Raw genomic sequence first — 72,089 nt, 5'->3', positions numbered from 1 at the left:
ACCCAAGAAGAGCGGTGCGCACGCGCACTCCACGCCTTTACCTGGGTGCCCGGGAGTGGGTGGAGTGGGGGAGGCGGGGGTGGAGCGGGAATCGGCAGTTTTGTGGGCGGCGGAGCGCTCACAATGTGAGCGGGAGGGAGAAAAGGTGCGCCGGGGCCGGCGCCGAGGGCTGCGCATGCGCGCCGCCGCGCCCAGCGGCCGGGATGCCAGGGGGGCGGGCGGAGGGAGGTGTCGGGCTCCCCGTAGGGCGGGGGGGCCGGAGAGGGAAGGGGCCGCGGGCGCGCGCGCGCTCTCGCCGGCGCTCGCCGTCCCTCCCTCCCTCCCTGCCCTCCTCTCCGCACACACAAGCACACACGCACACCCCCTCCCCTGCCTCCTCCCCGCGCGCCGCCCGCCCCGCCGGCCCCGCTCGCCCTCGCGCGCTCGGAAGGGAGTCGCGAGACGTCGGAGCGGCGGCCACGTAGCGCTGCGGCGGCGGCGGCGGCGGCGGCGGCCGAGGCCGGGACTGCGGAGCGGCCCTGAGGACAGACGTTGGGCAGGGGGGAGGGGCCGGCCCGGCCGGCGGTTGTTACTCGAGCGCCGCGGCTACAGGCCCCCCGCCGCAGGGATGGACCGCCGAGGCGGTGGTCGGGGCGGCGGAGGCGGAGGCGGCCGGCCCGGGTGAGTAGGGGCCCCTGCCCCCAACGCACACGCCACAGTCGCGGCTGCGCCCCTGGCAGCAGCCCTTCCTCTCCGCCGCCCGCTGAGCCGACTGGGGCTCTGGGCGCCGGGTGAGCCCTTCGCCAAGGCAGCTGCGTCCAGTAGGCCGGAGCAGCCCCCATCCGGCGGGGAGGCCCGGGGCGCTGCGCTCTTCTGGCCCCGAGCCTGGGCCGGGGGCGCCCGCTTCTGCACCTTCGCCCCCTCCTTCCCGGACCCGGGCCGGACTCCAGTTTTGCAGAGTCCGCTCGCCCCGCGGCCCAAGAAGAGGCTGGTGTTGCACGGGTTAGCGGGCCGAGGGGGAGGTTTGCACCGGTCCTCCTCCGAGGATTCGCCGGCCCTGAAGCTGGTGGCTTGCACCCCCTGCCTCCCCTTCCCTGCGGCTGCGCCCAAACCCCCAACCCCCGGGAGTATTGTGCCGCCTGAGATAAAATGTATCTAGTGTACAACCGCCCAACACTCACCCGGAGGGTAATGCAGACCTTTCTCCACCCCCACCACCTCCTCCCCTCCAATCAGGCTCTGCTTGAGATTCTTAGATGGGAGCCACTAAAGGTAGTGACACCCGCGTTACATCTGCACAGAACATGTTCATTGTCGAGGAATGTCTCCTGTAGAAATGATAAATGCCCCTGCCTCACCCTCGAAGACGTCTTCACGATTTAAGATCCCATATGCTCTTCTTGAAGAGAGCCAGTCTTTGATCACATCTAGCATATCCCTCCCCCACAAAACACACACGCACACTTCCTGATTGCGGAACAGTCCCTGTCATCGCGGATCCATTGTCAGGAATGGCTTGTGCCAATCAAAGGAATGTGCTTTTGCCTTTGGAGAAGGGTGCCTCCCACAACCATGTTCTCAGGATGGTGCTGCATGAGTCTGGCTTTGATTGTCCCGTGTTCAAGCATCATTATTACAGTGTTTTCCCTATGTGCATCTCCCATAGACCCTCAGTAATACCTGAGTGATGCTTTTTTCCCAGTTAATTACATACATATGGTGTGTGGGAATTTCATTGTATTTTAAATTTCATTTATTTTTGTTGTAATTTTTAACATCTATGGTCAAGGCATAGTAAATATATAGGGTAATATTTTAGGAAGAACGTGTATTTTTTCCCAGAGACGGTCAGATCCATATTGTTCTGGGAATGGCAACTAGCACATGCTTTGTTGACACATGTATATGCTTAGGGAATGAAGAGCTGCTGTGGCTGGCATGTGAGAGTGTGTGCAGGTGATGTTCCCATGTAGGGCTGATTTGAGAGTGGTGAGCTGTACTGTGATAGGGCTGGCAGGCATCTTGGATGTTTGTATCAGGACTGTGCACATGTATTCAGATAGATACTACCTTTAGTATAATTTTGTTTAAAATGTTCACTGCTGAGTTTTAGGGATTCTGGAAAAGTCTACTTCAGTGGTTCTTAACCTTTCTTTGGAGTCACGGAAGCCTTTAGGGCCCTCTTCTCGGTGAAATAGACACACATAATTTTGTATGCAATTGCAGTCATCTTGAGCCTGGTCCTGGGACCTCAGGTTAAGATCTATATTATGCAAAAGTGAAAGGAATTTGAGTTTTGTGTTTTGCTTTGTTTTGTTCGTCTCTTGAGGATTGGCATTACTTTGATCCTGAGCAATAAGCAACAAAGTAGATTAAATATGTATCCTTGTGTTCTGTTCTTTGATTACAGTGAGTTAGGTATTTGTAAGGTATCATTTCCCTGTCTTCCTGTAAAGAGATGTATGTGAGGGTTTAAGAAACAGTTAAAACTGAACTCAAAATAACTTGCCTAAATTTGACCAGTTGATAACATATATTCCTTACACTATCTTCTAAATGTAGTAAATTTCAACAACAGTCAGCGGTCTGTTTTGTGATGCCTATCTGGAATTGTTTTGTGTTCTTTGAGGTTGATCCCATCTCTTAAAAGAAGGCCTTATCATTCCCCTAATAGAGCACCTGCTCTGTGAAGGTTTTTCAACTTTATTAAATATGATTTCATGTCTTTTTTCAGGGTGATGTTGCCATCAGAATCATCCATTTTTAAATGTTTTAATGGAAGGATTTTCAATAAATGTGATTGAAGTGGCTTATATTACAGGTTATATGTTTTTTTCACGTCATGCCTAAAGTTTTACTGTCAGAAATTATTTGCCTATCCTAAACTCAAAAGTATTTCAAAGTTGCAAATATGTTGCTTTTCTTTGTCAGTGTAGTATAGTGACAAATCATTAAAATCTCCGGGGACAGTGTGTGCTTCCTTGATTTAATATTGCAGAACCTCTTCTAACCAGTCACTTACCTAGTTAAACACCCACACACCACAAAGCAGCTGATCATGTAACTCATATGGCTGTGAGAACAGCATTCTCTCTGCCAGATTCAGAGCTTGGAAGCTGGAAAACAATTGCATAGCAGTGAAACACTTACGGAGTAGTGGTGCCAGCAGCTCACTCTCATTAATACAAACAGCTTGCTTTAGTTTTTTCAATGCTCTTTGTCAGACACCCTTCTTCAGACACCCTTCCCTTGGGAGGTTTCAGATCAGCAGCTCCTACTCAAGGGAAACAGCACCTACTTTCTGCAACTGTGGCCTCAAGATCTGATTCGTGACACCCAGAGCTGTTTCCATTTCTGCTCTAAGTATGGGAAGTAATCTTGTAGTGTGGTAAGAAGATACTTTTCAAGTCTGTAGAAAAAAGTTGATTAGTAATGCTGTGGATGTGATTTTGTTTTGGAATGTCTGAAGCCTATCAAAGAAGTAAACTGTAAAAGTGAATTGCTTCAAGAAATCACCTTTTTCTCAAGAGTTTTAGAAAATTTCACCAAAAATGTGAATACACTCTTGAGTTTCATTTCCCTTGTTCCAAAAAGTCAGTTGATTTTGAATCATAGCCTTTGGAACTAGTTATTCTGAAGGAGGTGACTGAGTTTCCTCGCTGGGAATTCCTGGGTCTTGTGCCATGGTTTTAGGTATGATATTTTTCTCATCTTTGTCATCATTTCAGACAGTTGGCCCTTGAATTTACTTTGATAAAGGAGAGCTGCTGTTGGAGTTAGTGACTTTAGCTGAGGGAGGATCACAGAGGTGGCTCTTTGGAGCCAGGGAGAACGAAGTTTGAATAAAGCGCCACTGGCTTTATGGCATTAGACAAGTCACCTTGACCTCTCTAGCCTCAGTTTCCCCATCAGAACAGGATTTGTTATAGGTATTAGAGATAATGTATGCAAACTTCTAGAACAGTTCCTGGCACATATGCACATTAAGGACTCAATAAATGGTAGGACACAAGTGATGTGGGAGTGAAACTACAGATCATTTTGGCTTACAGGATTTAGAGGGCTGGTTCTGCGATCTGCATACTTTCATCTGTGCTGATTTGGGATGAAAAAATTGCAAATATTTGACTTGGAGCATACCTGAGACTTGCAGGTGCACTGTGCTTACTGGAACTTTGATTTGTTGCTCTATGGCTGGCTGAACTTCGTGGAGACAATAAATCTTGGCTCCAAATTCTGCAGTGTTACCCACAGGCTGTGCTTGTTTTAAGCCTTTACAGAGCTTATGGGGTGAAAGGGGTGTTTTAGGACATTAACGTAGCTCAATAAGTTCTGTGTCCAGAGTTGAATCGCGTGCAAAGCCTTGTGTAAATTTTCATGGTTAATGCAAGCCATAAAGTGCTTGGTAGAATCAGTGAAGACATCAGATGCTTTAGTTAATCTGTTTGTTTATATAGCAGTTACCTTTGATTTTTGAAGACACTTATGAACATTTTTTTCTTAAAGGATCCCCATTGCTCTTCTGAGGTTTTTCGTCAGAAAGGCAGTTTTATGGTAAAATATGACATTATCTGTTTCCTTTTTAAAATATAGTTTAAGAGACTGGTTACTCTGAAAAGTAGATTCAAGAGCATGTATACAGTTTTATTCAGTGCACAGAGCTTTTAAAATAGGATTTCTTGGGTTCTATAGAATTAAATTATTCTGTCATTTTTGCAGAATATCACTGTGTTAAGTCTATGAACCCACCAAAGTTAGCTAGAGACTTTTCACATAAGGTAGACACATCAGTAATGCATTAGAATTTACCTCAAGGGAATCTGCTAAGCCTTATTTTCTTTTATTATTGAGCCACCTAGGGGCTTGCCCATCAGTGGAATCAGTCACTAGTATTGGGTTGCTGATAAAGAGGGATTGGCAAATAATGGTCTTAGACTCTCCTTAGACTTTGCAGAACACTTGAAAGAACTTAACCTCGGCCAGAATGTATAATATTAATAACACCATCATTAATGCTGTGTGAGCCCAGGCTGACTAAACAAATAAAATTTAGATGATTGAGTAACATATTTTTTTCTCAACTATAATACATTTTGCTAAGTAAAATTTTTCCTGGAAAGGGGTGCTATTTTTTTAATTATTATTTTTTCTAGTTTACTAGAGTCAAATGGCTTAGCAGATAGCTAGTTGCTTTTGTCAGTTTCTTGATAGATGAATCAGTGTGTGGTGAGAAGGGTTTGTTGGAAGAGAATAAGAATGGAAATGATGCAAAGAATGGCTCCTTAGCCTGATTTTTTGTTCTTTACTATGCATGTGGCATCAGAGGGTTGTGACTCTACCTGGATTTCACCAAGACATGCAGTGGTAGGTGATTCCTTTTGTCTTTAATGCTAGTGTAGAATATAGTCTTTTACACATTTATACTTTTCAACTTTGGAATTTTGATTCAGTTTGGGGAATTCAATGGAATATAACTTCTTAATTACACTGCGTGAGCTATAAAATGAGTTCTATAACTAGGTCCTTATGAATTGTTTTCACCCTTCTGAATGTATCATTTTAATAGATCTAGAGTAGTATCAGTGGCCTAGAAACATTGAAATACATGGTAAGTGTTTCATTTTTTGAGGGGGTGGCAAGGAGAGTGTTTATGATCTCAATTTTGTGCATAAATAAATATGTATTTTTTCCCAGTTCCTCTTAAAACTGTGACCCAGATGCCCAGGGACTTTTCCTGTATTAATATACTAGGAGCTAGAGTTTGAAGTTACGTCGCCTGAAAGATCCTGAGCCCTTCAGTTTTCTTCTTAGCATACCAAGCATGCAGAGTCATTTAAATTAACTCATCAAAAGTTTGGAAAAAACCTAAATGCCCATCAGTAAGAATTGGATAAATAAATTAACATATATTCATGCAATTGAATAAATTTTATATGGCTACAAAAACGAATGAAGAAACTGTATATTACTATGGAAAATCTCTAAGCCATATGTAAGTGTAATACAGTATGTACTCGTTTGAGTATGGCTTATAAGATGCACCCATATCATTATATGTAAGAATAATTAGTTTATTCTCATATAATATTCCATTGTATGCGTATATTATAATTTATTTCTCCATTCTACCATTAATGGACATTTGGATTGTTTCTGGTATAGCTGTCATGAGTAATGCTCTATTCACTGTATTCTCTTCTGTATTTAGAATTTTTGATCCATGCAAGTGTATACTACATAATTTTTTTTTAATTTAAAAATTATCTCATTTCAAATGGCTAGTTTCCTCCTGTCAGGTTGCGGTAAAGAAAGTATACACTTCTGCATCCATTCCAACTTGTCGGGGATTGTAACAATAACCAAAGGACAGTTTGTTCTGCCTTTCAGTATCTCCTCAACCTTTTCATCACCTCAAATGGAAAGTTAGATTTTTTTTCTTTAAAGATGACTTGTGTCTCTAAGGTCAGGTGGTGCAGTGAGTACCAAAAAACACGTCCAGAGAAGCGAACTGTTGCAGGGTTGTACTGTTCTAAATCTAGAGCTGATGTTTATTTAATCCCTGTAACACTGTTTCTCGAACTTTTGGACCATGATCCACAGTAAGAGCAGTATATGCATGCCTACGTTATTCACTCACATACATGTCCCCACCCACAACTGAAACAAAAGCTTCATGAAACAGTATTTACCCTTACCATCTGTGAGGCAGTCTGTTATTTTATTCTATTTCATTTGTAAAACTTGGGTTGGGACAGGCAGTTTGAAAATCACTGCCCAAAATAGAGCTTAACAAAAAGTATTTCCTTGAAGTAGGTGCTAAGCAATGCTTACTGGATTAAATGGGGGTGGGGGAGTGATAAAACAAAAAGCTGGGCTTAAAGGTATGAGTTTGAAAGTAGAAAGCTATGAAATGTGGCATGAAGAAAATCATCATGTTTATGACCTTACTCCGTATAGAGGGGTAATTCTTAAAGACCTGAAGCTCTGGAAAGGTTAAGGTTAGATTCTCATTTTGCCTAGCATTTAAACTGTGTTCTTCTGAGAGGTAGGAAACCTACTATTACTTAATACACACACACACACACACACACACACACACACACACACACACACACGAGAGCACTGGCTACCTGTTTATTCATTAAGTGAGGTAGAATTAAGAGGACTAAGAAATACATACAAACAAATATATACAAATATATACAGTGTAATCTTCTTTAACACAGAGTCTGGTTTAAACAACAATTTATTTGTGTAGAGTGGTTACAGAATAAAAATACATCAAGGACTCAGTAGTGAATTTTTACTTCTATGTGAAAATCAGACGCCGGGCTTGGACTGTATTTCAGAGACAGCTTTATCAGAAAAGCAATCATCAGAACCTGGTTCTCTGGAAGGACAAAACTTAAAAGTTACTTGGTTGGAGTTGTCTTCCATTTCCATACCCAAAGTTGTGTATACTGTGAATATGTCTATTATTTATTTATTTATGTATCTACCATTTAATTCTCATATAACCCTTTGAGGTAGGTATTATTATCCCCATTTTGCCAACGGAGAAATTAAGACAAAATGAGGCTGTGTAACTTGCCAAGTTGAATGTATTCTTTTCTTGGCATTGAGATTCTATAGGAAAAGACCCATCAAATCATTTTCTTTTGCTAATTGAAAAATTAATTTTAAAATTGAATTTAAAAATCCATAAATATTTCTGGCTTTTAGAAGCCAGAGACTGAGTAAGTAATTTGTTTTAATTTTTTTATTTTTTATTTTATGTATTTTTTTTTTTTTTTTGGCCACACCATACAGCATACGGGATCCTAGTTCCCCGACCAGGGATTGAACCCATGCCCCCTGCAGTGGAAGCGCAGAGTCCTAACCACCGGACCACCAGGGAAGTCCCTGGGGTTTTTGTTGTTTTGGGGGTTTTTTTGGCTGCATTGGGTCTTCGTTGCTGCACGCAGGGTTTCTCTAGTTGCAGCGAGTGGCGGCTACTCTTTGTTGTGGTGCACGGGCCTCTCATTGCAGTGGCTTCTCTTGTTGCAGATCGCAGGCTCTAGGCGTGCAGGCTTCAGTAGTTGCAGCACGTGGGCTCAGTAGTTGCAGCACACAGACCCCTAGAGTGCACGGGCTTCAGTAGTTGCAGTGCGTGGAAGGAAGTCCCTATTTTAATTTTTAAATTAATGTACAGTAAAATTGACATTTTGACATGTGTACAGTTCTTTGAGTATCAATACCTATATAGATTCGTGTAACCACCACCACAATCAGGATACAGAACAAGTCCATCACCCAAAGACTCCTTCTGTAATCCCTTTTCATTCATACTCTCCCCCACCCTCCACTCTGGCAACCATTGATCTGTTGTCCGTCTCTATAGCTTTGTCTTTTGGAGAATGCTATGTAAGTGGGATCATTAAGTATGTAACCTTTTGAGACCGGCTTCTTTCACTCAGCATGGTGCCTATGAGATTCATCCAAGTTTTTGTGTGGATCAACAGTGTGTTCCTTTTTATCGCCAAGTAATGTTCCACTGTATGGATGTACCACCGGTTGTTTATTCATTAACCAGTTGAAGGACATTTGGATTGTTTCTAGTGTGGGGTGAATGTAAGTTCTCATTCCTCTAGAGTAAATACCTAGGAGTGGGGCTGCTTGATGCTATGGTGTGTGTATGTTTCACTTTATAAGAGACTGCCAAACTCCTTTCCAGAGAGAGTGTGCCCTTTTGCATCTCCACCAGTAACACATGACAGTCCCATTTGTTCTGCATCTTGGCGCCCTTGAAATTGTCAGTATTTTTAATTTTAGCCATCCTAATGGGTATGTAGGAATAATTCATTTTGAGCCTTATGACCAGAATCTGGGTAGTAGGCCCAGCTCTGCCATCAACTAGCTGTTGACCTTACAGGAACCATCTAGCATTTTAAAGCCTCATCTTCCCTCATCTCTCATATAATGGAGAATACTGAATGTGTTATAAGTTCTCTTGCAGCTCCCCAATTCATTGGTACGGAAAGAGAAATCCTTGGCAAGAGGACAGATTTCTGTTGCTTGTGCAAAATAAATCTATTGACTGATCTCAGCTAAGGTACATATTTATAAATAGAATCTATGTGAAATAACGTGATATTTATAACTGTAGTGTAGCTCTAGCTAAGCATAATGATACTGTGGCGTGTCATGTCTATTAGCTATTATATAGCTAATGTTGCAGTTAACACTGACAACCTAGAGTCTTTGGCTAATGTCTGATGTTTTTATAGTAGAACTATTTCTCAGCTTTCTACGTTTATAGTTTACAGTAAGTTTAATGACAAATATTTTGCCGTTTTCAGTTGTGAACAGGGGATCACTTTTTTAAAATTACATATTTGGGTACTTAATGTCTTATTTGAGTGTGAAACAAATTGCTTCTATAGCATTATGAAGAACAGCTTTATGATTTTTCTAAAAAAATTGTACAGGCTTATCCAAAATTATTTAAGGGGCTTCCCTGGTGGCGCAGTGGTTGAGAGTCCGCCTGCCGATGCAGGGGACGGGGGTTCGTGCCCTGGTCCGGGAGGATCCCAAATGCCGCGGAGCGTCTGGGCCCGTGAGCCATGGCCGCTGGGACTGCGCGTCCGGAGCCGTTGCTCCACAACGGGAGAGGCCACAGCAGTGAGAGGCCCGCGTACCGCAAAAAAAAAAAAAAAAAAAATATATATATATATATATTTAAGGATTACAGAAAATATAAAGAAAGAAATAAAATATCTCCTTCCCCATCTTTACCCGTGTCCTGAGATATCTCTCAATATGAGCATATATATGCATGATTGTATATGCATAGTTTTACATAGTGAGATTGCATGATTCCATTCCCACATGTTCTTTAGTGGCTTTTTTTTTCATGTGGACATATTTCTGTGTCTGTTAATATAAACCTATGTCATAATTCGGTTATGTAGTATGCCAGTGTCTGTGTATATCATTATTTATGTTTCAAATTTTTGTTATATTAAATAGTGCTATAACGAATGCCCTTGTGTACACATCTTTGTATACCTGTGGTATTATCTACTAATGAGGAATTCTCGATGGCTGGGTCCAAAAATATGCACACTTCACACTTAGGAAAATAGTGCTAAGCTGTTCTAAGGAAGGTTATTCCATATTCACATAGCATTCTGATCTATAGTCGGCCATACCAGCCGATGTCAGAAGTCAGTCAGGTTATCTTGGCATTAGCCAGTTTGGGATTTAAGCCATAAAACATACCTATACATGTTTGTAGGTGAATCCGGCTGAAAAAACCCAGCCCGTTTCATAATTGATAGTCTTTACCAAGTAAACCTGAAAAAGTTTAAAAACATCAAAGTTAAAAAACAGTTTTTTAGAGAATTCCCTGGTTGTCCAGTGGTTAAGACTCTGAAGGCCCCAGTTCAGTCCTTGGTGGGGGAACTGAAATCCTGCAAGCCTAGCGGCACAGCTCGCCCCCCCCAAAAAAAAGTTTTTAAAAAACTCACTTTTGAGAAAAACTAATAAACCAACTTGCTTTTTTAATTCAAAGAAAATCTTTTAATTAATGTGATTATGTCAATTTGTGTTATCCCAGTAAGTTATCTTTTTTTTTTTTTTTTGCGGTACGCGGGCCTCTCACTGTTGTGGCCTCTCCCGTTGCGGAGCACAGGCTCCGGACGCGCAGACTCAGCGGCCATGGCTCACGGTCCCAGGCGCTCCGCGGCATGTGGGATCTTCCCAGACCGGGGCACGAACCCGTGTCCCCTGCATCGGCAGGCGGACTCTCAACCACTGCGCCACCAGGGAAGCCCAAGTTCTCTTTTTTAAAATAAAGAATTTTAAATTTTGGAATACTTTTAGATTTACAGAAAAGTTACAAAGAGAGTACCTATATACCACCTCATCCAGTTCTCTTCTTTTTTCTTCCTCAAAATGAACACATATGCATTTATTTCTTGGTTATAAAAAGAAAACCTTGGATTAAAATCTACACTTAAAAATATTATAATAACAGAGTACAACTAACTGTATATAGAAATATTATAAATTGTGATTTATAATCTTTAATAACTGTGTGGTCTTTTTGTGGTTTATGGAATAATGGTAGAGTTTAAGGTCCAGTGCTCTTAAAAGTTTATTTTCCTTTTTTCTATAACTATGCTTCCATTTCCTAACCTATTACTGATACTTAGAGTTTTACCTAACAGCCATTTAAGATAAAATAATTTAGTCTTCCACATTACTCTGAAACCTAAATTGAAAACATATATTTCTTTAAAAGCAATTACATATTTCCGTGCTTATTACTTGCTCCACATATATTATAAAAGTTGAGTGCTTTATATTAGAGAAGTTAATCTGAAATCATTCTTAGCTGAATTCATTGTTACAATTGTTAGAACAGGTGAAATAAAATGGTAGGAACATTAAAGTTGGAACATTTTTATTGTATGTTTGGCAAACTGTGAAAACTAACATTTGAAAATTACTTCACTGTGTTGACATTTTGTTGTTTAGTTATAAAAGTAGAAATATGAAAAGATTGCAGTTGGTTATATCTTATGAATAAAGTAGAAAACCATATAAACAAAGCATAATAATGAGTATAACGTTTGTATAGGATTTTGAGATCTTTTTCACATATATTACTCTTTTTAAAAACTTTTTCATTTAATTTAATTTTTTATTGAAGTATAGTTGATTTACAATGTCATCTTAGTTTTAGGTGTACAGCAAAGTGATTCAGATATATATATATTTTTTCTTTTTCAGATTCTTTCCCTTATAAGTTATTACAAAATATTGAGTGTAGTTCCGGAACCTCATCTAGTTCTGTTATTGTTTACAGTCTTACATACACTAAGAAACCAACACCGGTACATTACTATCAACTTAACTCCAAACTTAATTCAGATTTCTCTAGTTTTTCAACTAACATCAGTTTTCTATTTGGAAACATCCTAAATCAAGCTTTTAAACTCTATACTTGAATAAGCTTGAATATCTGTTCATAGATTAATTTTAGTCATACAATGTACCTATGTATATACCATATATAATGTATCTGGATGTCTATATTTGTTTAGACAAATTTAAGGTTTCTTTGACATTATTATCTTTGAAAGTTATCTTTTGACGTTCACAGTCATTCTCTCCAAGGCTATTTTAGGGTAAGTTTGAAGGTCTTTTCCCCCACCCTTCTTGTGTCCATGCAGAAAAATGGTTTATAACACGGATGAGTATAGCTCTTGCATAGTGATAACCCTTTTCAGTCCAGTCACAGGTCCCTGTCTCCAGGAGCACATGGAAAATAGCCACCTTTTGTTTACTAGAAGATTAACTTGTGCCAGATGGTTACACTGTCTGCAGTGTCTGGCTCTGAGAGCATATAAGTATTAAGCAGTTCCTGAAGGAGAAAAAGGTGCTGGTCTTGAGGCAGACTACCATTACAGATGGGGCACTGCTTGAGTATCTTTCACTCTGCGCTTGCTAATGCAGAAAAATCCCTCCTGAGGCAAACCGTGACCTCCAAACTCTACATTAATTTAAATCATTCCCTGAAACAGTTTATTTTATGGAAGAGGAGGAAGAAATTGACCATATCACACGGATAGGGATTTTTAAAAATCACTTTCCCCCCAGCTTAAACAGAACTGTTGAGTATTCTTTCCATTAGCTTACACGTCCTTTTAAAAGAAAATTAAAACCCTCCTAAGCATTCTACGAAACAAAAATGGTGGTCAAGAAAAGCTTCATGAAGAAGGTACATTTGAGCTGGGTCTTGAAAGGCGGCTAGGATGTTATGGTTCTATGGATGGCAGGGGGAATGATGTTCTAGGTAGAAGGAAAGAATGACATAGTCAAAGGTTTAGAAGTGGAAAAAGTCAAGGTTCATTTGAAAACTAGCATGAGGACGTTAGGTGGGAGGGGAGGACTTTGGGAGCCAAGACTGAAAAAGTCAGCTGGGCGCAGATGGTGGAGGGCCTCTGAATGCTTTGCTAAGGAACTGAACTTTATTCCAAGGCTCTAGAGACCAGTAAAGGTTTGTAGCTAGGGAGTGACATGATCCAAATTCTTTAGGAAAATGTAGTTTAAAAAATCTCTATGTAAGGTGGTTTGAAAGAGGGAGGCAGAAAGCCTGTTGTAATCTGTGTATGAGGTGATGAGGGCCTGAACTCAGAGGTTACGTTAGCAATTGGAACAGGGAGGACAGGGCAGTTTTTAAAAACAGGACTTGTTGGTTCCTTAGGTATTGTGGTAAGGTAGAAGGAACAAGCCCCAAATGAATATGAGGTTTGGATCCTCAGTCAGAGACTATAGCTGCTTCATTTGGATCTTCCACAAACTTGACCATAAAATAAGAACTTAAAATCAGTAGCATCCTAGGGCTTCCCTGGTGGCGCAGTGGTTGAGAGTCCGCCTGCCGATGCAGGGGACACGGGTTCGTGCCCCGGTCCGGGAAGATCCCACATGCCGCGGAGCGGCTGGGCCCGTGAGCCATGGCCGCTGAGCCTGTGTGTCCGGAGCCTGTGCTCCGCAGCGGGAGAGGCCACGGCAGTGAGAGGCCCGCGTACCGCAAAAAAAAAAAAAAACCAATAGCATCCTAGAACTGAGGAAAAGTATGTAGCATCCTTGTTTTAGAAACAATAAAATGGAGCTTAGAACTGAGAATACATGATATTTGCTGGCTCATGATGGAGGGAGAAAACCAAGGAAGGAAGAAGGTAGTTTTTCATTGAGTGGTGAGAACCGTGGCTATGGCCTGTGCTTACATCTGACTTTTATACAGTGAAATGCTTACGGCCATTGCACTTACGGTGATAGCAACACCACAACACTGACTGAATAAGAAGAGAATCCTGGTCACCTCATAGTACAGCAGACTTAGAAAATCATCTAAAATGGTCTTCTGCACACCCACAAGTCTCTCTATATAAGCATACATGTATTTTTTTGGATAGTGGTTTCTTAGTTCGACCTGTAAGTATGAAGGTGGCAGAATGTACTGTGTAGTATATCAGCTGGAGAACAAATATAAAGCAGCTTTAATGGCAGTTCTTACTGAAATATTGGCTATGTACTTAAGCAATATAGATCTAAAACCTTACCTGTAGCCAGGTCTACATAGTAAGTTCCACATGAAGACAGAAGTTTGTGGTTCAGTTTTATTGTCCTGTCACTGAAACATTAAAAGCTAACTTAGTATCTGGGATACAGTAATGTCTACTCTCTGAAGGCTGGATTCTGATCTTGACTGAGTGATGACCTTACTAGGCAAATTGTTTTACTTCTAACATGTTTAATTTTTCTTTTATACTTTTGATCATTCTGTGTTAGCGTATTTGGGATTAAAGTTTTATTAAATCAGAAATATACCATAAGACCTGTATGCAGAAAAGTATAAGACACTGATGAAAGAAATTAAAGATGGTACAAACAGATGGAGAGGTACACCATGTTCTTGGATTGGAAGAATCAATATTGTGAAAATGACTATACTACCCAAAGCAATCTACAGATTCAATGGACTCCCTATCAAATTACCAATGGCATTTTTTACAGAACTAGAACAAAAAATCTTAAAATTTGTATAGAGACACAAGAGACCCCGAATAGCCAAAGCGGTCTTGAGGGGAAAAAACAGAGCTGGAAGAATCAGACTCCCTGACTTCAGACTATACTACAAAGCTACAGTAATCAAGACAATACGGTACTGGCACAAGAACAGAAATATAGATCAATGGAACAGGATAGAAAGCCCAGAGATAAACCCACGCACCTATGGTCAACTAATCTATGACAAAGTAGGCAAGGATATACACTGGAGAAAAGACAGTCTTTTCAGTAAGTGGTGCTGGGAAAACTGGACAGCTACATGTAAAAGAATGAAATTAGAACACTCCCTAACACCATACACAAAAATAAACTCAAAATGGATTAGAGGGGCTTCCCTGGTGGCGCAGTGATTGAGAGTCCGGCTGCTGATGTGGGGGACACGGGTTCGCACCCCAGTCCAGGAGGATCCCACGTGCCGCAGAGCGGCTAAAAAAAAAAGGATTAGAGACCTAAATGTAACACCGGACACTATAAAACTCTTAGAGGAAAACATAGGAAGAACACTCTTTGACATAAATCACAACAAGATCTTTTTTGATCCACCTAGAGTAATGGAAATAAAAACAAAAATGAACAAATGGGACCTAATGAAACTTCAAAGCTTTTGCAAAGCAAAGGAGACTACAAACAAGATGAAAAGACAATCCTCAGAATGGGAAAAAATATTTGCAAACGAGTCAGCGGACAAAGGATTAATCTCCAGAATATATAAACAGCTCATGCGGCTCAATATTAAAAAAACAAACAACCCAGTCCAAAAATGGGCAGAAGACCTAAATAGACATTTCTCCACAGAAGAATACAGATGGGCAAGAAGCACATGAAAAGCTGCTCAACATCACTAATTATTAGAGAAATGCAAATCAAAACTACAATGAGGTATCACCTCACACCAGTTAGAATGGGCATCATCAGAAAATCTACAAACAACAAATGCTGGAGAGGGTGTGGAGAAAAGGGAACCCTCTTGCACTGTTGATGGGAATGTAAATTGATACAGCCATTATGGAGAACATTATGGGCGTTCCTTAAAAAACTAAAAATAGAATTACCATATGACCCAGCCATCCCACTACTGGGCATATACCCAGAGAAAACCATAATTCAAAAAGACACATGGGGCTTCCCTGGTGGCACAGTGGTTGAGAGTCTGCCTGCCGATGCAGGGGACACAGGTTCGTGCCCCAGTCCGGGAAGATCCCACATGCCGCGGAGCAGCTGCGCCCATGAGCCATGGCTGCTGAGCCTGCGCATCCGGAGCCTGTGCTCCGCAACGGGAGAGGCCACAACAGTGAGAGGCCTGCGTACCACAAAAAAAAAAAAAAAAAAAAGACACATGTACCCCAGTGTTCATTGCAGCACTATTTACAATAGCCAGGACATGGAAGCAACCTAAATGCCCATTGACAGACGAATAGATAAAGAAGATGTGGTACATATATACAATGCAATATTACTCAGCCATAAAAAGGAACAAAATTGAGTCATTTGTAGAGGCGTGGGTGGATCTATGGACTGTCATACAGAGTGAAGTAAGTCAGAAAGAGAAAAACAAATATCGTATATTAATGCATATATGTGGAACCTGGAACAATGGTACAGATGAACCGGTTTGCAGGGCAGAAATTGAGACACAGATGTAGAGAACAAACGTATGGACACCAAGGGGGGAAAGTGGTGTGGGTTGAGGATGGTCGTGGGATGAATTGGGCGATTGGGATTGACATATATACACTACTATGTGTAAAATGGATAACTAATAAGAACCTGGTGTTTAAAAAAGTAAATAAAATTAAATTTTAAAAAAAGTACACACAAAGTACTCTACACTCACCATAATGTATAGCTGGGTTTATTTCTATTTAATAATAAATATTTTTTCTCCCGCAAAAAAAAAAAAAAAGAAATATACCATATTGCTTACATTATAGTTTTTAGAGATATAAAATTTAAGTTGTATAAAAGAATATTAAATGTAGTCATAATACAGAGGGATTTTCACACTATATTTTACTTCTGTAATTCCTTAGTCAAAAGATTAATTTAGAGTTAATTGTACTTGTCATAAAATATTTTTTCTCCATTGTTGTCAGGTTACAGTGGCCTGTATGTTTCTAAATTATGATATTATATTTGGTCTTTCAAAACCCTTTTTATATTATAGAAATTCTCAAATATAAAAAAAGGGAAAATATAATGAGCCGAAATATACCCATATCCCAGCTTCAACAATTATTGTACATGGCTAATCTTGTTTCATATATATCCACCCTCACTATAATTCCCTCCCTCCAATTACTTTGAAGCAATTCTAAATGTCATATTATTTTTATATACAAAAATTCTTTTTTAAAAAAAAGACAGGGCTTCCCTGGTGGCGCAGTGGTTGAGAGTCTGCCTGCCGATGCAGGGGAATGGGTTCATGCCCCGGTCCGGGAAGATCCCACGTGCCCCGGAGCGGCTAGGCCCGTGAGCCATGGCCGCTGAGCCTGCGCGTCCGAAGCCTGTGCTCGGTAACGGGAGAGGCCACGATAGTGAGAGGCCCGTGTACCGCAAAAAAAAAAAAAAAAGACAATACCATGATTATACTAAAAGACTTCCTGACCATCATTAAGTGTTCAGTGTTTTTTTTAAGTCTTTTGTCATTTACAGACAGTTCTGGGTGTACTCTGATGCTTTTGCAAAAATGTTCCTATAAAAGGGTTTCATCTTCAAGGAATTCATGGAAAAGGCTCTGACAAGTACAGGTTTCTGGTAACTGACTATACTGCTGAACTGAATGAATAAGCATTTTCAGAACTCTAATGGAAAACTGATGATTTCATAAAAGTGTTAACAAAAGATCAAGATGAAAAAAAAATTAATTACGTGGGAATGAGTGAACTGATGAGGATGATTATAATTTTTGTGACTTTCTGTTTGAATAAAAAAAAAAATCCCACAACGACTCAGAGGCAAAAAATATACAAATCAATTTTCACTGCAAAGTAAAGGAGCTGTCACAGTGGAGGATTATTGGACTGAATGTCAATATTATGACGTAGTATGAGAGTGTTTCGTGTTTGGTAATTGCAATCATTGTTGCTTTTGTTGTGGTCATCCATTTACAATGCTTGGTGTCAGTTTATCTCCTGTAAAAATAAAATACAGTGTGTGTGTGTGAAAAAAAAAAAAAGACAACTTAATACTATGATTATACTAAAAGACTTCCTGACCATCATTAAGTGTTCAGTCAGTGTCTGTACTTCCCAAATGACTCATAATTGTTTTTTCAGTTAGTGTTTTCAACATTTAGACACAGGCTAGAATGTTGAATTACGTTCAAAAGAAGTGATTGGTTAATATGTCTGTTAAGTCTCTTTATAAGTTCTCCTTCCTTTCTTTCTCTTTCTTTTTCCGTGGAATTTTTGTTGAAGAATCCCTATCATTTAGTGTATAGTCTCCCATAGTCTGGATTGTGCTGCTTGTATCCACGTGATATCGTTTAACATGTTCCTCGGTGCCTTCCTGTAAATTGGCTTTTAGATCTACAGGCTTGATCAGATCAAGGTTCAATTTTTCTTGTGGGTGCGGGGCAAGACTAATAGCTGGTGGTGTGTAATTCTACCAGGAGACGTACAGTGCTGGTTGTTTCTTCTTTGGTACTGTTACCAGCCACTGATGATCTTTGCCTATATCTATTAAATCATTATGGGTTGCAAAATAATACCAAACACTATAACTTCTTCTTCAATTATTAGCTGGAATGCTTCTATAAAAAGAAATTTCCCCTCGGGCTTCCCTGGTGGCGCAGTGGTTGAGAGTCCGCCTGCCGATGCAGGGGACACGGGTTCGTGCCCCGGTCCGGGAAGATCCCACATGCCGCGGAGCGCCTGGGACCGTGAGCCATGGCCGCTGAGTCTGCGCGTCCGGAGCCTGTGCTCCGCAACGGGAGAGGCCACAACAGTGAGAGGCCCGCGTACCGCAAAAAAAAAAAAAAATTTCCCCTCAACAAAGATTTAGTTTCCTTGAGGTACAGATCTGATAGGAATGGCAGACTAAATGCTTGATTCTTGCCCTTCACTTACCAGTTTTCAGAAGAATGAGTTGGTTCTCTTAGCATCCTCTAAAGGTGACCAATGGATTTAAGCATATTTGAAGTGTTGCAGTGCATTACTATTATTCATCCTTGTCGATACTCAGTTGTCCTGTTTTTGTCCATTAGGAGCTTATCAGGCTGGCTCCTGAGTCTTTTTTTTAATATATAAATTTATTTATTTATTATTTTTGGCCGCGTTGGGTCTTCGTTGCTGCGTGCAAGCTTTGTCTAGTGGCGGTGAGTGGGGACTACTCTTCATTGCAGTGCGCGGGCTTATTGTGGTGGCTTCTCTTGTTGCGGAGCATAGGCTCTGGGCATGCGGGCTTCAGTAGTTGTGGCACATGGGCTCAGTAATTGTGGCTCACAGGCTCTAGAGCACAGGCTCAGTAGTTGTGGTGCACAGGCTTGGTTGCTCTGGGGCATGTGGGATCTTCCCGGACCAGGGCTCAATCCCGTGTCCCCTGCATTGGCAGGCGGATTCTTCACCACTGCGCCACAGAGAAGTCCCCCCTGAGTCTTTTTTTATTTTTATTTTTTTTATAGATTTATTTTTATTTATTTATTTTTGCCTGAGTTGGGTCTTCGTTGCTGTGTGCAGGCTTTCTCTAGTTGTGGCGAGCGGGGGCTACTCTTCATTGCAGTGCGCGGGCTTCTCATTGCAGCGGTTTCTCTTGTTGTGGAGCACGGGCTCTAGGCGCACAGGCTTCGGTAGTTGTGGTACATGGGCTCAGTAGTTGTGACTCACAGGCTCTAGAGCACAGGCCTCAATCTGGACCTCATTATGTTCTCAGTACTGAGCTAGACACAGGCTAGAATGTTGAAGTAGTATTTTTAAAAGAACGATCTCTCCTCAAGGGGCTTATAGTCTTTAAAGTTTCTTTTTTATTCATTTGATTTATTTACTCTGTATACATTTTTTTAAAATAAATTTATTTATTTTTGGCTGCACTGGGTCTTTGTTGCTGTGCGCGGGCTTCTCATTGCGGTGGCTTCTCTTGTTGTAGAGCACGGGCTCTAGAGCACAGGCTCAGTAGTTGTGGCTCACGGGCTTAGCTGCGCCGCGGCATTTGGGATCTTCCCGGACCAGGGCTCGAACCTGTGTCCCCTGCATTGGCAGGCAGATTCTTAACCACTGCGCCACCAGGGAAGTCCCTCTGTATACATTTTGATGTGGTAAAATCAGATTTTGATTTTCTCTTATTTGATTAAAGCAAATCTTTGATTTTATTGTCTGACAGGTATATATCAGAATGAGATGAAGGTCTAAAATAAGTTACTTTGTATAATTTAAGAAAATCTAATGTGTAATAAAAATGAATAAAATGAATTTAAAGAGATAAAATCTGGGAATGATACACATTTTACAAACCTATTGCCATATAGGAACAGTAGTATATTTGTTTTTTGCATAAATGGGTAACCATTTATTATCCAGACTGGGAGAGATATGTGAGAGGGGCATTATTAACAATTAATCTGGGCTTCCCTGGGAGAGAAGGGAGTCTTGGTCATATGTCCCTCTTTTCTGGGAGAAACAGGTATAAACCAGGACTTTGCTCATTAAAATAGGATATAGGGCCACCCTGTCTAATTGGCAATATTGTAAGCTTCTGAAACCAGGGGTCATATGTATCATGTTCGTAGTCATGTCTGTGGCACCTCATACATGGTAGGTACTCAATAAATATTTGTTCAGTGTTACTGAAAGTCTGCTGGTATTTTGAGGCTTGGTGTAGATTTAAGTGTTTTTTATGCTTAGTTAACTTACGTTTGCACTTTCATCAACACTTGCATCTAAATGATCTTATATGTTGAATCTGAATAGGTTTGATGAATTCATTTAGTTTTTAAGTTTAGGATCAGTTGTTTGGTTTATTATAGAAATAATAGGGACTTCCCTGGTGGCACAGTGGGTAAGAATCAGCCTGCCAATTTAGGGGACACGGGTTCGAGTCCTGGTCCGGCAAGATCCCACATGCCATGGAGCAGTGAACCCTGTGCACCACAACTACTGAACCCCGCCCCCCTAGAGCCCACGCTCCACAACAAGAGCAGCCACCACAATGAGAAGCCCGCGCACCACAACAAAAGAATAGCCTCCTCTTCCCGCAACTAGAGAAAGCCTGTGCACGGCAACGAAGACTCAACGCAGCCAAAAATAAATAAATAAGTAAATTTATTTTAAAAAAAAAATACATGTCCATTGTAAAAATATTAGAAAACCTAGATTACATTACCTCTTTACCAGCAGCCCTCAACTTCACTTCCAAAAAAAGTCATCTGTCCTCCGATTGGGTTTTATTTTAAGGGAGAAAAGAGCATAGCAGTTATATACTCAACTAGTTCTTACTCTCTCAGAGCCCCTCTCACCTTTTAGACAGCAGGCCTGAATTTCCTCTATTTATGAAAGAGACTAATACTTACTTGACAGGAACTTTGTGATCATAGATAGATGTGGGGTTTTGGGGGGGAGGAGCTGGGGAAGGAGGGAGCAGTTACTAGAACAATGGTTCTGTGATCAAAACTCTGATTGCTCTAGCCACATTTCTTAAAGGTGTTGCCAAAAGTAGTTGGTAGAAATTTTACATTGATGTGAACCAGTGTGAAAACTCTTTGATTTTGGTGAGGGAAGTATATTTAAAGCTCTTACAAGAAAAACCCATATTACTAATTAAAATATTTTCTTCAGCATAAACAGGTGCAGGGGAATTAGTCTTGGTCCTATGTCCCCAGGCCTTTAACTGGGCAACCTGCTTGGTCACGTTGGCTTGATTATCTTGATCACCCATTGGATTTGGGTTGTGACAAAAGTTATTTAAAAACAAAAACAAGTAGGCAAACAAGTATTTATTCAGGTTTTTGACTGATTACATCTATTTATAGCACATATATTGCGAAGAGCTGTGGTTTTCTTTAGATTAAGAAAAGCATCGTGTAAAAATCATCCTCCCCACATAAATATTTCCTCCACCCACTCATTTGTCTGCAAGCCAGGAGTCTGTTCACTTCCTCTTGGGCTCAGTGCCTTTGCTGTTCATAGGCTCATTTTTTAGACATTCCAGTGCAGTTAAAATATAAATGTCTAAAGTGTGTATTGTTACTAATTAATTTATGTTATACCCTCCAAGTAATTCCTCTGGGGCTTATAGGGAGATAGTGTCTTGGAACAGGTTGTTCACTCAGAAATGTGGCTGTTTGGGAGTTTTGTCTTTCTGAAATATGCATAGTATTCACAGCTCAATATAGAGAACCATGTTTTGGGAAAAAGTAATTAAGAATTCTATGTGGAAAAACTTTTGTATATTTGAACATCTTCCACCAGCTTTCTCTGCTCAGGTTATTACTGACCAATTATTGAACCAGGGAGCAAATAGTCAAGCGTAATTTTGTGTGATGCTGGGGATTTTTGCGCCTCACAAGCGGATTGTTAAATTGCCACATGTTCTATAGGTTAGCCTTGAGTTAACATTTTAGTGTTATCTCACCAGTAGCTAACAGAAGCTTATCAATGTGATACGTGTATAAGTGTGCGTGTTTGTATATGTATGTGTTCGTAAGTACTGTGCTTTTCTTCCCTTAAACTGAACAGTTGAGATGTGTTGTAGCATGAAGATGTATTGACTTTTTTTCCTCCTCTGCTTTACCTGTTATATGGCATTTAATGAAAAAATCTTGCTCGAAAGTTGCAGATCCCTTGAGGGCAACAAACACTACACTCAAAGTGAAACTAGGTTACTGCTTCTGCAACATGCAGTGGTTTGTATCAAAAGCTGTTTTTGTCTTAACTTTGAAATTATTCCCTTTTCTTTGAAGTGGTCATATTTTAATTTGGAGTGGTTTTAAATTTTAGAATTTCCTGAAGTGAACATTAAAATGTTTTAATATTTTCTTATGTGGCTGTGTACACAAGCTTATAGAAGTCTTATCTCCGGACAGCGTATTTCTTAAATAAGACCAAAGGGAAAAAATACTTCAGATTTGAGAATGTATTAAAGACTGATACAATGACGTATCACCTCACACCAGTAGGAATGGGCATCATCAGAAAATCTACAAACAACACATGCTGGAGAGGGTGTGGAGAAAAGGGAACCTTTCCTCTTGCACTGTTGGTGGGAATGTAAATTGATACGGCCACTATGGAGAGCAGTATGGAGGTTCCTTAAAAAACTAAAAACAGAATTAACATATGATCCAGGAATCCCACTACTGGGCATATACCCAGAGAAAACCATAATTCAAAAAGACACATGCACCCCAGTGTTCATTGCAGCACTATTTACAATATCCAGGTCGTGGAAGCAACCTAAATGCCCATCGACAGACAAATGGATAAAGAAGATGTGGTACATGTATACAATGGGATATTACTCAGCCATAGAAAGGAATGAAATTGGGTCATTTGTAGAGACGTGGATGGATCTAGAGACTCATACAGAGTGAAGTAAGTCAGAAAGAGAAAAACAAATATCATGTATTAACACATATATGTGGAACCTAGAAAATGGTAGAGGTGAACTGGTTTGCAGGGCAGAAATTGAGACACAGATATAGAGAACAAACGTATGGACACCAAGGGGGGAAAGTGGTGGTGGGGAGGGTGATGTGATGAATTGGGAGACTGAGATTGACATGTATACACTGATGTGTATAAAACTGATGACTAATAAGGACCTGCTGTATATATATATATAAAAGACAAAGTGTTTTAGGAGGGTATTCCAAACAGTTTTAGGTAGCTATGTTATAGATTTCCTTAGCTTTTAAAATATCTGAGCTTTTATGATTTAGTACTTTGTGTTTTAATATTGGAATCATCTTTAGTATAACCAAGAGAAGATTAGGCATTTTTTATTAACTATTTACTATTACTACTTATTGTGATAGATAATCTTTTTTCTTTTGGTTGATAGGTTCTGAAATGAGGTAGAGATTAAGCTTGTGGCTTTATTATACTTTTTCATCTGTATTTTTTTTTTTTTTTCTCTGTACGCGGGCCTCTCACTGCTGTGGCCTCTCCTGTTGTGGAGCACAGGCTCCAGACGCGCAGGCTCAGCGGCCATGGCTCACGGGCCCAGCCGCTCCGCGGCATGTGGGATCTTCCCGGACCGGGGCACGAACCCGCGTCCCCTGCATCGGCAGGCGGACTCTCAACCACCGCGCCACCAGGGAAGCCCTGTATATAATTTTTTAAAGTTTAATAAACTAACCTACTCTAATAAATTCCAAAATGTTTTCTTGTAATGGGTTCCTTGTGGTAAAAGGTGTTCCTTCCCATCAGCATTTAAACACGCTTAAGTCTCTCCCATCTTTAAAAACCGAATGCGAACTTTTTGTCTATTTGGAGTCCAGTTCCGGCTGCCATTCCTCAGCTGCCATCCCCTCCTCCTCACAGGGTAGGCTGGTTGATTGAGGAGGCCCCACAGCTAGGAGTGGTAGCTCCAGAACTCAGCCCAAGTCTGAGCCCTTAACCATTACACTAATTAACTCAAGACGGCCGTTTCTCCAGGGAGAAGGAGGCTGTGGAAGGACAAGGTGGCCCTTATGTTAAGGAATTATTCAACCACTACAATCAGTGGTCATTTTTCTCTTACTCGGTGTTTTAGCAGCGTTTGCTGCAGCTGAACAGTTCTTCTTTCTTTTTTTTTTTTTTTTTTTTTTTTTTTGCGGTACGCGGGCCTCTCACTGTTGTGGCCTCTCCTGTTGTGGAGCACAGGCTCCGGACGCGCAGGCCCAGCGGCCGTAGCTCATGGGCCCAGCCGCTCCGCGGCACGTGGGATCTTCCCGGACCAGGGCATGAACCCGTGTTCCCTGCATTGGCAGACGGACTCTCAACCACTAAGCCACCAGGGAAGCCCCAGTTCTTCTTTCTTGAAGCTGAATCTCTTGGCTTCTGCGCATTGCAGTTTAGTGTTTTCATTTTACCTCAGTGTTAATTTCTTCTCTCTTCCTTGTTGGCTTTTTCTCCTCTGCCCATAGGGTGCCCTAAAGCTTTCTTTTCTCTATCGATCCTGTCTTCCCAGCCCTGAAATGTAAATTCTTTCTGTATGCTGCTGTCTCCCAAATATATGGGTCCAGTCCTGACTTCTCCCCTGATCTTCTATCCAATTGACTACTTGATGTCTCTGCATAGATGTCTAATTTGCATCTCAAGCATGACTCTATAAATTAGGATGCCTTGGGCTTCAAATGATAGAAAATCCAATTCAAAATAATTTGAAAATAAGGAAAATGTATCATAACAAGTAACAAGATGCCTCAGTCTAGGATTGGCTTAAATCTGTGGTTTAGTGACATCATCAAGGACCCACATTCTTTCCACCTTTCTGCTCTGCCATCTTGGACTTGTCTGCTTTGTCCTTTAGCCAGTTCTCATCATGGATGCAAGATGGGTACCACAGTTCCAGGCATCATATCCAGACAAGATGACATCCAGCAGAGGGTGGTGGTTAGTGCTTTCTTATGCTTTTTTAAGAGTTTGGAAATCTTTCTCAGAAGCCTTCCAGCTGATTTCCCTTAAATCTCTCTGTCCAAAACTTAATCATGGACCCACCTCTAAATCAATCGCTGGCAATGGGAATGTGGTCATATAAACAAATTTTATACAATACGGGATGAAATAAGTATAATAAAGCCAGGAGTAGTAGAGTAGAAATACACACAGGAAAAGTGATAGGGGCTGGGGATTTTTAGAAAGAGTTAGTGGTGTTTGAACTGAATATTGAGAGATTAGTGAGATTCAGTTGACAGGGAGAGAAATAAGGGCGTTCTCGGCTGATGGGGCAGGATACACAAATGACTGGCATGAGAAGTCATATGGCATGCTCAGGGAACGTTGAGTAGACAGACCTTAATAGAGTTTGTGGAGGGATGTGGAGGGAGATGAGGCTAGAAAGGTAAAGTGAGGGGTCTAATCTTTTTTTGGCTGCGTTGGGTCTTCGTTGCTGCACGCAGGCTTTCTCTGGTTGTGGCGAGTGGGGGCTACTCTTCGTTGCTTCTCATTGTGGCTTCTCTTCTTGTAGAGCACGAGCTCTAGGGCACGCAGGCTTCAGTAGTTGTGGCGCGTGGGGTCTAATCTTGAAGGAGGTTTGGACTTAATTTTTTGGTAGTGGTTTTCATTGCAAAGGAATGTTAGGAATATTTAGCAAAAAACTTATCTAGTCACTCTGCAAAAGATAGAACTAGATCTCTGGATTGAGGTTGATTGTCTTAACAGTAATAAAAAAGATGTGCTCTCCCACCTCTATTTTCCTGTTAGATATGGGTATGGAAATTCAAATTGTCTAAATCATCTTTGATATCTTTCTTTATCCTTCACATCTAATGAGAAAGCTCTGTTGATTTCCCCCCCCCTTTTTTTTTTGACTCTCTCTGCCACTGTTAGTGATGCCCACATCTCTCAGCTCTACAGTCAAACCCTTCCATTTTCTGTCCCTACATTGACTACGTTTATAACCTTATCACCAGCTAACCCCTGGTAAAGTCCCTTTGACTGGGCCTGAGTATACTGTGCTTCTTCATGGTAACAGCCTTACTCTCCTCATCCTGTCTTCTCATTTCCTCTCTGCTTCTTCAGATCCCTCCATCATTCAGGACCTAGCTCAGATCTCATGCTCTTCACAAGGCTTTCCATAGCCTGTCCATTCTACATCTTTCTTGCCCTTTTAAATAGTTATATGGCACCTTTTAAAAAAATACCATTTGTTTTATTTGGCAGTTGTGACTTTTTAAATAAATTTATTTATTTTTTTTTTTTTTGGCTGCATTGGGTCTTCGTTGCTGCACGCAGGCTTTCTCTAGGCGCAGCGAGCAGGGGCTACTCTTCGTTGCGGTGCGCGTGCTTCTCATTGCGGTGGCTTCCCTAGTTGCGGAGCACAGGCTGTAGGCGCACGGGCTATGGTAGTTGTGGCGCGTGGGCTCTAGAGCACAGGCTCAGTAGTTGTGGCACACAGGCTTAGTTGCTCCGTGGCATGTGGGATATTCCCAGACCAGGGCTCAAACCCCTGTCCCCTGCATTGGCAGGTGGATTCTTAACCACTGAGCCACCAGGGAAGACCCAGTTGTGACTTATTTTTTGTGTATAGTTCTTGCTCCCCAAACAAATTTAAGCTTGTGAAGGTTGGGGTCAATACAATAATTATTTGAAGGAATAAATAAATAAATATCTTCTTATATTAGACTCTTGGTACTTTGCATGTAGATGATAGTTAAAGCTTGTGAATGAAGAGTGGAGTGCGGTAATTGGACAGAAAACACAGTGCATAAACCCGTTTGACCTATAAACTTTGCATTTATAATCAGAAAAAAAAAAGTTAAAAGCTATATCTCTCTTTAGAGGAATAAAGGAGATCTGGGCATTCACAAATAGACCCTATGTTTGAGAAGTAGCAATTTTAGTAAAGAGTCCTATCACTTCCAAGACTGTGACACACTGGATATCTCGTGAGGATTCATTAACCATAACTCAGTGTGGTTAGGGTTACAACCCAGACCCCAGAATCAACCTCTTCTCTATGTTCAGCTGTACTTCCCAAAAGGGAGGGAGGATCCATTGGCTCAGTTTGCCACCATCCAGCATAGAACACCTCTGTTGGGTAGAGTTGTGCTCTACACCACCTACAGAGTGATTGGGCACTTTTGCCTTTAATTTTGACACAGTTGTGGCATTGCTACCTGGCTTTGTTTTTACTCAGCCTACAACTTATGTTTTAAAAAGAAAGGACTATTAACAGTAAGGAAGCAATGGATATGGCACGTTATCTGAGGCTTCATAGGTTGCTTCTACATCCCATTTGGCATGTTGCCTTAAACGCCTTCTGATCAAGGCAGAGGATTGAACAGAATCATCAAGGAATGGTGTTATACATGGTCATACCTCTCTCTACTCTGAGAAGGTGTGGTAGACCTAGTGTTGTTTTTGGAAAAAGTTACCTATACCGTGGTTAAGGCTATGGGCCAGTCCCATTTAGTGTCATACTTATTTCAAGATTGTAGATAGCATATTCCCTTAACTCAGGCATCCCCAGCCTGAGATTAATAAACTAATTTTAGTATTCAGAAAGTCAAATGGAAATTATGGTAAAAGCTGGAGAGTCTAACCAAAAAGTTAGGCTACTTTTTTTATATTTGGTCAGCAAAAAATAAAAAAGTATGACCTAAATGCAATTTCTTAGACGCAACTTTTTTTTTTTTTTTTGGCTGTGCCATGCAGCATGTGGGATCCTAGTTCCCGGACCAGGGATCAAACCCGCACCCCCTGCATTGTAAGTGTGGAGTGTTAACCGCTGGACCACTAGGGAAGTCCCTCTGAGACATAACTTTTAAAAACAGTGCTCCAGGTCTTCCCTGGTGGCGCAGTGGTTGAGAGTCCGCCTGCCGATGCAGGGGACATGGGTTCGTGCCCCGGTCCGGGAAGATCCCACATGCCGCGGAGCGGCTGGGCCCGTGAGCCATGGCCGCTGAGTCTGCGCGTCCGGAGCCTGTGCTCCGCAACGGGAGAGGCCACAACAATGAGAGGCCCGCGTACCGAAAAAAAACAAAAACAAAAAACGAAAAAAACAGTGCTCCATGGGAACATGGGAAGGGCGTAGGAAGAGGGACGAGCCCTTAATTAAAGGGCTCAACATTAAAGCCCTTAATGTTGAAAAGGTTGGGAATACTGTGTGGCAGTAGGTGACCAGATGAGCTAGGCAAGAAAATGGAAAGAAACAATCAGGACAAACAGTTAAGTGTCACTGGTGGGAGGGAATCCCTTAAGTGTGTAGCTGAGAAAACTGAGGGTTCGAAAAGTAAAGTCACCTGCCCAGAGCAGTATGGAAAAGCCCTAAATAGAGCCAGTCCAAATTCTGTGACGCTCAGCACTGTGGGTGGTTTTGAATTTTCCACTCAATCTCACTGCCATCACTGCTATTAGAGCCCAGTTCATCACTTATGACCTATCCAGTAAATCAATAATGTCATTTTTGTACTAGTATCCAGATAGCCTATTTCATCTCATTTCATTTATTTATTTATACTGAGATATAATTTATATACCATATAATTCACCATTTTAAAGTGTACAAAGTCAGTGTTTTTTAGTGTATTCAGAAAGCTGTGCAACCATCACGAATATCTATTTCCAAAATATTTTCAGCACCCCAAAAGGAAACCTGGAATCCATTATAGCAGTCACTCCCTGCTCCTCCCTAACCCCAGCTCCTCTCAGTCACTAATTTACTTTCTGTCTTCATGGATTTGCTTATTCTGACCATTTCATGTAAATGCAATCATACAATGTGTTGTCTTTTGTGTCTGGCTTCTTTGCTTAGCATAATGTTTTCAGGATTCATCCATGCTGTACAACGTCTCAGTACTTCATTCGTTTTTATGACTGATAGTATTCCATTGTGTGGATATAGGTTTTATGTATGCATTCATCATCAGTTGGTGTATAATTGGATTGTTTCCACTTTGGGGCTATTATGAACAATGCTGCTATGAACATTTACATACAAGTTTTTGTATGAACGTATATTTTTAGTTCTCTTGAGTACATACCTAGGAGTGGAATGACAGGTCATGTGGTAACTCTATGTTTGACATTTTGAGGAACTGTCAAACTGTTTTCAAAAGTGACTGTACCAGTTTATATTCCCATCAGTAATGTATGAAGCTTCCAATTTCTCCACATCCTAGCCAACCCTTGCTTCTTTCCAGTTTTTTATCATAGCCACCGTAGGAGGTATGAAGTGGTATCTTATTGTGGTTTTGATTTGCATTTTTTTAATGACTAAAGATATTGAGCATCTTTCCCTGTACAAATTGACCATTTGTATATCTTCTTTGGAGAAATGTCTATTCAAGTGTTTTGCCCATTTAAAAATTGGGTTATCTTTTTATTGTTGAGTTGTAAGAGTTCTTTATATATTGTGGATACTAGACCCTTATCAGACCTATGATTTGCAAATATTTTTTCCCATTCTCTGGGTTATCTCTTTACTTTTCTGATAGTGACCTTTGGCACCCCAAAGGTTTCTATTTTGGTAAAGTTCAGTTTATATTCTTTCTTTGGTTGCTTATGGCCTACTTCAGTTTTTAAACTTTCCGTTCCCCATCTTTTCTTTTCTTTCATCTCCACTGCATCATGTTCACTGTGGAAAAATGCATGCAACAAACTCTAAAATTACATAAATCTCTGCTCTGCTATCCATAACCTATAACTTCTTTAGGAATGATCCTCTCAAGTAGGAAGGAGAAAGGAGCCAACACTGAAAGCCCCCTATGTCCTGGGAACTTTGCCTGTGTTATCAGATTAAATAGGTGTGGGTACTATTATTCTTCTTTTACGGGGGAACACACTGAGATCAGGTGAAATTAATTGGCTTGTCTGAGGTTATACATCCGGTTAATTAGCATATTGGGGTTTATACTAAGATCTTTTATTCTACATTTAATGATGTTAGCACAGTTCTTTCATTCAACTGTTAATTCTTTTATGACCATAGATACGCTGGAGAGATTCAGAGAAAAAGATTTAGGAAAGAAGAGCAAAGGAGGTAGAGGAAATTTTAACTTACAAACCTAATCTAAATGTATATTACAAATATAGAAAAGTAAAAGCTGCTGTACGACAGGAGTTCTTAGACGGGGGTTTGGAGATCCTTGGGATCCATGGATGGGTTTCTCAAAATGGGCAGACTCCTTGAAATTGCATGTAAATGTTTGTGTGTTCATTTTTGTGGGGAGAGAGGATTTGTAGTTTTCCAAAGATTCTTAAAAGTTTAAGAATTACAGCCAAGGAGAGGAAAATACAGACTTAGGAAGGAAAAGGCAAGTTGTATGTTAGCAATTCATCTTTTTCCATTGGACATGTTTTGGGTATGTCATGGTTTGGGTTAAACCTTCCCATAGGGTTTCAAATAATTTGTTTTAGATTAGCTGTTTATACCTGGTTTAAGACTAGTTCAGTTAAACTTTTTTCCAAATGTTAATTTTTGAAGTGTCAAAAATTTTTTGTTAATGAGAAAATGGTAACAATCCTTTGTCTTTCGGTAGGTCAAATATATAAATTAAATTCCAACATCTCCTGGTGGTGTTCACACATTGTAAAATATAACGTATGAGTGTAATGAGGGCATTTCTCAGTTATTTTCATTTTCTAAATGAGTTTTTAATTCAAGTGCACAATGATCTAGTCAACTTGATGTATACGTAGGCCTCTCACAACGGCTTACATTATAGGTAGTCACAATGTGGACATCTGAACCTGCTAAACAGGTCTCAGCTCTAACTTAAAGTGTTACTTTTAAGGAGTTTAAGAAAAGTAAGATTCACAAGGCCTTTTAAGCCTCTGATTTTTCTTAATAAATCTAATAGGCAGGATATCAACTACTAATGGTCAAGGTACTCAACATTGATAGCCATTTTGAAAATGGACTAGTGCATTAAATGTGATAATTGCGTTCCATAAAACCTTTGGTTAAAGCTAGACTGAGACTTTCTAAGTAATACAAAACTCTTACTCTTCTTTTAAAAATAACTCCTTTGTTTAAATTACATTCTCCTGTCTGTAGATGACTTTTGTGAATTGAATTGAATAATGGAAAGATGTTGTAAAAATATGTTGTAATCATCCAGGTCCTGCAGTGTAACCTACTTAGTATTAGATTTCGTCTTTGGCCCTAGGGGTTATTGGTGAAAGTTAAGGTTGCTTAAGCCACTGTGTGATGAGTAATGCACATTAGTTTTTATTATCTTATAAGGAAGTGTGGAGACTGTTGATGCTTGGAGGTAATTAGGTAGTGCTTAGGAAAAGTACCTCTCCTTTGTACTCTTCTACTAGCTTCACTTGCATATTACTGAGGAAACGCAACGACAGTCCCATTTAAATGCATATGTGGGGCTTCCCTGATGGCGCAGTGGTTAAGAATCCCCCGCCAATGCAGGGGACACGGGTTTGATCCCTGGTCTGGGAAGATCCCACATGCCACGGAGCAACTAAGCCCGTGTGCCACAACTACTGAGTCCCACGCACCTAGAGCCCCTGCTCCGCAACAAGAGAAGCCACCGCAATGAGAAGCCCGCGCACCGCGAAGAAGAGTAGCACCCGCTCTCCACAACTAGAGGAAGCCCGCGCACAGCAACGAAGACCCAACACAGCCAAAGATAAATAAATTTATAAAAAATAAATGCATATGTGAAACACTGCAGTGAAGTTTTATTTTTACAAAAGGTTTGTCCAAAGTTGGAGGTGACAGGTATTTCTCAGTTTCATTTCTTACAGATAACGGATTAAATGGACTGCTTAAAAATAATTATTTGACATTAAATTTTGTTAGATGAGATTGCATTAAAACTAGTTATATTTTTCAACTGTATTAAATATAGGCATCTGAGAACACTTTATGATGTTTAACTAAAATATGGTCCAATGATATATGTCATTTGAGGTTTTGTTTATTGTAAAGTTGACTTTTACATGTTGGTGTTGGTAGCTTTTCTAGTGCATCCCAGGTCGATTTTGTGAGCACCTTTAGAAAGTAAGCATTTAATAAATGTTTAACAAATGTATGATAAATGTGCTTTATGTAATTTAAAGTATCATATAAATGCATATAACTGTCACCACTACCATATGTGTTTCGTAGATCAGAGGGTAGAATTTACCAAGTTTTTCAGTTTTGCAGTTTGTTTTCTTGGCTCCCGCTTTTCAGGTTGGCAGACTGAGGCATAGGTTGGTAAAATTTAAGGGTTGACAGTACCAAAATTTAGGTTAAGAATGAACCCCGGGACTTTGCTGTTGGTGCAGTGGTTAAGGATCCGCCTACCAATGCAGGGGACGTGGGTTCCATCCCTAGTCTGGGAAGATCCCACATGCCTCAGAGCCGCTAAGCCCGTGCGCCACAACTACTGAAGCCTGCACTTTAGGGCCTGCGTGCCACAACTACTGAAGCTGGCACGCCTAGAGCCCATGCTTCGCAACAAGAGAAGCCACCACAATGAGAAGCCCGCGCACCACAAAGAAGAGTAGTCCCCGCTCCCGCAACTAGAAAAAGCCCGCGCGCAACAACAAAGACCCAACACAGCCAAAAAAAATAATGAACCCTAATTATCGATCCCATCATTAAGCCTGTATGGTCACACATTCTTTACCGTAATAATATGGCTTGTTTTATATAAAATAACAAGATCTTAATCTCCCTCACTTATTTCTCTCCTCCCCCCTCCCCCCCTCCGGCTCCCCACCCCTCTGGTAACCACCTGTTTGTTCTCTGTCTGTGGCTCTGTTTCTGGTTTGTTGTTTGCTTACTTGTTTTGTTTTTTAGATTCCACATATAAGTGAAATCATACAGTATCTGACTTATTTTACTTAGCATAATACCCTCTAGATCCCTCCATATGGTCGCAAATGGCAAGATCTCATTCTTTTTCACGGCTGAGTAATATTCGTGTGTGTGTAAATATATATGTATGCATACACACCGTATCTTCTTTATCTATTCATCTTTTTTTTTTGGCCACACCGCATGGCAGGCGGGATCTTAGTTCCCTGAGAAGGGATTGGACCTGTGCCCCCCTGCCATGGAAGCGCAGAGTCTTAACCAGTGGACCGCCAGGGAAGTTCCTCCATTCAACTGTTGATGGGCACTTAGGTTGCTTACATTTCTTGGCTATTGTAAATAATGCTACATTGAACATAGGAGTTTTCTTTGGATATATACCCAGGAGTGGAATTGCTGGATCGAGTGGTAGTTCTATGTTTAATTATTTGAGGAATCTCCATATTGTTTTCCATAGTGGCTGCTCTTACAGATTGTTTTTAAGGAAAAGACAGGACGTGGTGAGATTTCATTTATTTTAGGCCTACTGAAAGTAGAACCTACTGTATTATCAAAAAAACAAAATTAAGGTTTTAGTGTGGACATGAGTCTTAAACTCAGTTTAATTACTAGGTAGGGAAATTAATTATTTCATAAGGAATGCATTCTTGTAGAGAACTTTTTAGAATTACAATTTGGATATTTTAAATTTTATTTTAGTCAGTACTAATATAGGATTTAGTGTAAAATCGTTTGTGCTTTTATTTTGTTTTTATCCTAATTCCTGGTATTATTTTCCTACTCCTTTTCTACTTCAATTTCTTTACTTATTTTAAGTTTATTCTATTTAATTGTATATCTGTTTTATCATATATATGTTTCAAAGATATACTTACATATAGGTCTACAGTTGTTTGCCGTCATGTAATTTGACCCCTAAAACACAACTCTAATTATATTAGTTCCTTCCTTAAAAACCTTTGATGCTCTATCTTGTCATCCATATTAACTACAAATTCAGTCCAGCCTTCAAGGTTGGCCACGATATGGCAATAACTCACCTATTGGGACTTCCCTGGTGGCTCAGTGGTTGGGAGTCCACCTGCCAATGCAGGGGACACAGGTTCGAGCCCTGGTCTGGGAAGATCCCACATGCCACGGAGCAACTAAGCCCGTGCGCCACAACTGCTGAGCCTGCGCTCTAGAGCCCGTGAGCCACAGCTACTGAGCTCGCGTGCTGCATCTACTGAAGCCCGCGCGCCTAGAACCTATGCTTCGCGATAGGAGAGTCTCCACCACAATGAGAAGCCCGCGCACCACAACAAAGAGTACACCCCGCTTGCTGCAACTAGAGAAAGCCCGTGCGCAGCAGTGAAGATCCCCAACACAGCCAAAAATAAATAAATAGATAAATTTATTTTAAAAATAACTCACTTATCTTGCCACCTCTCCCTTCCTCAAGCCCTATATTCTAGCAAAACTAAACAGCTTACACGGTCTCTTGTTTAAGAATATACCTCACTATTACCCCATTCGAATTTCGCTTTACTAGAAGTGACTTTTTCTGCTTTCACTTCTGCCAGTCTAAAACCTGCCTGCCCTTGAAGTTTTCCTGAAATGTACTATCCTTCACAAAACTTTTACTGATTTTCCCACCTGCATGCAGTGTCTCTTCCAAACTTTCAGATTTCTAGTTTTTTTTTTTTTAACTCATAGTAAGCACATAGTTAGTAGTTGTTAAATAATTACCTGACCATCCAAAGACTTTGAGATCAGTTGTTATTTGACAAATGTATCACTGACATAGTTTCCTAATGAGAAAAAAATGAGTAGCCTTCGGCAAAAGCAGGAAAGCTTTGACTAAAGTATCAGACCATTGCATTGCTATCACAGACCCAAATGTCATCCTGTCCGTTCTTCCTAGTGGATCTTTTTTCTTTTTTTTGAAAGAACTTTGCTGATAGGCATTTATCTTTCCCTCCTTGATTCTTTCCATTTCTTGGTGGTTTTAGTTTTGGCCTGATCCTCGTAGGTAGTTGTATGCTTTAGAAACCTCTCCATTCAGCAGGACCAGGGTCTGGCAGTACATGGGTGGTTTGAGCTTTGGAAACAGGTCAGGGGCCATGGCTCTGAAGGAGTGGAATAAGCAGAGGTATCAGACTGATATACCTTACCAGGCTGCCTTTTCAACTTGCAAAGACTCGTCCAAAATAGTGTCTTTTTAACATACAAGGAGGATGCATAGGTACATATTTTAATAGAAAAAAATTAAATTTGTTGAAAGTAACTATTAAAACTTCTCAGGGAACAAAATTGTTTTCTTTTTAAAACTAATAAACACTCTTGAAGACTGCATAAACTTATTTTGTGGTCCACGTGGGGAAAAAATGGCATTGAAAAAAGCACATTCTGGAAGCTGTACTTTACTATCTGTATATATGCTGTCATATGTTCTAACTTTTTTTTAAAAACTGTATTTTCTTCCCAGTAGCTGGTCCAGCTTTTATAGTACTAGGACTGACTGCTTCTCAGCTGGTGAAACCCTGACATACACACCACGTTTTCCCCCAAGTTGTGTACACTAATTATAGCAAGACACTAAGGAATGACCCACTTCATTTTGGAATTTATTTTATGACACTTCAGACAATTATCTTTAAGGACAGATGAACTTGTGTTGTTTTAATACCATAGAGAGATGAATTTAAGCAGCTTTAAATATCACTGAGGGTTATTTCTTCTTTGCCTCTTCTGTCTACCTTCAGGTTCTTAGAGCTCAATACATGCACTTAGAGAGTCTTCTAAAAAACTAAGATGATTTGTAATAAGTAAGTTAGAACCGAGGATACGCATGAAGAGTTGGATAATGGAACATGGAAGGTTCTAATTTCCCTAATGCGGTTTTGGTATTGTAAAGGTTACTGTGTTGTGCCCTTAGGAGATATTTTAAGTTTTCTGGAAAGAGACTAAAGAAAGATTATCACCAAAACTCAGACAAGGGAAAAGGTGCCAAAACCAAATGAAGAAAATGTGGGCAGAATGCCCATGTGTGTCTCAAAGTGAACAGTTAGATTGTGTCTTCTATTGTGACAGGGTGATTTATTGGTGTTTCTGTGAGCCTTCCTGATTTTAATAGTGGTGAGATGTCACTTTCAGGTTCACGTGGGGGGACTTCCCTGGTGGTCCAGTGCTTAAGACTCAGCTCTTCCACTGCAGGTTCATATGGTAATCCTATATATGTGTACATCATTTAAAATCATATAAAGCAAAAAAGGGCAGATTTCCAAGTGGTCCAGTGGTTAGGACTCAGCACTCTCACTGCCGGGGCCCGGGTTCAGTCCCTGGTCGGGGAACTAAGATCCCACAAGCCACGCAGGGCAGCGCGCCCCTCCCCCCCAAAAGAAATAGAATACAGCACTTTAATTGTAATTTTTTAAATAAGGAAAAGTCTTATTTTCTAACTTACTAAGTAGAGAATCCCCATGTGAATTGATCCCTTCACCTGTCTGATCTTTAAACTTTTCACCTAGCAATTCTGTCTCTGCTGTCTAGCTTAAGACTGAGACCATTGATATATGTAATACATATACATATTCATAAAGAACTGCATTAGCTAGGTTATGTTGCAGCAACAAACCACCTCCCAATCTAGGTGGCTTAAACAATGAAGGATTCGTTTCTCACTACATGGCCATGATAGATCAGCAGGGCAGCTCTGCTCGTGTCACTCAGTGATCCAGGCTGATGGAAGAACCACCTTCTTGTACACTATTGGTCACCATGCTAAGAGGGAAGTGAAGTCTGGAGGGTCTCTCACCAGCTCAGAAGTGATTCACATTGCTTATTTCGCAACACGATGGCCAGATCTAGTCATGTAGTCCCATGTAACTAGGCAGGGCCAGGGAGCACAACACTGCCGGTACCAGGGCGACAGCTGAAAATATATAATAAACAGCGCTGTTCTTTTGGTCACCAGATAGTCGATCTACCCTCTCTCACAGGCAAAATACACTCACTTCCTCCCCAAGTAGGGAACCCCAAGGTCCTATCAAATCATTGCATCAAGCTTGAAGTCCAGGATCTCTGAGTGATGCAAGGATGTGATGACTGGTGGTCTATTCGCGAGGAGATGATGCACATAGTAGTCTCTATATCAGGCCCAGATGTTGCTCTTTTTGATCCATAGATTTGTGAAAGAAATTGGCAAATGATTGGCTGCCGTCACATACAATATACAGTGGTGAGTAGCGACAGGATGATAAAAATAAACACCCCCATTTGAAAGGGGGAAGAACAGGAGACGTATGGCAGCCAGTGGACTGCAGCAAATTCTGCAATTCCTCTGAGCAGTCATTGAGAGGACCCCTCCAGGGATGGGGAATGTTCTTGAAGAGACCCTGACTTGGCTCCTTAGCTCACTTGTCTGTTCTTTCTTTGCTCCCCTGGCTCCATCTTATTGGACCTCCTCCTCCTTTTTTTCCTATTATGTTCCTTGGCTGTATCCCAAATGGACAATGAGGAATATACCCCTTTAAGGGGACGAACAGCTTTCTTAGTCCACTTCCCGCCATAGATGCCTGGGAACCCAAAGATCATTTTAAGAAGGTTTGAATAGTCATAGGCTCTCAAGCCCAGGCTGGTGGTCGTTTTGGCAGTATAACTCTCAAAAACTTAGTTGGATTTTTACTTATTTGTTTCCAGTCAGCTCCATGTGCCCTAGCCACGTCCACCAGTCTTTTCTAGCCATACTTCATAGATTTGCTGCATAACTCTGCCTTGTCGGTCTCATACTTCTTCCTTGACGTAATTTTGAATACAGGTGTTTCTGCCATAATGCCGTATATGCTTTCCTGAATTCGGCAGAATTGCCCACTAAAATAAACAGGGCTTATGGGAAAAACAGGATTGGGCAGACCACTCAAAAGCTGTGGAACACTGTAACCAGTGCACTAATAAAAGCAAACTTAATTAAAATAAAAACAGTAGCATATTAAATCTCCAGCGGCATATGCACTCAGCATCAGTTGCTTGGAGCTTTACAGACTCAGTCCCCTGGGTGCCTGTTTCCTCCTCTGAGATTTTGGGGTGTCGAAGACATTTACGTATAATAGGACTAATTTCATCACAGTAAAAATTTGATCTATGGTATGGTGTATGCTTCAGCAATCAAAAACTTTCTTTCTTTTTTAAACACAGGAGGAAAAACATATACCCTCAACTTTACCAGATATAAAGTGGAAAGTGCAGTGGTTCATGAAGCAGCTGAACCAGCCACAACTTGCATCAAAGGAAGGTACAGAAGTGGGAGGCTTAGCATTTTTCTTAGTGTTTTCACATGTTGCTAAAGCTTCCTTTCTAATTTGGGAAAGCTTTCTCCTGATCACTTCCAACAGGAAAATTTCGTAGAAGCCAACATGACTTCTGTGTTATATTGACATCATTTCCCTATTTACTAACAGCATTTGAACTAATTCACATCAAAGAAACGTGCTTTGTAGCAAAACAGACTAAGAGACTGCTTTGGCGAGAGAACCTCTTTTTAGTCTCTTTTTAGAAAAGCTATTTTATTCAGCACTACCTTAATCAGTTGGGAGGTTTCATCAGTGGTTGTGAAGGCCAAAACGTTCACTTGATCCTTGCCTCAAGACTGAATCCTGATCAGCGTTTGTATCTCAGAGACCTTCTCAGTCGCGTGTTAAGCACCTGCTTCTTCTCACCCTACAAATCACTGACCTTCTGGACTCCTTTTTTTATGATTGGAAACTGACTGATTCTTTTCTGAATTCATCCTTTTCAAATAATAATTTGTCAAATACAGCCAAGAGTAACCAACACACTCTTTTAATAGTCCGTTTTCCCACTAGAGCTGTAAGTTTTTATGGCATATTAGCTCTCGTCACCACTGTGCAATATGAGCTGCTCTCCTTTTAGCCTCTGATAGCTTTTTCCTTGCCTCCTTCTACCCAGCTCCTACGCCTTCACCATATACTTTAGGTTTTTCGGTGAGGCAGCACCACACTTCTGGATTCCACCTGTATCAGCTAGGAGAGGCCAGGTTATGCTGCAGTAGTAAACAACACAAGATCTCAGTGGCTTTGTAGTGGGAAGCAGCAGCGTAGCACAGGGAGATCAGCTCAGTGCTTTTCGACCACCTAGAGGGGTGGGATGAGGAGGGTGGGAGGGAGGCTCGAGAGGGAGGAGGTGTGGGGATATACGTATGTATATGGCTGATTCACTTTGTTGTACAACAGAAACTAACACCTAACAGCATTGTGAAGCAATTATACTCCAGTAAAGACGTATTTAAAAAAAAAAAAAAAATCTCAGTGGCTTTGAAAACATGCTCTCCTTCAAATTAAATAAAAAACAAAAAAATTTAAAGATCCACAGCATTATGCATATCCTGTGGGTCATTTTGTTACTTGGTGTCCCAGGTTGATAGCAGTTATCACCTTAAGGATTGCTGGTCCCTGTCTCAGAGGGAAGAGAGGTCTGGAGGATCTCATATTGCTCTTCCATGTATCACTTCTACTCAGCTGTACTGGCTGGAAATAGTCACACAGCCCCACCCAACTACAGGGGAGGGGGCAGGGTGAGAAAGTGCAGGTCTGTCATGTGCCCAGAAGGCCGAGGGTCAGGGGTATTTCAGAAAAACAAATTGGCCACCACCACAGAGGATATCCTTTCATTTATTTTTCTTTGTCTTCATGATTTTGTTTTATTCCTCTCTTTTTCTGGTTAATTGAATTTTACTGTCTCTCCTCCCTTGCTTAATTTGAGATAATTAATGTGGTTAAGTTTATTTACTTGTACTTGTAGTAGTTTACATTATTTCCACGGGTCAGAAGTTTGGGCAATACAAAATAAAGCTACTATGATTTCCCTACTTAAAATGCAAGGTACAAAACTGATGCAAAAAGGTATGTGGTTACAGGAATAATTGAGTTTTAATTATTTTGAAATGTCATTTATCATAGTAGAAATAGACCATGAGCTTTAGAGTCAGGCAGGCCTGGAGTCAAACATTGCTTCTGTCATTTAATAGTTAGGTGATCTTAGACAAATAATTTGACCTCTCAGAGGCATAATTTCCTCTTTTATAAATGCAAAAAAGTATAAATATATCTATTCAGATGTCAAGTAAAACATGGTGGCATTTATCACTGTTTCTTTCTGAAATTCTACTAAAATGAAAGTAAAATAATTTTTTATAATTAATTAATCGATTGATTTGGCCACACCACACGGCTTACGTGATCTTAGTTCCCCAACCAGAGATTGAAGCTAGGCCCTCGGCGGTGAAAGCACAGAGTCCTAACCATCGGACTGCCAAGGAATTCCCTAAATAATTTTTTTAAAAGAATAAATCCATAAGGAGAGAAAATGGAAGAGAGACAATAGCAGAGGAATGATAGAAATAGTTGTGAATTACATATTATAGTCATGATAGTGTAAGCAATAAATCCCTTAACAAAAAAGTGATACAACTGTATGGGGAGGATGAAGGAAGAGTTGGGAGCAATAAGGTAAGAAAACGATAGTGGGAGACAAGTGGTACTATCTAAAATTGAAAAAAAAAAAAGTCAAGAAATAGAAATACAATCATAGGGACTTCCACGGTGGTCCAGTGGCTAAGACTCGGTGCTTTCACTGTTGAGGGCCCAGGTTCAGTCCCTGGTCGGAGAACTAAGATCCGACGTGCCACGCGGCATGGCCAGAAAAAAAAGGAAATACAATCAAATTGTTTAGAAATATGAAAGTACATACAAGGGGAAGGGGATTAGGAACCGAGATGGTGGAGTAGAAGGACGTGCTCTCACTCCCTCTCGCGAGAACACCGGAATCACAACTAGCTGCTGGACAATCATTGACAGGAAGACACTGGAACTCACCAAAAAAGATACCCCACATCCAAAGACAAAGGAGAAGCCACAGTGAGACGGCAGGAGGGGTGCAATCACAGTTAAATCAAATCCCATAATTGCTGGGTGGGTGACTCACAGACTGGAGAACACTTATACCCCAGACGTCCACCCACTGGAGTGAAGGTTCTGAGCCCCATGTCAGAGTTCCCAACCAGGGGGTCCAGCAATGGTAGGAGGAATTCCTAGAGAATCAGACTTTTAAGGCTAGTGGGATTTGATTGCAGGACTTCAACAGGACTGGGGGAAAGAGAGACTCCACTCTTGGAGGGCACACACAAAGTAGTGTGCGCGTTGGGACCCAGGGGAAGGAGCAGTGATCCCATATAAGATTAAACCAGACCCACCTGCTAGTGTTGGAGGGTCTCCTGCAGAGGCAGGGGGTGGCTGTGGCTCACCATGGGGACAAGGACACTGGCAGCAGAAGTTCTGGGAAGTACTCCTTGGCGTGAGCCCTCCCCTAGTCCACCATTTAGCCCCACCAAAGATCCCAGGTAGGCTCCAGTGTTGGGTTGCCTCAGGCCAAACAACCAACAGGGAGGGAACCCAGCCCCACCCATCAGCAGTCAAGCGGATTAAAGTTTTACTGAGCTCTGCCCACCAGAGGAACAGTCAGCTCTACCCACCACCAGTCCCTCCCATCAGGAAGCTTGCACAAGCCTCTCAATAGCCTCATCCACCAGAGGGCAGACAGCAGAAGCAAGAAGAACTACAGTCCTGCAGCCTGTGGAACAAAAACCACATTCACACAATGATAGACAAGATGAAAAGGCAAAGGGCTATGTACCAGCTGAAGGAACAAGATAAAACACCAGAAAAACAACTAAATGAAGTGGAGATAGGCAACCTTCCAGAAAAAGAATTCAGAATAATGATAGTGAAGGTGTTCCAGGACCTCAGAAAAAGAACGGAGGCAAAGATCGAGAAGATGCAAAAATGTTTAACAATGACCTAGAAGAATTAAAGAACAAACAAACAGAGATGAACAATACAATAACTGAAATAAAAAATACACTAGAAGGAATCAATAGCAGAGTAACTGAGGCAGAAGAACAGATAAGTGACCTGGAAGACAAAATGGTGGAATTCAGTGCTGTGAAACAGAATAAACAAAAAAGAATAAAAAGAAATGAAGACAGCCTAAGAGACCTCTGGGACAACATTAAAAGCAACAACATTCGCATTATAGGGGTCCCAGAAGGAGAAGAGAGAGAGAAAGGACCCGAGAAAATATTTGAAGAGATTATAGTCGAAAACTTCCCTAACATGGGAAAGGAAATAGCCACCCAAGTCCAGGAAGCGCAGAGAGTCCCATACAGGATAAACTCTGGGAGAAACACGCCAAGACACATAGTAATCAAACTGGCAAAAATTAAAAACAAAGAAAAATTATTGAAAGCAGCAAGGGAAAAATGACAAATAACATACAAGGGAACTCCCATAAGGTTAGCAGCTGATTTCTCAGCAGAAACTCTACAAGCCAGAAGGAAGTGACATGGCATATTTAAAGTGATGAAAGGGAAGAACCTACAACCAAGATTACTCTACCCGGCAAGGATCTCATTCAGATTCAACGGAGAAATCAAAAGCTTTACAGACACGCAAAAGTTAAGAGAATTCAACACCACCAAACCAGCTCTACAACATATGCTAAAGGAACTTCTCTAAGTGGGAAACACAAGAGAAGAAAAGGACCTACAAAAACAAACACAAAACATTTAAGAAAATGGTCATAGGAACATACATACTGATAATTACCTTAAACGTGAATGGATTAAATGCTCCAACCAAAAGACACAGGCTTGCTGAATGGATACAAAAACAAGACCCATCTATATGCTGTCTACAGGAGACCCACTTCAGACCTAGGGACACATACAGACTGAAAGTGAGGGGATGAAAAAAGATATTCCATGCAAATGGAAATCAAAAGAAAGCTGGAGTAGCAATACTTCTATCAGGTAAAATAGACTTTAAAATAAAGAATGTTACAAGAGACAAGGAAGGACACTACATAATGGTCAAGGGATCAATCCAAGAAGAAGACGTAACAATTATAAATATATATGCACCCAACATAGGTGCACCTCAATACATAAGGCAACTGCTAACAGCTCTAAAAGAGGAAATCGACAGTAACACAATAACAGTGGTGGACTTTAACACCTCACTTACACCAATGGACAGATCATCCAAAATGAAAATAAATAAGGAAACAGAAGCTTTAAATGACACAATTGACCAGATAGATTTAATTGATATTTATAGGACATTCCGTCCAGAAACAGCAGATTACACTTTCTTCTCAAGTGCGCATGGAACATTCTTCAGGATAGATCACATCTTGGGTCACAAATCAAGCCACAGTAAATTTAAGAAAACTGAAATCATGTCAAGCATCTTTTCGGACCACAACGCTATGAGATTAGAAATGAATTACAGGACTTCCCCGGTGGCACAGTGGTTAGGAATCCACCTGCCAGTGCAGGGGACACGGGTTCGAGCCCTGGTCCGGGAAGATCCCACGTGCCGCGGAGCAACTAAGCCCGTGTGCCACAACGATGGAGCCTGCGCTCAGGAGCCCGCGAGCCAAAACTGCTGAGCCCAAATACCACAACTACTGAAGCCCATGCGCCTAAAGCCCATGCTCTGCAACAAGAGACGCCAACCAACAAGAAGCCCGCGAACTGCAACGAAGAGTAGCCCCCACTTGCCGCAACTAGAGAAAGCCCGCGCACAGCAACAAAGACCCAAGGCAGCCAAAAAAGTTAATTAATTTTTTAAAAAAGATGAATTACAGGGAAAACAAAAACGTAATAAACACAAGCACATGGAGGCTAAACAGTATGTTACTAAATAACCAAGAGATCACTGAAGAAATCAGAGGAAATCAGAAAATACCTAGAGACAAATGACAATGAAAACGCGATGATCCAAAACCTATGGGATGCAGCAAAAGCAGTTCTAAGAGGGAAGTTTATAGCAATACAAGCCTACCTCACGAAACAAGTAAAATCTCAAATAAACAATCTAACCTTACACCTAAAGGAAGTAGAGAAAGAAGAACAAACAAAACCCAAAGTTAGCAGAAGGAAAGAAATCACAAAGGTCAGAGCAGAAATAAATGAAATAGAAACAAAGAAAACAGTAGCAAAGATGAATAAAACTAAAAGCTGGTTCTTTGAGAAGATAAACAAAATTGATACACCATTAGCCAGACTCATCAAGAAAAAGAGGGAGAGGACTCAAATCAATAAAATTAGAAATGAAAAAGAAGTTACAAGAGGCACTGCAGAAATACAAAGCATCCTAAGAGACTGCTACAAGCAACTCTATGCCAATAAAATGGACCACCTGGAAGAAATGGACAAATTCTTAGAAAGGTATAACCTTCCAAGACTGAACCAGGAAGAAATAGAAAATATGAACAGACCAATCACAAGCACTGAAATTGGAACTGTGATTAAAAATCTTCCAACAAACAAAAGTCCAGGACCAGATGGCTTCACAGGTGAATTCTATCAAACATTTAGAGAAGAGCTAACACCCATCCTTCTCAAACTCTTTCAAAAAATTGCAGAGGAATGAACACTCCCAAACTCATTCTATGAGGTCACCATCACCCTGATACCAAAACCAGACAAAGATACTACAAAGAAAGAAAATTACAGACCAATACCACTGATGAATATAGATGCAAAAATCCTCAACAAAATACTAGCAAACAGAATCCAACAACCCATTAAAAGGATCATACATCATGATCAAGTGGGATTTATCCCAGGGATGCAAGGATTCTTCAATATATGCAAATCAGTCAATGTGATAAACCGTATTAACAAATTGAAGAATAAAAACCGTATGATCATCTCAGTAGATGCAGAAAAAGCTTTTGACAAAATTCAACACCCATTTATGATAAAAACTCTCCAGAAAGTGGGCATAGAGGGAACCTACCTCAACATAATAAAGGCCATATATGACAAACCCACAGCAAACATCATTCTCAATGGTGAAAAGCTGAAAGCATTTCCTCTAAGATCAAGAGCAAGACAAGGATGTCCACTCTCACCACTATTACTCAACATAGTTTTGGAAGTCCTAGCCACGGCAATCAGAGAAGAAAAAGAAATAAAAGGAATCCAAATTGGAAAATAAGAAGTAAAACTGTCACTGTTTGCAGATGACATGATACTATACATAGAGAATCCTAAAGATGCCACCAGAAAACTACTAGAGCTAATCAATGAATTTGGTAAAGTTGCAGGATACAAAATTAATACACAGAAATTTCTTGCATTCCTATACACTAATGATAAAAAATCTGAAAGAGAAATTAAGGAAACACTCCCATTTACCATTGCAACAAAAAGAATAAAATACCTAAGAATAAACCTACCAAGGCTTCCCTGGTGGCGTAGTGGTTAAGAATCCGCCTGCCTAGGCAGGGGCACGGGTTCAAGCCCTGGCCCAGGAGATGCCACATGCCATGGAGCAACTAAATCTGTGTGCCACAACTACTGAGCTTGTGCACTAGAGCCTGTGGACCACAACTGCTGAGCCCGCGTGTCACAACTACTGAAGCCCACGCACCTAGAGCCTGTGCTCCGCAACAAGAGAAGCCACTGCAGTGGGAAGCCCACACACAGCAACAAAGACCCAACACAGCCAAAAATAAAAATAAATAACAAATAAATTTAGAAAAAAAAGAAAAGAATAAACATACCTAGGAAGACAAAAGACCTGTATGCAGAAAACTATAAGACACTGATGGAAGAAATTAAAAATGATACCAACAGATGGAGACATATACTATGTTCTTGGATTGGATGCATCAATATTGTGAAAATGACTATACTACCCAAAGCAATCTGCAGATTCAGTGCAATCCCTATCAAATTACCAATGGCATTTTTTACAGAACTAGAACAAAAAAATCTTAAAATTTGTATGGAGACACAAAAGACCCCGAATAGCCAAAGCAGTCTTGAGGGAAAAAGATGGAGCTGGAGGAGTCAGACTCCCTGACTTCAGACTATACTACAAAGCTACAGTAATCAAGACAGTATGGTCCTGGCACAAAAACAGAAACATAAATCAGTAGAACAAGATAGAAAGCCCAGAGATAAACCCACGCATCTACGGTCAACTAATCTATGACAAAGTAGGCAAGGATATACAATGGAGAAAAGACACTGTCTTCAGTAAGTGGTGCTGGGAAAATTGGACAGCTACATGTAAAAGAATGAAATTAGAACACTCCCTAACACCATACACAAAAATAAACTCAAAATGGATTAGAGACCTAAATGTAAGACCGGACATAATAAAACTCTTAGAGGAAAACATAGGAAGAACACTCTTTGACATAAATCACAGCAAGATCTTTTTTGACTCACCTCCTAGAGTAATGGAAATAAAAACAAAAATAAACAAATGGGACCTAATGAAACTTCAGAGCTTTTGCACAGCAAAGGAAACCATAAACAAGAGGAAAAGACAGCCCTCAGAATGGGAGAAAATATTTGCAAACAAATCAACAGACAAAGGACTAATCTCCAAAATATATAAACAGCTCATGCAGCTCAATATTAAAAAAACAAACAACCCAATCCAAAAATGGGCCGAAGACCTAAATAGACATTTCTCCAAAGGAGACATACAGGTGGCCAAGAAGCACATGAAAAGCTGCTCAACATCACTAATTATTGGAGGAATGCAAATCAAAACCACAATGAGGTATCACCTCACACCAGTTAGAATGGGCATCATCAAAAAATCTACAAACAACAAATGCTGGAGAGGGTGTGGAGAAAAGGGAACCCTCTTGCACTGTTGGTGGGAATATAAATTGATACAGCCACTATGGAGAACAGTATGGAGGTTCCTTAAAAAACTAAAATAGAATTACCATACAACCCAGCAATCCCACTACTGGGCATATACCCTGAGAAAACGATAATTCAAAAAGAGTCATGTACCACAATGTTCATTGCAGCTCTATTTACAATAGCCAGGTCATGGAAGCAACCTAAATGCCCATCAACAGACGAATGGATAAAGAAGATGTGGTACATATATACAATGGAATATTACTCAACCATAAAAAGGAACGAAATTGGGTCATTTGTAGAGACGTGGATGGGTCTAGAGACTGTCATACAGAGTGAAGTAAGTCAGAAAGATAAAAACAAATATCATATATTAATGCATATATGTGGGACCTAGAAAAATGGTACAGATGAACCGGTTTGCAGGGCAGAAATTGAGACACAGATGCAGAGAACAAACGTATGGACACCAAGGGGGGAAAGCGGCAGCGGGTGAGGGTGGTGGTGGGATGAACTGGGAGACTGGGATTGACATGTATACATTGATGTGTATAAAATGGATGGCTAATAACAACCTGCTGTATAAAAAATAAATTAAAATTTTTTAAAAAATAATAAATGTTTAAAAAAGAAGAAGAATACAAGGGGAAGGGGAAGAGGAACAGCTAAAAGGAACACTTTTGTCTCAGGTATGGGACTCAGATGGGATGGAGCAGGCAGAGGATGGCTGCTTTTTCATAAACCTTGCAGTATATTTGACTTGTAAAACTATGTATGATTTTTTTGAGTGATTACTTTGATAAAAAAATTTTAAATAAGTTTAAAAATCAACCCCAGGGCTTCCCTGGTGGTGCAGTGGTTGAGACTCCGCCTGCCGATGCAGGGGACACGGGTTCGTGCCCCGGTCCGGGAGGATCCCACATGCCACGGAGCGGCTGGGCCCGTGAGCCATGGCCTCTGAGCCTGCACGTCCGGAGCCTGTGCTCCGCAACAGGAGAGGCCACAGAAGTGATAGGCCCGCTTACCGCAAAAAAAAAAAAAAAAAAAAAAATCAACCCCAAAGTTTTGTAGTGAATATTAACTAAAAATAATAAATAATGAGCACCTTTACAATTCTGTGCACATAGCAGGTATTCAGAAAATACTAGTTTCCTTCCTTTTGTCAATTAGATAGGGTATGTGCTTGCAGTGACATTCTTATGACTCAGAGGTTAGCTGGTTGGCTAAGCGGCAATGTGAGGTATGTCACAAAGCAAATTATGTGCCTTTCTCATCTTTTTTTTTTTTAATGGATGGTTTTATTTTCCTTGGAGCCATGTCAACCTTATGGTTAGAATTTAGACTTCTGTTCAACTGACACATGAAAAGTCACCTGGTCATTGAGTGGATCTAGAGAGCCATGCATAGAACAAATTTAAAAATACTTAGCAACTCTGAAATTATTCTAAGAAACCTGAAAACAATGATATCTATACCTAGATTATAAATTATTTAAGGCCAGTGACATTTCTCTCTCTTCTGTAGTTGTCAATTAGCTGCTTTATTTTCCTGGTCCACAGTGCCTAGCCCACTACTACCTTTGTTCCATGAGCTCTCACCATGGTGGATGGTGGTGACTGATATTGAAAAGAAAACCAGCCAGCATAAGGTCCTTACATGTTTCATGGACAACACATATTGTGTAACTGGACTGTAAACTCCTTGGGGACACAGACCATATATTCTGCCATGTCAGTACGTCCAGGATAATGAATGCCGTGCAAAAACAGATATTCACTTAGTCATCAGATATACACTGAACGCCTACTAAGTGCTGGTCGTCACTGTGCTAAGCTCTAAGAATACCTCAGTGAACTGGACAGGTAAACTCCTGCTGTCTTAGAATTTACATTCTGACAGAATGTTTGTTGAATTCATGTAACCCAGTAAAATGATGGCCCACGATGAGCCATTTAAGCAGGATAAAGAATTGTATATCTAAAGAGTTTAATCATTTTGAGATATGTTTGTTGTATGATGTCAGTACATGCTATAAGAAGGAAATAAGAGATATCTGATCTTTTTTGTCTTTGCTTTTCTTTGCAGATAAGATGCTCCACGTCATTTGCAGCTTTCTTCAAAAGAAAAATCACTAGTGCTCCGCTCTTGCCATAATACCAAACCTTTTGACTTATGCTTTGGTGCTGCAACACTGGAAGAATTGCACACAGGTTCCAGGAATACCTTTTTTTTCATCTGAGTGATTCTTTGTGGATGGAAAAGGGTTTGAGTCTTAATAATTACCCTGTTTTAAAGCTATTTCTTTACAGTCTGAACTGCTTCACAAATTAGGCCACTTACCAATGAGCCACACAGTCAGTTCTTGTCAGGAGCTGGTTGAAAACTGTGCTGTGCATGTAGCAGGGATGGCACAAGAAGATAGCCGTCGTGGTCAAGTGCCATCTACCTTTTATCATGGTGCCAACCAGGAGCTTGACCTGTCCACCAAAGTGTACAAAAGGGAATCAGGAAGTCCTTATTCTGTGTTAGTGGACACCAAGATGAGCAAACCACATCTCCATGAAACAGAGGAGCAGCCGTATTTCAGGGAGACAAGAGCAGTGTCTGACGTGCATGCTGTGAAAGAAGACCGGGAGAATTCTGATGACACAGAAGAGGAGGAGGAGGAGGAAGTCTCCTACAAAAGGGAGCAGATCATAGTGGAGGTAAACCTTAATAATCAAACATTAAATGTATCTAAAGGGGAAAAGGGTGTCTCTTCTCAGTCCAAAGAGACTCCTGTTCTTAAGACAAGCAGTGAGGAGGAAGAGGAAGAGAGTGAGGAAGAGGCCACGGATGACAGTAATGACTATGGAGAAAACGAAAGGCAGAAGAAGAAGGAGAAGATAGTGGAGAAAGTCAGCGTTACCCAAAGGAGAACGAGGAGAGCTGCCTCTGTTGCCGCAGCTGCCACTTCCCCTACTCCCAGAGCTACAAGAGGTCGTAGGAAGAGTGTAGAGCCACCTAAGCGTAAGAAGCGGGCCACAAAGGAGCCCAAAGCGCCAGTCCAGAAAGCTAAGTGTGAAGAGAAAGAGACTCTGACCTGTGAGAAGTGCCCCAGGGTGTTTAATACTCGCTGGTACCTGGAGAAGCACATGAACGTCACTCATAGGCGCATGCAGATTTGTGATAAGTGTGGCAAGAAGTTTGTCCTGGAAAGTGAGCTGTCCCTTCACCAGCAAACAGACTGTGAAAAAAACATTCAGGTAGGTTTCATCACCAAGAGGGCAAACTTTCCAGGATAGAACCTGGCTGTTCACACTCACCTGGTATCTGCCCCAGAGAATAAATACAATAGAGGCCGAAGGGACAGTTTTCACCAACTTATCTTTTTGAAAGCCCCTGCTTTGGTCTTTTCAAAAGCAGCCTTAACATTTTCTTGCAAAAGCATTAAATTTAACTGACGCTGGACTAGCGGGAACCCAGGTACATTGGAAGGGGGATCTGTTATAGGTGATTGACAAGGAGGTAAAGTCAACACCGACTTTGCACGGAGATTTACTCTTGTAAGACGTGTAATATAATTCATTCTGGCATCTTCTCTGTCAAGGTGGGAGATATCAAGTAAAGGTCAGGAGTAGAGAGAGGTCCTTTTCTAAGGTTTGAAAGGATGCCAGATGCTAGTGTAGCTGATGGGGACAAAAACCATAATGAATCAGACTGGTGGAAATGGAAGATCTCCAGGAGTGAGTTTGCTTTTACCAGTGGAGAGATGACAACACTAAATTTGTCAAGAGGCTGAGCCCATGGGAATATGCAGACTTTAAACGAGGCTGAGCTGGTTGAAAATGTTGCCCACCTGGCAGTAGGGTTATATAATGCTACTGTGCGGTATTGTTAAGGTAACAAAACATGGTATTCAAACCAGGCTAGTCCTTGAAAGGACTGTATTGTGATAGGTTAAGAAGTGCGCTAATTATATCTTGCTGAGTGAATTATATTATGTTGAGCTGTGTCGGTTTGCACGTGTGAATGCATATTAATGAATATTCATAAAAGGTAAGTCTATTAATGTCTCCAAAAGATACGTGAAATAGAAATTTCTTGTACCATGTTTAAGCTAAACTTCTTTTAGAAGATGAAATTGTTTTGTTTCAGTGTGTTTCTTGGAATACTCCTGATTTGGAGCGCTCCTTATTTTTCACATTTCTTTCTTGCTTTTAATCGACAACCACGATCATTGCTTTACTCTAAAGAGGTTTTTTTAAAAAATATAAATTATATTTGCTAAAAATTCACTGCTTTTTGATTTGTCAGTTGTGACTTGATCTCTGACACGCTTGGTAAATAAAAGAAGACTGGATCATGGTGCCTACCCTCCAATAACTACTGGTGCCCAGGGCCTGGTTCTGAATTGGTTGCAACAGTTCAGGCCAAAAGGAGTGCAATGCTGTGCTGTACCCTAGGGGTCAAACTTAGTTCTGTAATGATTCGTTGCTGAAAAAGGTATATCTTGATCTTGATGTTTATATAGTTTGTTTGGTTTTTTTACTTAAATTTGCTTCATTAAGTACAGAAAACATTTAATAAATCCTTTTCGTGTGTGACTTTCTTCACTATTCCTCACCATAATTTCATTTAAACTTGTATTTAGGTTTTGTGGATTCTGCTAAAGGAACTCTTCTTGCGTTTCTAATCCTGATGACCTGGTAACAAGTAAAAATTAAAACTGTGCCCTACAAAATAGCTTATAGGAGTTGTCTGTCGTTCTCTCGAGCAGTATCCAACCAGAGGCTTATCTCTGTGACTCTTCTCAGAGTCCTTGTTTCCTGAAGGGATAATGTGTTCAGAGATCTTTTTTTACAGTGAATAACAGCTTGCTCCCTTCAGCATCCCAGAGTCCGATGGTTACCTAGAACTTCCTAATATTGCTTTTAACCAGAAGTATTTTATTTTGACACATGTTATGATAGCCTAGACTAGTGATGATCCATAGTACAGGGAACTAGGCAGGACCGCCTGTGTCTCCTACAGATGCCTATGTGAGAGATCTGGAGCTGGGCTCCCCGGGAAAAGGGAGGATGAGACCAACAGCTGAGGGGTCATATTAAATTCTGTCAGGGGGGAATGTTTAATAGAGAAAATTAGATTTGGGAAAATATAATAAAATCTCAATAATCTGTGTCAATGAAGGCTCCAAATGCATTCTCTAAGCTACAAAAACATTGGTATATTTCTACAGATATATAACCATTAATGTACGCTTTATCTTGTTTTTATTTATGTTAATCTAAAATTAGTTTGTATTCTCTGGTAAACACGTATTAACTGCATAGTAACCCACGTGTAGGAAACAGCTGCTCTTGGTAATCCATATATTAAAAAAAAAAAAACTTGAAGGTTCTTTTCAAAGGTATAATGCTAATTCAGTCAGTTCTTTGACATTAGTGGAACTTTCTTTTTGCCTTACGTTTTGCCATTGTCTTCATACTCCCAAAGTGTCTCTAAAAAAATTCATCTTGGAAAATAGAACACAAGGACGTTGGTGTTGGAATCTGGACTCCGTGGATTTGTTTTGGATTCTGGCCTGTGCCACAAATCTAAAGCACACCCGTTTCATGGGACTTCCCTGGTGGTCCAGTAGTTAGGACTCGGCACTTTCACTGCCGTGTCCCAGGTTCAATCCGTCCCTGGTCAGGAGAACTAAAAAGCTGTGCAGCTTGGCCAAATAATAATAATAATAATAATAATAATAAGGCACACCCATTTCAGCTGCCAGTCAGCAGGCGTGGCTTTCTGGAAGCTCCTATAAATAAAGATTATTTCTATTTATCCTGCTCAGTGTGTTTCCTGTAATAAATCATTCAAGAAACTCTGGTCCCTTCACGAACATATCAAGATCGTCCATGGATATGCAGAAAAGAAATTTTCCTGTGAAATTTGTGAGAAGAAATTCTATACCATGGCTCACGTACGGAAACACATGGTTGGTAAGTCTTTTCTGTTGCTTTTCTCGTACACCTATAATTTTCCCTTGTTTTTTGGTGTGTTTTATACTTTGGATTGGGCAGGATATGAGGAACTGCCTTATTTGAATCAGTTTTGACTTGTTGAAACTAAATACAACGTGTCTTCGGTAAGCATCACCAAATTGGATGGTAGAGTCTTCCACACCCAGGTTTCTTTTCAACGTTGTTATTTTTTCCTTCAGAACTTTGCCGTTAAAGCCTCACAGATTAGAGAACCATCAATTAAGATGGCAGGACCGCCTTACAGTAGGACATATCTCTTTTCCCATTTGAGCCCTTTGGTGGACTGTTTTTGAGCATAAGTGCATTCTGTGTTGCAGCACACACGAAAGACATGCCATTTACCTGTGAAACCTGTGGAAAGTCATTCAAACGCAGTATGTCACTCAAGGTGCACTCCTTGCAGCACTCTGGAGAGAAGCCCTTCAGATGCGAGGTAAGGCGCGCGCTGCCCACCAGGCCCAGGCGCGGGGGCTGGCTTGCGTTGACGTGGTGAGCCGTGGGAGAGAGGCGTGCCTCGTGCGAGGCACAAGGCTGCGTTTCCACAGAGCCGTCAGACCCGTGCTCTGAGCGTTGCGTTATCTCACTGCTGGATAGAGAGCGGTCATTTTTAACGCAGAGTTAACTCACTTAGATCAGGTTAAGTTTGGGAATAACACGTGACGAGTCATTTTACTTTTCTCAGTAATTCAGAGAAGTTAGATATACTTCAGGGATAATTATTTGGGAAATTTTCCCTTTTATTATAACTCAGCTACGGAAATATAGCAGAGCCAAATAGTTGACACAAGCAGGTTCTATTTTGAGTATGAAAAATATACCTGATCTCAGGCTATGTAGGGTGGGCGCAGGTAAAGCTGCTATGCTTGGTACTCAAAAATCTCCACTGTGTCCAATGCAGAACTGTGACGAAAGGTTTCAGTACAAGTACCAGCTACGCTCCCACATGAGCATCCACATCGGGCACAAACAGTTCATGTGCCAGTGGTGTGGCAAGGATTTCAACATGAAGCAGTACTTCGACGAACACATGAAAACACACACTGGTAAGAATTTCTCGGGAAAGGTACAGATATGTCTCAAGCACTTGTTAATGATCACCTGTGAGTCTATTTACTTAAAGTTCTAAGCCACGAGTCTGCATTCTAAGTGCAAATTCCGCTTTAAATAAACCTGATATATAAAAATACAAATTTATAATACCGAAAAGTTAGGCTTTCATAATTTTATTTATTTAAAAAAGGATTGTTAGTGCCTTTTAACTGTGGGTTCCTTCAAGATGATGGACTCTTTATTTGGGACACAGGATCTCCTGAAATTATATGAAAATTGTTTTGCATATGTGTCTATGTTATTTTTCTAAGGAAAGGGTTCTGGGTCTTTAAAAAATGGAGGCCATTTTTGGGGGGGTTTTATTTATTTATTTTATTTTTGGCTGCGTTAAGGTCTTCATTGCCGCGAGCGGGCTTTCTCTAGTTGCCGTGAGCGGGGGCTTCTCTTTTGCGCTGTGCGGGCTTTTCATTGCAGTGGCTTCTCTTGTTGCGGAGCACGGGCTCTAGGCGCGCGGGCTTCTCATTTCAGTGGCTTCTCTTGTTGCGGAGCACGGGCTCTAGGCGCACGGGCTTCAGTAGTTGTGGCACGTGGGCTCGGTAGTTGTGGCTTGTGGGCTCTAGAGCGCAGGCTCAGTAGTTGTGGCGCACGGGCTGAGTTGCCCCGAGGCATGTGGGATCTTCCTGGACCGGGGCTCAAACCTGTGTTCCCTGCATTGGCAGATGGATTCTTATCCACTGCACCACCAGGGAAGTCCCTGAGGACATTGTTTTTAATAGGATACCCTCTCAATATTCTTAAAGTTTGGTTGGATTTTATTTACCAAAATTCACTACTTTTTACGAACACATCCATCAAATGAGTTTAAGTAGTATTTTAACTACATTGTGTTTTCAGAGGTATATGCTTCATAGCGTCGATTTGAGTCTTGAAAGCATTGGATCATACAGCCTCCAGGAAGCTAGTTAGAATAATAGCCCCCTGTAAACACTGGGGCATTGTACGTCTGTCTTATCTTGACGCTCTGGAATTAGCTGTCTTGGCACAAATTGAACAGTGTGAAACATATTTCAAGTTTCTAAATAAAATCTAATCACAGGACTCTAGGTTCTGTTAGTCTACAGAGTAGCAGAGCCAGAAAGAACCACAAGACATATCTTCCTTAGCCTGCTTAACTAGTGGTGAGGAAGTTCTGCCCGTAGCTGCGCCTCTGTAGTTCCCATCTCTATTAAGTCCAAAGAAAAACACCTGCCTGGTGGGCTTCTTTCCCATTCGGAGCAGGACCTCTGATTTCAAGGAATAAGCCAGAGGAAGAGCCATGAGAGGAGTTTACGTAAATTACATCTCAAAAGGTAGTGATAACTTTGAAGCCTAAGTGGATAGCAGGATATGTCAGAGTATTTTAACAAATTCTCCTCTTAAAATCTGGTGGCTCTTGGATAGGCTTTTAGTTCTGAGTAGCATTTAGGGTGCAGTTTTCTGTTAATTCAGCAGGAAACTATGGAACTAGACAGAAAATAAGTTTTTTTGAAGGCAGAAGCCGTGTCATATTTACACACGGTGCTTGGCACATAGTAGATGCCCAGTAAATGTTTGTCGCAAGATTGGAAGGAACCTCCACCACTTAAGCCTCTGCGCTCACCTTCTCTTTTCTGCCGTCTCCCTGTGCTTCTTCCTCCCGGGTCCCCCCTCTCTCCTTCTCCTCCTGCGTTTCTTACTCTTTCTTCTTTCCCCTTTGTCCTTCTTTCTTTCTTCAGGCCCTTGAATGTCCATAATATGAAACTGAAGTGTACATTTTGTGATTAATGTGTAAGTTGAATAAAACTTTATGTTAAGTATTCTTCTTTGACCAAATAGGCAAGCTGAACATTCCCTGTTTCCTCTAAAGGAGTACAGCCACCTAAATTCACTTAAGTTTTTATTTTTCTCATTAAAAGTAGTAGTACATACTTATTAAAGTATATTAGAAAATATGAAAATTGAAATGATCTATAATCTTATCAATGAGAGGTGACTACTGTTAACACTTTAGCACATATTTTTTTAATTCTATAGTTTCTTAATATACGTATAGATACTATGCATAGGTGTTTATACGTTCATGTATATAGTAACGAAACAAAAATTGGGTCTTTACGGTCTGTTACAGCCTGCTTTTTATTTTACTGTATAATGTCATTAACAGTAATATCATTTTAATGGTTGTATAATAGTCCTTCTTATAAACTTGCTGTAATAATAGCCATCATTTATTATGCACATATATGCTGAGTACTATCTTAAATACTTTACATACATTATCTCATTTAATCAGTACAACCTTTACAGTGGTCCTGTTAAGGATGTTATCTCTATTTTATTTAGCCAGTTCCCTTTTGGACATTTAGATGGTTTCTGTTTCCAATTTTTCTACTGTTATAAATAATACTGTGACAAACAACTTTGTGGCTAACACAGCCATGATTATTTACTTAGGATAAATCCCTAGAAATGGGATTATTAGGTCAAAGGGATGTGTATAGTTTTAAGACTTGGTGGTATGTATTGCAAAATAGCCATCCACGTACACTCTTACCAGCTGCACGTGAAAATACCCATTTTCCCAACCCTGTCCAATGCTAAATAAAATCATGGTTGAATTAATCGGTGAAAAGTGGTTTCTTACTGTGTTAATTTGCACATTCTTTTTCATATGCTCGTTGCGTATCAGTATACTTTCTTTTCTGAATTGCTCGTGCCTTTTCTGTATTCATCTTGCCATTGCAGTGTTTGGCTTCTTCTTATTGTTTATGATAGCTCTTTATATATATAGCTCTTTGTGTATATTTATATATATGGGACCTTGTCTAACACCGATATTAAAATCCTTTTCCCTGGTTTGCATCTGCCTTTTAGTATTGTTTGTAATGATCACACTGGGAAAGCGCTGGATGGTGGAGTTGGACACACCTGGCTCTGCCGCTCACTAGCAGTGTGACCTTAAGTGAATTATGCAACCCCTGTGGGCCTCTGGTTCCTTGGTACTAAATAAGGATTACAATAGTACCTGAAAGGATCCGAGAAGGGTTAGCTTTTAAAGAAGAAAAGGGATACGTCTTTTAAGGCTGGATGAAACCACATTTAGAGTATGTTTTGGTGGGGGTTAAGGCCATTGCAGGAACTGACACTGATTGGGCTGTTTCTTTGCAGTTAAAAGAGAAGTGAGGTAGATCTTATCTAGGGAAGCCGACCAGCCCTCAGGCAGGGTTTCCTGGGATGGTGTGGACATGGGGTGAGTTCAACATAGAATAATTGTTGATTCTCTTTGTACCAGGCACAGTGCTAAGTGCCGAGGGATACAGGATGAATTATGACCTGCTTTTTGCCCTCAAGGAGCTTACAGTCCAGCGGTAGTGACGATGATGATGATGATAATAGCAGCACTAAAATGCACGGAATGTCTGCCACGTACCAAATACTGTTCTAAGCACTTTCCCCGAATTTCTAACTTACCGCAATAACCTATTATTATTATCTTCATTTTTCAGATGAGGCTCAGAGAGTAAAGAACTTGTCCAAGGCAGTCTGACTCCAGAAACACATACTTAGTTACTCTGATACAAATTTAATGAAGCAAGTAATAAAATGGAGGGGTACGCGGGACATCATGAGGGCAAAAAGCACCATCCCAGAGTCTGGTTCTCAGCTTCCAGAATTTGTCAGTGTACCCAAGCAGATGAGGGTCAGAGGGATTGATCTGTGCTAAACAATCTGAATAACATATAAATAAAGTTGCTAATTTACAGTGAAAAGCCTGAGTGAGTGACAAGTGCTTCCGAGCTCTTATGTTCTTTGGTCTGAATATTCTTTGCCTAAAATAAATTTATATGAGAAGCTAAATTATAATCACAAGATCATCAGGGACAGAAAATTACAGCAAAGGAAGGTAATTGAGTGATCTTAATTGTGAGTACCATCCTTCATGGAATCCAAGAAGCCATCAGTTTTAAGACAAACCTCATTTATGTATCGCTAAGAAAATGCTGCAAATTAAAGAATGACACGTCACCGATCGTTATGGTATATGTCAGTTTCACAGATGTAAATATTTGGGGGGAAATGCATGTCTTAGAATTAACTAATATTTATTTATAAATGTTAATCAAGAATCTACTAAACGGGGCTACTGTAGCGAACAAGACTGAAATAGTCCCTAGATTCACAGAGCTTATAGTCACGTTGGGGTGATAGACAGGCAAGGCCTAACAGTGGTTTGGTGATGAGAGCACAGTACGTACAACTAAATGAAGTTGGTTAGAGTTTGATGGATTGGGGGAGGAGGGGAGGCAGGGAGTATAATAAGACACGATACCGGAGAGCAGTAAGCAAGTACCGCATCACAGAATGAGCCACGTAGAAAAGTTTGAGCTTTATTCTGAGGACGGTGGGACGTTCTTCAGTGGCTTTAAGCAGAACGTGACACATCTGAAAGGTCGCTCTGGCTACAGTGTGGAGAGTGGATTGGAGGGTGGGGAGCAAGAATAGAGATGGTGAAGCCAGTCGGGGGGACATTGCAGTAATCCAGGTGAACGATTGTAACGTGATGGTAGGCCAGATATATAGATACACAGATTTCTGATGCTGCTCCAGGATATTCATAAGCAGACTGGGGTGCTTGTGTTCATTGGCCAGATCACTTTTTCCTTTGAAAGTTCAATAGACAGCTAAGTAGCGGAATTCTTGCTCTTTCTATCTTCCCTGCAGATTCTGTCTTCATTTATTATGTGCGTTCTTCAGACTCATTACAGTACCGTTTCTTATAATTAGGTTAGCTTTATCTGTATGTAACAGTTAGGTTACATCATAAGATGTATCGACATATGTGCTTTCTAGTTACCTAAGGACTTAGCTGTTAGTATCTCCTCCAGCCACCCATTTACTAGCGCTTCCTGAGGGTGGGACATTGTGCAGGTGGTTGATTTCAAATGTTACATTTTGATTTTTCCTTGTTTCAGCCTCATTGTAATCTTACCTTGAGGTCTCAGGGAAACCTTACCATCAGTCATTAGCACAGTTAGGAGATGGGGCCTAATGAATAATGAGAGTTAGAGTTGGGTGGGATTGTGGGTTTATGTCTGAGTAACAAATGTGGAAAACTTGGTAGGACATCAAGAAATGGATAAAAGATGACTAAGTAGTTTAAATTGGATACATGGATTTATGGCAGGCCAGTTCTAACAGTGTTTAGTCTTTCTGCGGCAAATCATTATAGCCTAGAAGACTACAAATGAGAGATGGATGATGAGAGAGATCCAGGACTGGATCCAGGTTTGAGCACATAACAGAAAGTTACATGTCCATACATTAAGTAACCTATCAATGAATAAAGTGTCTCGTGAACCTAGGAAGTGATTAGTGAATTAAGTGGAGAATGTTTGCTCGTATTAGACTAACAATTCAAACATTAGGTCCTTAGGCTCTGGTTCCGCATGGCTGTTAGCAATGAAGTCAAGGAGGAAGGGGTCAAGGGGATTGATAGGTTATCAAACAGGTGTGCTTTTAAAACATTTTATTATACAAGTAAATCATGTTTATTTTAGAAAACAGGAAGTACATATAAGCATCAAAAATAGAGTAAAATGTCACTCATAATCCCATTATCTAGAGATGATCACCGGTAACATTTGTTTTATTTCTTTCCATATGTTCCTACACGTATTTTTCATTAAAAATGGATAATACCGTGCGTACGTGTTCATAACTTGCTTGTTTTACTTAATAGACTATAGATAACAGATTATAGATTTTCATGTTAATAACTACATTTCTATACTTTTATAATATTGTTTTTAATAGCACTCTCCATTAGATGGGCATTACCACAACTGATTTAATCAATTCCATTTAACATAGAATTTGAAGTTTTTAATTGGAGGAAATGGATTTAAAAAGAAGGAACACAAGCCAGTACAGAATTTATCTAGAAAGATGAGTATGAATCACAGTGAAGAGCCTAGCAGTGGCAGTGATTGAATAATGAAAGGTAGGAAGATAAAAGAAATATTATAGTCAGCAAATAGTACCGGTAACCATGGAGAAAACTGATCCCTCCTGATGGTTCGATTCAGTCTCTCATGGGAAGTGAGGAAAAGTCTGGCTCCCATGGAAGGAGGCAACAGGAGATGTCAGTTTTCAAAGGCAGAGAGAAGAAATAAGGACTACAACATGGATAAAGGGGAGTTTGCGCATAGTGTTAGAAGGAGTCCCAAAGTGGAGGAAAACAGTAAGAAAATAACATTCCTTTGTGTGTTCAGGAATGCACAAGACGTTGAGGTGTGAAGCGCCGTTGTGTTACGTGTCTGGCGCCAGACTGCAGAGTTTTAAATCCTGCCTCTCCACTGACTGTAGAACCTCCAGCAAGTTTCTTAATTTCCTCATCAGTAAAATAGGGATAATAGCGTACCTACCTCATAAGGCTGTGAGGATCACCAGAGGTTAATAAGGTGTCAAGGGATTAGAACGGTGCCAGGCACGCACTAAGACTCCATACACAACAGCTCTTATTTATACAGAGTAGAATAAGGACACCTGTTAGAAACAGAGGGAGTAATCATTGAAGTGAGAGCAAACTCTTGTAGCAGGAGCTACAGTCGAGATACAAGCGACATACACTGAGCATTGGTGAAGGAATTGCTAAATACAAGCACATGGTCGCTGAAGCACACGTGGACAGGTATTCCGCACCGCACCACAGCATTCTGGATGCAGTGACCATGGACGTGTGTGTCCAAACATCATTTTGTTTCTCCCTGTGGCCTGGGGAGAGAGGCAGGCAGACATAGCATAGAACTAAGCAGTAAGTCCAAAGGAAAGTTAGGAAGTTTAATAAGCCCTTAGAACCCAGACCTAATTTCCTCCCTAAGTGCCCTTAGAGCTAGGGGGTTTTGTTTCCTTTTTGGCTCATTTCCCCAGTGGTTCTCCACCAAGAACGGTAGCCTGCCGCTCAACCATCCCCACACCCATGGGCATTTGGCAATGGTGTGGGGACATTCTTGATGGTCAGAATTTCTTGGGGGCATATAAGTAGTCTGGCGCCAGGACCACTGAGCGCTCTTCAGGTGTGCAGACAGCCCCACGTAATGGAGAGCCGCCTGCAGAGAAACACTGTGGTGCGAAATCTGTGTTGTAGGGTGAGTCAGTCCAGAATTTCCCCAGACAGCAAAGCGTAAGCTGCATTCTAAGGATTATGTTCGAGTAGACGTGCGGAGACTTATGTCCTCCACAAGACATTATCAGCAAAGTCCTACTCTGGGTTGGAATGTCAGAAATTGCTCACAGATCGGCTCGCCTATGCTTAGAGGCAGAGACTCATCTGTGGGCTTGGTTCCCTGGAACACAGGAAAGCCATTTGAACACTTCTTCCTGTAGGATGTGGAAGATCACTACTGTAGAAGCCTTTCTTGTTCTTTTAACCAAGCCCAGATGGTAGGTTGTAAGTAAGTTTTAGTTGTATCTGCTCCTTTTTGTTAAGTCCCAACTTTGGGGAACTCTTTTATGACTACTAGAATATAATATGCCATAAGGGAGAGGAGTGGTAACCTCCTTTTTTGGTATGAGGAATAGCTGGGGCACATACTTGCCGCCTAGTGTGTTAATCCTGTTTTTGTGTCTGTGTTCGTCTCAGGAGAGAAACCCTTTATCTGTGAAATCTGTGGCAAAAGCTTCACCAGCCGCCCCAACATGAAGAGGCACCGCAGAACTCATACAGGCGAGAAGCCCTATCCGTGTGATGTGTGCGGCCAGCGGTTCCGCTTCTCCAACATGCTTAAGGCCCACAAAGAGAAGTGCTTTCGGGTGACCAGCCCCGTGAACGTGCCGCCTGCTGTCCAGATCCCACTCACAACCTCCCCGGCCACCCCAGTTCCTTCTGTGGGGAGCACCCCCACGACCCCCGCCCCTCCCATCAGCATGAACCCCGTCAGCACGCTAACGCCTCGGCCCATGCCCCACCCCTTCTCGCACCTGCACATCCACGCACACCCTCACCACCCACACCACCTTCCTATCCCCCCGGTCCCTCACCTCCCCCCACCTCCAGCTCTCTTTAAGAGCGAGCCTTTAAATAACAGGGGCCAGGGTGAGGACACCTTTCTGCGGCACCTGGCAGAGAAGAACAGTTCAGCCCAGCATCACTAACATCCATCTCCTTAAATGTGTTCTCCGCGAGTTCCGTGCCCCGGTGTGAGTTTGCAGAGTGGGGGTCGGTGAGCGTTTCTGTAGCTGTCAGACTCTCCTCAGCCTCCACCAAGAGCTTTGTCATTGTCTTGGTGAATCCGCACATCCGAGGGAGTGGACGAGAAGACCCTGAGCTCACGGAGGGAACTGTCGAACCAGGGAACCACCGAACTAAAGCCCAATTTGCTTGCATTTTCTGGTGACTTTTATAAATTTCAAATACTCAGACTTGTGGAATTTTATAATTTCATATCAGCTGATGAGGTATGCTTGCTTTTATATCCTGGACTTCTCCTCAAAGAGGGGACAGGCCTGGTTTCCTTTGTACTAATCGGGAAGGCTGTGACATTAATCCAGAGCATTAATTGTATCACTGTGTATTGTAACATTCTTTTCAGCTTTTGGTGCTGGCTTCAGAGTTGAGCTAGCCATGTTTCACAGTATATCAAGCATTATAGAGAAAGACAGAAATTTTCTTCTTTGTGTAGCTCTCCTAATGCACTCTTTATTTTACTACAGAAATTATTTTAGAGTTTTTGTATAGACTTCTTTAGTAGTCTGTTTCTAAAATGAAATGTATTTCAATAAGCAGTGTAATTTTTTCAGTGTAGCTGGACCTATGTTGTAAAATAGAAAAAATTTTTATAATCATCAAAATGTGATTCTTAAAGATGCATATAACTTCTATAGTTCAAAGTTATTCTTACATCCGTACAACTCAAAGGTGCTTCAGAGACTAGATGTATCTGAAAGGGTCTCCAGACCAGGTTACTGCGAAAATGAGGTTTTGCTTTCGGAATTTGGCATAAGTCCTCGGTAGTTTTTTAATCTCTACTTGACACTCGGGGGCCTGTTAGGCTCACGGACATGCTGTGTCCTCCGTGTTTCGTTCGGCTCAGTTAGTACGTTGAATGGAATGATTTGCAGAGGGTTGAGCCTTTTCCAGGGAGGTCACCTGAAGCTGGCCTGTTTTGAAAATCTGAGTAAAGCCGTTCGCCGTCAAGAGGAGGAGGTGGCGGAGGCTGTTTCCTCTCAGTCACGTCTCGCTTCCCCCAGAAATGTGTTCAGGTTCAGCCTCTGTGGGACGACCAACTGAAGTCTCCTAATACACTGCTCACTTTAAGGTTGCTTTATTTTTCTAATTGTCACAAAAAGATAAAATAGTACACTAAAATCACAAACGTGGTGTTGCCTGATAGCGGCTGAGAAATTTGGATAAGAACACAAATTGGTTATGACTTTTAAAATGTCTCTTCTATCCATGGATGTAGTCACAACTTCGAGCTATTCTGACACAGTTTAAATTGTGGTGAGAGAGAGAAAATGACGTTTTGCTGCCCTGTCCTCTGCAAGCGATGATGTGATAGCAGCCTTCTTGGTGATAAGGAGAGCCGCAAATGGGGCAGGTTTGAAAGAGTTTGGGTAACTTCTAAAGAGCATGGTCAGTCAGGAGCTCATTATAAGAAAGGCTGAACAGAAGGGCTGACAGATTGGTTATATTTAACTGATCACATTTATCCAGACTCAGTGTAGATAAAAGTTTTGTAATTTTTCATCTCAGCGAACTGAGTTTCAAAGCGAGGTCTTTCTTTCTCCCCCCCCCCCCTCTCTCTCTCTCTCTCTCTCTCTCATTTTTTTAATCTTGAAATTTCTTCATTTTTCTTTCCTCAAGGTTTTAAATCTTTGCCTGAATCAGAACCCTGACTTTTATTTATTTTTTTATTTTTAATATTAAGTGTGCAGATAGACTTACAGCACTTTTTCTGGCTGATTAGCTCTGTGGTAGGAAAACTGGAACTCTTTCCATTGAGGTTAAGTCCCTATTTTTAAAATATCGCATTCTCTGTTAGCTTTTTGGTTTAATATTTCCAGATTTTTTCCTTCTGATTACTGCCTTTGTCTTCTATAATGAGCATAGGAGAATTTGGGAATGAGGCGGAAAAGTATCTCAAGACATACTTTTCCTGTTTCTGGATGTAACTTCTAAGGAATGTGGTATTAAATATTTGTATACATTCTTTGAACACTCAAGTACCCAAACCAATAAGAAAAGTTAATTCCTTATTTATGACTGTTATATCTTTAGTGGCTGCCTCCCCTTATTTACACAGTCTCCTTGGCGTTCCATGACAAGTTTGTGGATATACCATGTGTGGTATATGTGTGGACATACCATTATTTCATGTCCAAGCTTGTAATATTAAAATGATGTTTAAGATGTAAATTACAGCTTAGTTAATTGGTTATACCTTATTTTGTTCTAAATAAATTTACAATATTGGGCAGCAGTTCTGAATTCTAGACTTGAGACCATTGAATCAACCATTTTATGAGGTGTACTATAATTACACACTGGAAGATTCAGGTAGTCATATTTGATTTTCCATTCAAGTGAATATAGCCATAAGAAAATATCTACTACATAGGAAAACCAATATTAAGCAAATAATCACCACCACCCTTAACAGAAGCAAAGAAAGGATTATCTTTTTTTAAAAATCAGCATTGTCAAACAATACATTTCTTAGTGAAATGTATTGTGGAACAATCTGGAAACTTCCAACTTTTTTTCCCTAGATAAGCATACCCTCCCTGATTTGGGGTTTGTGGTCTTCGGGAAAACTGCTCAGAATATAACGACTCCTCACCAGTGTCATGTTACATATGCCTAATGAAATGCATTAAGAATATTCATGCCATTAATGCTTCTGAATAGAAGGACTGAAGAATTAAGCCTTAAACGTATACGTGCATCAGGTTTAACACGCTTAAGACTCAAACTCAGGGTTAAAATTTTGATTGGGGTCCTTTACTAAAATAAAAGTTGCATTTATATATGGTGTGTTCCCTCCCGCCTATAGTACAGCACCCTGTGACTTATTCAAAACTTATTAACTACTTGTTATCTGTTTATGAAAAAAAGAACTGTGGAGGAGTTTGAGTTCTCAGCCCTTATCTGTACTTAAATTTTAAAGACAGCAAAGGCCACATTTCAGCATTATATAGATACCAAATTGAGGCTGTTTCTCCTGACTTAATTTTACTGTCTTCAAAGGCTTGTGTCGTCGCTAGAGTTAAGACTTACTTGAAAATTCCCAGCTTGAGTTGCTATTGCTTTTTGAATTTTTTTTGCACTTTCCTATTCTTTTCTCATAGATGTATCATTCAAATATAAACTCTTCCTTAGCCTGAATGAAAGGCTGCTTGTTGCTTTCTCAAATTGAGTGGGGCGGGCTCATACCGAGTCAGATTTTACATCTGAATGAAGAAGATAAGATGAACGGTTTAAAAGCACGTGGCTTCCTTTCCGTGTATATTTGTGATTTGATCCTTATTTTTAGCAAGCAGGGAAGTCTCCACATAAAACTTTACTACAGTAGTTCAAAGTAACCTTTGCAAATCAGTTATGTATACTTTTACAGTCTACCGTTTTTCCATTAACCGTTCTAAATTAATGACTGAGCGTGGATATTACCACAGTTGTACCGTCTTTTTTAAAACTACATTGGTTGAAAGTACCTTTTCATTGTGGTTAGAATGCTCCCTATAATTTGATTGTCCCTTGTATACTAACTGGAGGCAAAATACTCTGAAGAGATACTTGTACACTTTTTCTACTTCTTGAAATTTTTTTCACTTTTTATGTTTCTTGAACGGATATGCTTGTTTAGCTTAATTTTTATTTCACTGGAAGTTTTAAATCTTAAGAAAATCAAGCAGAAATAGAAATCCATTGCAGACGTGTATTATATTTACCACATCTTGAAGATTTCCGTTAGTGAGACACAGAATGGTAGTAGGTGGGGTTTTAATGTTTAAAAAGAGAGAGAGAGAGAGAGAGAAGAAAACTAAAGTTAGAGAAACCCATCTGTTTGAGCTACTGCATAGAAGAGACAACTTTTATTACATCGCTGATCCACACGATGAACATTTCGATGCTGTTCCAGACTGTATGGGAAGTATTTGATGAAAAAGGGATAAGTTACACCGAAGAATTTTATCAACTCTCTCCCATTACAAAAATCAACTAACTTGGAATTCTTCAGACTATAAAATTGAGCAAGTAAATATTGGGTTTTAATTTTCATTTACCTAAACCAAGATAGGAAATTTCCCAAAAGATCATTTTTTTCGGGAATGAAAGGTCATGAGCCACTAGAGATACTGGCATTATTATGTACTAGCAACACCCTAGCTAACCTGCTTCTGTCATCTGTAGTGTTTATAACAAATAACAATGACCTTCCAACCCTGGACACTACCTCGATAAAGCAAACCAGAGATCCTCTCTACACTTTCTATGGAAGCCATAAAAGTTGCCATCGATATATCTACTTTCATAGTTCTGTACTTTTATACTCTCTAGACTTTTTATAGACTTTGTGATCAGATCTTTTTGTCTTAGAGGATAGGTTTTGCAAGATTCAAAGGAAAATCAAACTCCTTGGTTGTCCCAGCTTTGAAGCTTTAGCCTCAGTAAATTTGTTTAAAGAACTAGATAATGTACCACTTATCAAATTTTTCATTAAACTATTTTGCAGAATTGCATATCGGGAAAACAAACTTCTCTTTCTCATTCCCTAAGTAGAAGCTATATTGTTGCAAGAAGCTACTTACAAAGCGGATTTCTACCTTGTTAGACTCTGTGTATAACTTGATAATACATGTCTTGTCATAATGTTTCTGGAGTTGTTTTTATTTCCTTATGACAGATTAGTGAGTGTACATCTCTCACTAGTCCTGTATTATCTCACTGCAGCTTCAGTCTCTCTCACTCTGTTCTTGAGTGCCTTCAAAAAGCCAGCATCATGGAACATTCTTTTCCTGATCTAAATCCTACCTCTGATTATTCATCGTCCATGAGTATTGGAACTCACTCTTATTCCAATTGATTTGTCTCTACAAACTAGCTCTAAAACCTTGGATGTGAATTTTTTATGTATTTCTGTTTTGTTCCCCCATGTCACTTTTAGATTACATTTTAAACTTTTATTTATATCTTATTTCTTCACGTATTACATCTCTAGTGATGAAAGGCTTTATCCTTATCTTAACTGCTCGTGTTCCTTTCTTTCACCAGAAAGTAGATGTTCCTTTCAAATTAAAGGTCATTGAGTATCTCTTTTGAACATCTTTTTCTCGTCTTAGTCTTCCTGAAATGCCTCCCCTTTCTGATTAAGGGATCCAGATTGCTGCTCTTGCTATGCCCTGTTCTGATACGCTCTCTCTCTTCGAGAAACATTTGGCCAGGTTGTACCCATAATGTTATTTTAGTCAAATCAATTTAAAAGTGCTCTCTGGGTTTATCCGAAGTCCTTTACTGATTTTTGATCTGCCTCTCTCATCCTTCTGTCCCTCAGAAACTTCCGGTTACTCTCTTCTACTTGTTCACATCTAATTAATTTTTAAAATACTGTTGATACGTAGTATATGAAGGATGTCATAAAAAGGAGGTTTCAGTGTGTTCTCCGTGTGATATGAGCACCTTATTGATAAAACATTGTAGCGATTGGCTCATCTTTCACGGTCAGAACCGCAGTTCGTGCTGCGTACAGGTGTCCGGCTCCCTTTCAGTTCTCCTCCCAAACTGAAGACAAACAGACCTCATTAAAATGAGGAAATTAGATTGCTTTTTTTTTTAAGTGAATGAAAGCTATTTTGGCCTTAGTCGAAATTTTTCCTTTCTGACTTAAGACGTCATGCCCCTTTCCTTAAAGTTGATAATACTGATACTCAGGTTTTCAAGGCTAACTAACCACCACGTGACGTGGGAGTCTAAGAAGGCAGCTGTTAATAAATTCTTGTTCCTTTTATCTGGCGACAGTACGTTATTGGTGGGGTAGTGTGACAGTGTGAGAATGCTTATGTTTGATAATGGATACATTCAAGACAGTTGAAGATGTCACTGGCTGTTTGGAATGGGAATACTTGTTTACAAAATGCAAAAAGTAGATTTCTACAGAAATAAGTGACAAGAGTTTCTTGTTGTTTCAAATCTTCTTGCTTTAGTATGCCTTGATAGTCCCCAGACCTAGAAGTTTGCCTCTTTTAGGTGGTAACTGGCTACCTAAAGTAACCACTTTGAATCTGTGGCTTTTCTCCTGGGACTCTCAGGCAGTACAGCAGTGGGAGCCGTGCGGGGAGCGGGGGAGGGGGGGGCGCTCACACCTGAGGAGCCACATCCCTGAGACAGACTGTTGGCTTGTTTCATGTCTTTGTACGTAGGAGACGTTTGGCACAAGTATCAAAGGGCCTTTGCCTCTAAGAAGTATCTCCTCCGCTTTCTAGTTTCACACTATTTGAGCTTCCCTGGTGAGGTCAGCAATGTTACAAATTACTTGAAAATGATTTTGGGGATGGGGCAAGAAGGGGTAGGAGCTGAATTTTGCTTAACTTTGGAAGGAAATCTGGAACTTGCATTGTTGGTTTTGATCAACCAAAGAGCCTGTCTCTATAGCGGATGTGCCAAAGAATCAAGTTGTTTCTAACTATCCAGCTCCTCCGAACAAACACAGCTTCCTTCTTACCTGACTTTTACAGGTGAAGAGGGACCGTGTGATCACAAGGCCAGAGACACCAACTCGCATTCTGCATAGGACTTGAGGCTGCGTTTAATCGCATTCAGAAGTTGGTGGGAAATATTTTGTTCTTTTAGAAGCTCCAGCCTATCCTAGAAATACCTTTTCTGTGCTTCATTATTCGACTTGTTCCAAAAGTAAAAAAGAAAGAAACTGTGTGGCATAGTTTTGGTGTTTACTGCTGAAGTTGTATCCCCAACCATATCTCTGCAGCCTCTGAAAAGCAGATGACTTCTTCTCAATCTTCCATGTGTTTGAACATACATCTTCCTCTTGACATGGGCAGCGTGTTTCTGCTCCACCAGCAGTACTGGCTTTGTCCACAAGGGGGCAACAAAATACTTTAGCTTCTTTATTCTTGCCTTCTAAAGAAAGATCCCGCTTTTAAGTCTCTTATAGAACATTCTCTCTAGGCTCAATATTTATTTATAGATCTCGGTTTTTAAGACAATTTCCCTTATTACTAAGTGCTCAGCCTTCATGATGGAAACAAAGGTTGATATGTGGGTCAGAGGTCCTTGTGGACCAGGCATCTGAATTAGCCTTTTTACATATTGGTGCCAGAGATCGAAAGCCAGAACCTTCCCATGGGGGATCCGTTGTGTGCTAAACGCAGAGCAGGAAGGCCACCCTCCTTGCTTCTTTTCTCCCAAGTCCCACCGCCAGCGCGGGGCCATTACATCTCTGAGAAGGACACGAGCGGCAGGGGTAGCTCTGGAGTCTGAATGAGGAAGTGCTTCTTACCTTCTCTGCTCCAAGCAGATGTCTGTTACGGCAGGGACCAAGTCAGCAGGGTCAGCCCTGTGTCCTGACCTGCAGGGAGTCCCCTGCAGCAGCCGCTCCTCCCGGTTAGAATCCAGTGTGTGTTCCCGCTGTGTCAGTTACTTGTCTTAGGGGTCCTAACCCTCATCGGCTCTCTGACCGTGAGTTTTGTTTGTGCTCATAGCAGCACCTTCCTCACAAGAGGCAGGTCAGTAGTCAACCCAGAGGAAACACCAGACCCTGTTTAGCCCGTAGAGCCAGGAGGCATTTGTACCTGGAATGGCCTTGCAAACAGATACCTGCCTGGCCCTTTTTCCCCAGCCAAGTCTGACCCTGAGCAATACAGACAGATAGAGGCATCCACTTGTAACCCCAGCACTTGGCAAAAAACAAAACTGAAGCTGGGATTGGTTTAGGTAACAGGGGGGCCAGGTGTAACTTGTCTGTCTTTATTTTTGTTTTCCCCAACAGTACTGAAATCACTTGCACTTTTCCTCTTTTCTTAAAGAAAAAAATCCAGTTTGCTTGCCAGGAATTGTTCAGCGTTAGGTTTACAAAGCTTGTTGTTGAATGTTGAACATTTGTCCAAAGGAGTTTGACAAAACAGAAGCTGCTTGGTCCCTGTTCTGCCTGCTAGGTCATAAGGATTAAGGCCACGTAGCTGGGGTACTTGTGTCAAGTCCAGAAGAGGGCAGTGTCCCTCTCCTACCTCTGTGAGGACGCAATTGAAGGTGAAGGTGGACTCATGTAGGACAGGTACCTCTCGTGCTGCAAAGAAGTTTAGAGGAGTCTTTCAGCTGGGGAGGTGACAGGTAATAGGACAGGATCTCGTAAGATGGGAAAGATACTGGGGAGAGGAGAGCTGCTTGGCCCCAGGGAACCGTAGTGAGGGGGAACCAAGCTTCCCTCCTGAGTCTCCAAACTTGCCCAGCTTCCCTGAGTCCTCTGTATTCCACTATCCTGTCAGATCCCTCAATGTACTGATTTCCCCCCCTTGTGTTAACTATACCAATATTATTTTTTTAGCAATTGAAATGCACTTTTTAATTTCAACTCAATCATGATTTTAAGTATAAAAAATTTATAGACTGTTAAAACTACTTTTCTGTGTATTTTTAACCACTTGATGTAGCATTGTTTATTTTATTCTTACGAGACTCTGGTACAAGGTGTGCCACTTCATGATATTTCTGAGATGCTGGGCCTTTGGATGTGTACGGTAACAAACTTAATGCTAATGTTCACAGTTAAAAAAAAAAAAAAAAAGTAGTCATATCCATCGTGTGTATTTCTTCATTTCTTCCTTCCTTATCCTCATGTGACAGTCCTCATAATAGGCTGGCCAGCCCACAAATCCTGCTGACCTCTTTATGAAGGGTAACGTTTTCAAGGCTGCTGGCCAAAGTTAGAGTGATTAGTTCTCTTTCATTCTGGGCTGCCTGGCTCAGTGCTGATGGTTTCAGTAACACCACTCCGTGTAGCTGAACGATAACCTGAACATATCCTAGAAAACGGTATTTGAAAAAAAGGATCATGATTGGGTTCTGAATCAGTTTGAAGAAAAAGAAGACCGATGGAAAGCGCTTACAAAGTACGCTCAGTGAAAAGCAGTGATTATACAATGGGGCACTTGGATGAGGCTCCTTTTCCTTCCCCTATTCCCATTAATTCGTGCACTCGTTTGTTTACTCCACAAATGTTTATGGAGTGCCTAACATGTATTGGGCCCTGACCTGGCCACCGGGGGTTCAGCCGTGAACAAGACACAGCCCCTGCTCTCATGGAGCCCGTGTTCCAGTGGAGGAAACCTGACAACAAACAAGTAAATAATTCTCCAGCAGTGAGGCTTGCCCTCAGAGCTATTACTGTAGCCACTGGAGGATCAACTATTTTCCATCGAGCCTTTCAAGCTCAGAATTCCACCGTTTCTTTCTGTCTAAGGATTCCAGTGAGGGAGTTAAGCACATAGAAAGGAAATCTTGTTCGAGGTTCCTTTTGTTTCAAACCTCTTAGAACGGAACAAAACTGCCCAAATCATAGAATTACCATTCTTATTCTTTATCATCTTGTGACTCTGACTAGATGCTGATGTTAACACACTTTTTTCATGAATATAAAGTAGATATTCCCCCTACCCCAGTGTATACTAAATCAGTGGCTTTCAAACTTCGGCTGTGACCCATAGTAAGAAATGTATTTTCTCATTACTTGGCTATCCAATATACATATCTATGAATTTATTTATACAAGTGAATTAAAAATCCAAGAAAAATATCTTTGTGCTGCCCTTTGATATTTTCTATTCTTTTTTTTTTTTTTTTTTTTTCCGGTACGCGGGCCTCTCACTGTTGCGGCCTCTCCCGCTGCGGAGCACAGGCTCCGGACGCGCAGGCTCAGCGGCCATGGCTCACGGGCGCAGCCGCTCCGCGGCATGTGGGATCCTCCCGGACCGGGGCACGAACCCGCGTCCCCCGCATCGGCAGGCGGACTCTCAACCACTGCGCCACCAGGGAAGCCCTCTATTCTATTTTTTAAATGCTGATCGTGAGCTACTAAATTAATTTTAAGACCCACTAAGCCCTACCTGCAGTTTGAAGAATCTTTTCCTAAAGCAGTGTATATGTGTATTATTTTATTCCAGCAGCAGCTTGAATTCAATTTCCTACAGAATCGGGTTGTTTTAACTGGATCTTCTAACATTTTAAGTCTTACGTGTTTCTGTTTCTGCCTTGGTCCAAGCTCTGAAGC

The 72,089-nt window shown here is 40.8% G+C and overlaps 1 protein-coding gene across 1 annotated transcript; it reads left to right on the top strand.

The window, feature by feature from the left end:
* Positions 1 to 48,965: 48,965 nt before the first annotated feature.
* On the top strand, positions 48,966 to 61,962 carry ZNF652 (zinc finger protein 652). Its single transcript, XM_065897748.1, has 5 exons — positions 48,966 to 49,974; positions 52,551 to 52,698; positions 53,058 to 53,173; positions 53,639 to 53,783; positions 61,451 to 61,962. The coding sequence occupies exons 1-5, from the start codon at positions 49,072 to 49,074 to the stop codon at positions 61,960 to 61,962; spliced, it is 1,824 nt and encodes a 607-aa protein (XP_065753820.1). The 5' UTR covers positions 48,966 to 49,071.
* The last annotated feature ends 10,127 nt before the right edge of the window (positions 61,963 to 72,089 follow it).

The sequence above is a fragment of the Phocoena phocoena genome, chromosome 19 (assembly GCF_963924675.1).
Source record: "Phocoena phocoena chromosome 19, mPhoPho1.1, whole genome shotgun sequence".
Classification (NCBI taxonomy): domain Eukaryota; kingdom Metazoa; phylum Chordata; class Mammalia; order Artiodactyla; family Phocoenidae; genus Phocoena; species Phocoena phocoena.
Note: the sequence above shows the minus strand (reverse complement) of the source record. Positions and strands in the feature narration are given on the sequence as shown.

Coding starts and splice junctions, on each gene's coding strand:
- ZNF652 (XM_065897748.1), top strand. CDS start 49,072: ATGAGCCACACAGTCAGTTCTTGTCAGGAGCTGGTTGAAAACTGTGCT. Junction 49,975..52,550: donor ACTGTGAAAAAAACATTCAG/GTAGGTTTCATC, acceptor TATCCTGCTCAG/TGTGTTTCCTGTAATAAATC. Junction 53,174..53,638: donor AGAAGCCCTTCAGATGCGAG/GTAAGGCGCGCG, acceptor TGTCCAATGCAG/AACTGTGACGAAAGGTTTCA.